This window comes from Phragmites australis, chromosome 11 (assembly GCF_958298935.1).
Source record: "Phragmites australis chromosome 11, lpPhrAust1.1, whole genome shotgun sequence".
Classification (NCBI taxonomy): domain Eukaryota; kingdom Viridiplantae; phylum Streptophyta; class Magnoliopsida; order Poales; family Poaceae; genus Phragmites; species Phragmites australis.
The window spans coordinates 33,059,789-33,121,414 of record NC_084931.1 but is presented as its reverse complement, the minus strand read 5'-3'; the positions used below and the strand labels follow the sequence as shown (position 1 = coordinate 33,121,414).

Below are 61,626 nucleotides of genomic sequence, written 5' to 3'. Positions count from 1 at the left end.
TTCGCGAGAAGAAACTAGATGGGCTAGCTTATCGACTAGGAAATTATCCTTGCGAGGGACGTGCATTGCTCCAGCCTTCTCACTTCGGCGAGGTATGTCACAGTTATCGGATCAGAGCATTGAAACTCCTTATGCACTTGGTTAACAACTAGTATTGAGTCCCCTAATGCTAACAGACGTTTAATTCTAAGTGCGAAGGCTGTCCGTATTCCAGACAAGAGGCCCTCGTATTCTGCAATATTGTTAGTGGCTGGAAAATATAATTGAACTACGTACCTAAGGATGTTGCCGGTTGGTAAGGTCAGGACTACTCCAGCCCCCCGCTTCCTTCAACGTGAACAACCCATCGAAATGCATGGTCTAGTGCTCATTTGCCTCTGGTCGTTGTACCTGCTCAGGCTCAAAAGATGACCACTTAGCCATAAAATTGACAAGCGTATGGGACTTGATAGCCGTCCGGGGACAAACTGGAGATCGAACTCCCCGAGCTCTACTGTCCACTTTATCGTTCTTCCTATCGCATCCCTATTGTTGAGAATATCTCTGATCGGGGGCGAGGAGATTATCTTGATTTTATGAGCCTGAAAGTAGTGTCTGAGCTTGTGAGAAGCCATCAGAATGACGTATAGCAGCTTCTGAGCATGTGGGTACCAAGTCTTCATGCCGTGTAGGACCTCACTGACATAGTACACTGGTCAGTGAAGACCTTCTCGCTTGACAACCAGTACCGCGCTAGAAACCTGTGGGGTGGCTGCAACATAGAGCAAGAGCTCCTCGTTTGATCGAGGCACAATCAGTACAGGAGAGGAGGAGATGTACCTTTTTAGATCTTGGAGGGTCATTTTCGCTTCCAGTATCCACCGAAAGTTGTTGCTCCTCTTCAAGAGCTTAAAGAGTGGTAGCCCCCTCTCTCGTAGCGTTGAGATGAACCTATTCAATGCTGGCACACATATTGTTAGTTTCTGAACTTCTTTTAGCCTGCTTGGGGACTTAATTTGGTTGATGGCTCTGATCTTCTCAGGGTTTGCCTATATTTCTTTACTGGAAACAAGGAATCTGAGAAACTTCCTTGATGGGACTCTAAACGTGCACTCTTTGGGTTCAGCTTAATGTGGTACTTCCGAAGGTTATCGAACATTTTCTGGAAGTCCACGACCAGATCGCCCTTGGTTCTACTCTTCATGACCACATCATCCACGTACGCCTCGACGTTTTAACCGAGCTATGGTTGAAGAATGCTGCGGGAGTCTCAGAGTGCTCCCCGTTGCCGAGGGAGGACGAGATATTTCCTATCGTGGAGCCTGCCATGATTCTTGGTGATCGCGACCCTCACTAATCTTGACGACGGATGTGGTGTTTGCCACTGTAGTTTGGCATCGTTTAGTCTCAACTAGGAGAGCAAGATCACGCAACCATGACACCACTGGCAAACCCTCCGATACTGCTACCAGCGGGTGGCTAAGAAGCATTCACACAGTCTACAGATTATGTATAAGTGTCATGGCCTCATAGTCAAGCTGCCGGACGTGGAGTGGTCACATATCGTGAAGGGGGATACCTGGGTATTTGTGTGGCATGACGACATTGGTGATGATGCCACTAAAGATCGCATCCTCGCAACAGCTCCTCCGTGCGACCCTGTGGTGGTTGGGACTATATCGAAGCGTTCCCGTGTCCAGCTCTGGTATAGTTCCCCTCTAGGCGCGTGGCCTAGGGATCATCGTCGGCACCCAGAACACGGGAGCCTCCGCTGCCCCTCGTTTCATGAATTGTCTTGGAAACCTTTCATTGAGCCTCTGAGCCTTCAGACTACGGTTTGATGTCCCACTCCTGGAGCACACTGGGCTCGTCTGGGTTGTACTCTATGACGAATACCTCGCGGTGACCGGGGTCCTCGGAACGATACTCAATGGTTGGTGTGGATCCAACCATGGGTAGCCCAATCAGATCTTTAACACCTACCGAAATGTAGAAATATGTCTCCTATCTGGCGCGCTAACTGTCGAGGGTTAATCCCTTATAATAATTCTTGGGTGTACCGGTCGAAGGGTGCGTGAACAACGCTGAAGGTGTGCTTTCGTCAGTGTGTGCGTGTTAAACTCAAGAACACCAGGGTTATCCAGGTTCACACCTCCTCAAGGTAACAACCTTATGTCCTGTGTATTTTGTTATAAGTGCTTGTGAATCGGTTACCCATCTTCCTTTACAAATCGAGTCCTCCTCTCTTTATATATGTCGAGGGTAAATCCCTGATAGTGATTCCGGGGTGTATCGGACGACGGGTGCGTGATCTTTGTTCGGGGAGTGCCTACTGATTTTGTTTGTGTATGTGCAACTCAAGAACACCGATGATTATCCAGGTTCAAGCCCCTCTCAGGGTAATAGCCCTACATCCTGTGTATTCTTTTCTTGTGGTCTAAGTTGGTTACAGAATAGTGTTCCTGCCCAGCCTTCTTCTCCTCGGGTCGAATCCTTTTTTCCCATCTCTTTACAAGCCTGATACTCCTCTCTTTATGTATCAGAGGGAGAGAGAATTTACAAGTGAGTCAAGACATAGACCCAGGTCTAGCTAGAACTTCCCACTAGGCCCATCATTACTAACAGCAGACGTATCCCACTTGCTCTGTGACGCCACAAAGCATGTCCCGTTGCTCCACCGCCTGCGTCATCCCGGTCGCCTGGACTGCCCTGTCCCGTCCCCACGCGCCGCCTGCGCACCTGCAAAAGACCTCCTGACATGCCTGTCAGGTCGTCCCATATCATTTAATGCTACGGGACGGGACACGACAACTCTGCGCCGACCACGCCTTGGACGACCAGAAAGAGGACCTGGGGAAGGGAAATACTCGAGTGAAAAAGCATTTATTGTGATTAGACTGCTTAGACACATATCTGCCCTACGACCAGAGGAGACTAGTCGCGGGGTTTGCTCCTGCGACTGGGGACTGGTCGCAGAGCTTGGTCGGAGAGCCTGGTTGCGCGGTTGCTGACTAGTCGCGCGGGGTGACCATAGTTCCGGACAAATGTGGCATACATCACATGCTGATATCTTACCGGCGTGGGTCCGCCCGTGAGGGGACCCCACTATTCTTTACACCGGCAATATACTAGAGAGAGAAATAACTTATAAGTGGGTCTTGATTAGCAGACCTATGCCTAGCTAGATATTCAACTCTTGGATCATATTTTGGAGAACCAGGTGAGCTCAATTTGCCTTGAGAGCTTTGGGTGCTTGTCTAACCATGGAACACCTCCACATCTGCCTTTCCTGACCGCCTGGCACGTCCCATCGCCGTGCGTCGTAAGATCGTCTGTCAAGTCATCCTGTCCTTGTTCCCCGTGAGTCTACTTGCAAAGCTGTCCACTTGCCTGCTCGTTCTACAGACCCTGTCTCGTCAGCCGTGCGGTGTTGCGCCGACCCACAAGGTCTCATCCATAGCATTTAATGCTATGAGATAAGACAATGCCCAACCGTGCCGACCATGACTTTATTCACTAGATGGGATGCCTCAGAAAAGAAAGCACTTAAGTAGATAGCAATAAATACGATTAAATGAATTAGGTAAGGACCGATCCCGCGACCAGCAAGGACTGGTCGCAAGATCTCATAATATCATAAGTAGACTGGTCACGCAAGCCTTGAGTTGGTCGTGTGAGCTTAGACCTGGTCGCGCAATGAGCCAAGGTTCAAAAAATACCCCCCATCGGTCATCATACATCTCGTGAGGTCTATTAGTTAGGACATTCCCTTACTCAATACTTCGATACGTTGTGTTAACGTGTACATTGTATATATCAAACACTTTTCTATCACATAATAGTAATTGCATATGTGTTTCACACACGTATAATTAATTTAGTATAATAATCATTTGATAAACTCGGGTGAACGGTGGAGATCAATAGGATATGCCACAACTTGTGTATTTTATAATAGTACAATTGAAGAATTTTTTTTAAAAAATAATCCTTGGAAAAGTTGGGCCGTAAACAGACACTGTAGTATCTCAGGCCGAAATATTAAATGGCCGACTATCATAGGGTTGGGCCGGCCCACCGTGGCCTGTTACGTAATCCGACAAGGGGGCCCACGAGGCCCACTTTGCGGCTCCAACGGGTTCCGGATCGACGGTCGGGAATCTCGCGTGGGACGAAAGCTAGCCGGATGCCACCCCACCCCGCCGCCCAAGATCCAGCGGCCGAAATTCCTGCGTCCATCCAAAGCTACCAAACCCCCGCACCCTTGAGAAAAAAAAAAAGACGCCGCGGCAGCTATAAATGCCTCCGCCTCCACGGGCGGCTCGCCCATTTCCAATTCGAATTCTAGGGTTTTGCTGGTGCTGCTCGCCGTGCTCTTCGTAGCCGCATCGGTGCGGTTCACAGCGTGCGGCTAAGATGGTGAGTGCGCGAGCAGATCGGGGTTTCGCCGTGCTTGATCTGCGGATCTGGGGTCGCGTGTGTTTGATCTGTGATGTTTTTGGTGTTTTTTTTCTTTTCAGGCGCTGCCGAATCAGGGCACCGTGGATTACCCCAGCTTCAAGCTCGTCATCGTCGGCGATGGCGGAACGGGTATTTTTTTCTTTTTCTTTACAGTCGATTTTTGTTTCCTTTGTTTCTCAGAAAGGGTAGGATCTCATGCGTTGGTTCGGTGCGGTTCGTACGAGATCTAGTGGATTACGGTTTGTAGTGGTGTGTGGAATCTGTCGATATTTTGGTGCTCCGTGATTAGAATACTAGATAGAGGGTATGCGATAAGAGTAATTTTAATCATTGCGATGTTATAGAGTTTTCCCCTCTTTTGGACCTATAGTTCAGATAAAAAAGCTGTGCGATGATGTGTATGAGCTAGGATCACGAGGGCTGATTTATTCATAAGTAGTCTTAATACTAAGTAACTGGTCTTTTCATCAGTGAAATTAGTGGGAAAAATCACTTTGACTCGTGTAAATAAGGAGAATATGTGTGAAATATCTAATTTGAGAGGCGGAGGTGGTCCATTTCTTGTTCTAATGTTGTGAATGCCCACACACAGAAATTTTGTGGATGCACTACTAGTAACTCGTGAATAGAAATGACAAGCTAGTTTTTGTGAGAGCTTTGACATCCATTGGAATGGCATTTCGTGTTTTGTTTTTTGCAACCTTCATACATTGGTTGTGGTTAATTTCTTGATTCTAATGTTCTGAATGCCCACACAGAAATTTTGTGGATGCATTGTTGGCAACTTGTGAATGAAATTGCAAGCTAGGTTTTTTTTTGGTGAGAGCTCTTACATCCATTAGAATGGTATTTTGTGTTTTGTTGTTTGTAACCTACGTACATTGGCTGTGGTATAATTCAATTTTTAAAGCTTCACATGGCACCCACTAAGTTCTAGGAAGTCATAGTTGCTTTTGACTGCTCGTTCATTTCTGATTCGTTTTATCTTTCATGCCAGATTGTTATCCTTAATGGCATTTCTCGTTGCAGGTAAAACCACATTTGTGAAGAGGCATCTCACCGGAGAGTTCGAGAAGAAATACGAGCGTAAGTATTGTGCACACTTATGCCATCTTTGCTGTACTTCTCATCACTAATAATACTCGATCGCTATTGTATTTTCATTTTGTGGTTTCAGCAACCATTGGTGTTGAAGTTCATCCATTGGATTTCACCACAAACTGTGGTAAGATCCGTTTCTACTGCTGGGACACTGCTGGGCAAGAGAAGTTTGGTGGCCTTCGGGATGGATACTAGTAAGTGTTATTTGTGATTTTTTTCTTCTGTAAATGTGATGAAGTTTCTGCTAAATTTCATTTATTTGAATGATGCCTTAACTTCAATGATATTTGAATAATGAAGTCAGCAAATTGTGCTGTAAAATTTCATCCACTAAATTAATGTTGGTATTTCAAATGCAAACTTATACCTTCTCATGTAAATCTTTTTTTCCTCTTATACATTTGCTTTACTGTTACTATTTTCCTGTTTCCATGCAGTATTCATGGTCAGTGTGCGATTATTATGTTTGATGTAACCTCAAGGCTGACTTACAAGAATGTTCCTACATGGCATAGGGACCTGTGCAGGTTTGGTACAGCTTAATACTTAAGGTAGATTTTGTTGCGGGATTCTGATGTCCAATTATGTACCCGTGCAGGGTGTGTGAAAACATCCCCATTGTCCTCTGCGGTAACAAGGTTGATGTGAAGAACAGGCAGGTCAAGGCCAAGCAGGTCACTTTCCACAGGAAGAAGAACCTACAGTACTATGAAATTTCTGCCAAGAGTAACTACAACTTTGAGAAGCCTTTCCTTTATCTTGCAAGGAAACTGGCTGGGTAAGCAACTCCCCTTAGTTCTTTGCATCTTGAGCCCACAGGATATTATGAGCATACACTAATGCTATTGAATGGCTTGGTGTTATTAGTGATCCGAACCTTCACTTTGTTGAAGCGGTAGCTCTTAAGCCACCAGAAGTTAACATCGACATGGCTATGCAGCAACAGTGAGTGTTATCCTTTGTTCTTTTGTTTTCCCTGTCATCTTTTCTTTCCTTGCATTATCTGCTTGTACAGTGTCCAAGTGGATACTGAACCTGTCTTAAGCGTTGCTTGAACTTAAATCACTCCTCATTTTTACTCGCAGGCATGAAGCTGAGCTTGCTGCAGCCGCAGCACAACCTCTTCCTGATGACGATGACGATCTGATTGAGTAGAGAGAGGATCACGAGTCTCATACTTCAGCAGACGGAGTTGTGCTTTCCATAAGAGTTGTTTTGGGTGAATGCTCGCTAGAGTTAGCGTTGCCTGTCTCTGGATCTTTCCCGTCTCTCGGACACGTTGAAACATTTTGAATGTGTGACGCCGTTCTACATGTTGCCATGAATTTGTTGGCTCCTTTTATACATTGCTTTGTACTCTGGTTGTTGGTAAACATTGTTGTGGCAGTCGTTTTGTACTGCCCAGATTATCAATCTATCCGCTGTACCATATAAAACTGCGTTTGTCATATTTCCTTGCTCTTCATTGAGGTGTTCTGATTCCAATTCGATACATCGGCGTAGTGGAGGGAGTGGCGTATGCATATTCTTACGGTTAATAAGTATCGATTACGGCTGGCTGGGAGTTGAAAGATGATTAGTAGCGGCCTGGAAATGTTGCTGAAGCTTTTGAGCACCCTGTGGCTATGGAAGCCCTAAGAAGAGTTTTGATTCCTTGGACACTATTACACTTCTGATTTGTATAACCAAGGGCGAGGAACCAAGTTCAGGGTTAGAACATCCGTGTTAACGAGCAAATCAACCTCTCATTTTTTGCCCCCTGAATCAAATTGTTCCACTCTGAGTACATTATTTTCAAGTTGCTGGATCAAACAAGACCGAAGTTATGGATTCTGCTCTCTCGGAGCCCCGAACGGCTGGGTTTATAGCCTTGAATTGGTCGCACTTGTGAATCCGTCAGTCAATGTAGTATACAGTAGAAAGAAGCAGAGACCAAGGAAAAAATATGGCCTTCAGTAGGCAGAGCCAAAGCCGTCGTGCAAGCCGTTATGCTTGGAAAGGGCAGATCTAGCCTTAAAAACTATAAGCAGGCATACCAGTATCTGGGCTTTTACGGCTTCACCAAAAAAATATCTACTTTCATTGAAAAAACAAGAATTTGAGTGGTATTTGTGCGCTCTCCTTGTCCGCCCTATTGCTTTGGTAGTGTCATGCCATCGTTGTGCACTTAGTGCGCAAGAGGGTGATTGGTTCTCCGTAGCAATGTATCTTGATCTGACGAATGAGTCTAATCTTAGAGAGAAATATATTTAATTATTTAGAAATATATTTAGTTATTTATATGTACTGTTTTATTTTAGCATGGTGGATGTAAATGTATGTCCGTAGTCTGATCCAGGAGGGAAGCAACATTTTGAATTGAGCTTCCCTCCGTAGCTTGACCTGGCAGATACAGACTGATGTATCTACTTATGTAGACAGGTTCACTTGTTAATGTTACAAAATCATCTTCATACAAACAACTAATTATAATCTCAACTCTTGTATCCGCTCATGTAACTTTAGATTCAGTCAAATAAATAGAAACTCAGCTTAATCTGTCTAAACAGATACAACTAACTAAACATTTTTACTTCACTCAATCTACTTTTTTTCAACCTATATGTACAATCTATACAATCAACAACGCATGGGAGGAGCAAATTACACGGCAAAAAAAAATCAAAAATAGGCAACAAACATCATCATATTTGCCAAAATAGACAATATATCGGTGTATTTGCAAATCTAGCAACTGTATTCGACACCTCAAATATTGAAACATCGATTCCGATACCTAAGGCACCAAAAACTACTATATTCGGTACCTCAGGTGCTGAATACATGCTGATCCTGCTTCGTCCCTCACGTCGCATCTTCTCGTGTATCATTTCGGGACTGAATAAAATACAGTAGCACAATTTTGTGGTACCTGCTGCTCTATGAAAATCATCTGTCCCCTATGGTTCTCGTCATACCGCTGTTAACGAAGCTTGAGAAGACCACCATGAGCTATGACAATGATTTCAATCTACATGATTCAATAAGTAGGTGAATAACAAATTAGAATATATTATAAACTTCATGTGTTCAATAAGTATGTGAATAACAAATTAGAATATATTACAAGTTTCAAGGTTCAATAAATAAGTGAATAATAAGTTTCATGGTTCGATAACAAAATATCGTATGTGATGCCAGTACCAAACGATATATTATAAAATAAGTAGTACAACTAATAGGTGAATTAAAATTTAGAATACAAACCATGACTGCAAATAATTTCAAACAACAAACAAAAATGCAACAATTCTAATACACTATAGTTCGATAGTGGCATGATAGTTTACTGCCGGGTCGAGCATACCCTCTTGTCATGGCTAGGTTGTTTATAAAGTTTGCACTTGCGTAGACCATCAACAACATCTGCTTCATCTATGTCACCTTGCAACCTTGTGGCTCTAGGCCTTCCACGATCTATGCGTCATGCTCGAGGATAAGGTACCCACTTAAGCCCCTCGATCGTTTTGTAGCTGCTTCCAATGTTAAAGGACCACATTTTTAGAAGCCATATGCTCCTCAATGCATCGATCGTGACGTACGATGCTATGTACTGTAATCCGTCATTGTCGCCCATGTCCCTGCAAGCGGCTAAGACATGCGAGCACGGGATATGATGCGATTTTAGCTTATTGCACGTGCACTTCACCTCGTGAGGTCCAAGTTGACATTGCTGCGCAGTGTCCCCTGCGCTATACTCTGAAACATACATACGACGGCACATGACCTCGAATTCATTGTTGGACAGTTCGTAGATCCTCGCCCGATGAAAGTATGTCTTATTCCTCCTTCTGAATATGATTTCCTTCACCTTAGATGCGAATCGCATGCTGCAATTTATAGCAACATCACCACAGTCTCGAAAATAGTCCACTGTTCTATAGAATATGAGCTCAATGATGGCACACAACGGGAGACCCCATACTCCCTTTAGGACATTGTTGAAGACCTCTGCTATATTCGTTGTCATGATGGTGTATATAATATGGGATACAATAATTTTAGATGGCCTATTTGCATAAGAAATGGTACAATATGATCATTTAAATGTGAGTGTTATGGATTAGGGCTCAACTCTCCATCGGCTTCTCCGCTATCTACGAGCTAAATAGGGCACACGAACGGCTAATGATAGTTTGTTCCCTAACTATTTACGTTCGTAGATGGTCCTCTTGTGCTTGTTGATCTACCATCATCTTGCGAGTGATCTCATTTAACTCTCTACATATCTCGTTGAACTTCGTCTTCTAGTTATGTAGACACAACCATTTGAATCTCTCTACAAGAGACTTGTTACGATACGTTGTGTACACGTTCACTCCCAAGCGCTGTATGCACCATCTTCTCTCCATATCAGGCTATGCAATGGAGTTGTTTGTGCTATCATGCAACACGCCAACGCATACAGAAGGCCCTTGTTACTGTATGAGATGATGCAAACTTGTTCACTGTTTCCCACGACACGTGTTCTCATCAAGTGACAAAACCACAACCAGCTATCATTATTCTCACTCTCAACCATTGCAAAGACGAGATGAATGATCTGATTATTTACATTCGCTGCTATCACTATCATAAGCGTGACATGTTACTTGCCGCTTAAAAATGTAGCATCCACGCATACAATCGGCATACAATGTCTGAAAGCTTTGATGCATTGTCCAAATGACCAGAATAACCTAATGAGGTATCAGTCAATGGTGTTGTATGACATATCCTCTAGCATGATCGGCTCATCCACCATGACTCACTGAGTCCCTAGATTGGTCATAGCAATTTTCTGCAGTAGGTTCGAAACATAGTTCTAAGACTCCTCGAAGCTCAAGCATTGCGCGAGTACAAAGCTCATGTGTTGTTCATTCTCATTTCGAATAACGTATGCACAACGATCGAGCTGTTTGGAACAAGTCGTGGCCGCACACCCTCTAGAAAAATATTATAGGATTGTTGGTTCACACGTAAAATGCTCATAACATGTGATTTCTGGCAATCCAAGTTTAATGCTCATATTTGATAATGCACTATTAACCTATTCATATATTTCTTTATACTAAGTGAGCTGAAGAGAGAAATAGACTAGTCTACCGTGAGTAGAAGACACTAAAAATATTGCTCTATTTGACTTCATAGCTGCTTATTTTCTTTAACTAAAAATAGAAGTTCTTATGCGGATCACTATTTTAATAGATTAAATTAAAATACTAATTAAATAGACGTACACTACTATTAATTAAAACTTCAATTTGATAACTTTTGGTGCTTTGTGATATTTATCTAATCTTTCTGTGCAACCCAAGTTTCTTAATCTTTCTAAAATTTATTTTTTATTATTTACCTTTTTTACCTTTTTTTCTCTCTTTCCTCTCATTGCACCGATACCCTACTTACACCTTTGAAGAACATACATGCACTAAGCCATCACCCTACGATACCACTAGCACAAAGTACTACCACTAGACCATCATATTATTAAACTAATTAAATAATCTAATTATACTAACTAATTAAATTCATGCTAATTACTATTATACAATCTACTTACTATAACTAAGTAAATAATTACTATTATAAAAATTCATACTAATTATTATTACACTGAGTAAGCAAATAATCAAACTCATATAATTAAACTAATTATACAAATGTAATTGAATGGATTAAACAATCTATTTACTCTAATTACTATTATTATTGTAAGTATTAATTAAATATATAATTTAAGTATTTACTATAACTCCCGCTACTGATTCTCCTCTCCTTGTGCTGTTACTTCTCACCTCGCGCTGCTTCTCCTCTCCACGCGTTGCGCTACTCCTTCTTCTCTTCTCACTTGCTCGCGCTGCTCATCTCCTATTTGGTTGCGCTGCGGCTCCTTACCAGCTTGTTCTCATTTTATAGCGAAAAACGGTAGCGCGGAGACTAGCTAATTAACGCGGGATAGCAACGCGTGGGTTAAAAAACTTGACAAAAGCGAAACTACGCGACATGACACGACCAGGCGCACCAAAAGTAGTGACAGAACACAACGTGAGTAAGGTCAGCCTGTATTTGGCACCTGAGGTGTCGAATACGGTGAATAGTGCGTACTCGACACCTCATATGCTGAATCCAGGAGTTTTCGGTGCCTTAAGTACCAAAATTGATTTTTTTTTAAGTGCCGAATATAGGTACTAAATTTGTAAATACGTTAATATATTGTTTATTTTTAAAAATACATCAATATGTTATCTATTTTTATAAATATAGTGATGTTTATTTGTTATTTTTATATTTTCCCTCCAATTACACTGCAAGTGAAGTGACCCTTGAGTCTCGGTCAGCCAGATAAACCCAGCACAGCAGAGGAACCCGTAAAAATCGCCTTCGCCTTTTCTCTCTCCCACCCCCACCAACAACTTCAGATCCCATCCACCCTTTGGATCTTTCCTCCCCTCCTCTCTATTAAAGCACCACCCGCCGCCGCCGCCGCCTCCTCCCCCCACCAGTCCACCACTCACAGCGAGGCACGCCCGAGCGAGCCCAACCCGGACGCTGCGATGAGGCCGTCCCTTCTGAAATCCGCGTCCCAGCTCCTCCGCCGCCAGCGCGGCTACTCCTCCACGGCCGCCGGCGCCAACCCGGAGCGGAAGGTTGCCATCCTCGGCGCGGCCGGCGGCATCGGGCAGCCACTCTCGCTCCTCATGAAGCTCAACCCGCTCGTCTCCTCCCTCTCCCTCTACGATATCGCCGGCACCCCCGGCGTCGCCGCCGACGTCTCCCACATCAACTCGCCTGCCCTGGTACTCCCCGCTGCCCTTCTCGTCGCGCATCACTGGCTCTGCTGGATCCGGGCTAATAGATTTTGGGTTCTTCAGGTGAAGGGGTTCATGGGGGATGACCAGCTCGGGGAGGCTTTGGAAGGGTCCGACGTCGTGATCATCCCCGCCGGGGTGCCGAGGAAGCCCGGAATGACTAGGGACGACCTCTTCAACATCAACGCCGGCATCGTTAAGGCCCTCTGCACCGCCATCTCTAAGCACTGCCCCAACGTAAGCGTTGAGCCCTTGCACTGTAGATCTGCTCTGGAGTTACATAGGTTTGGATGCTAAATTTGGTACTCTACTTTCGTCTAATTGGAATTGCCGGTGCTTAGACATGGTGTAGATACAGTTTTCAGTGATTATGTGGAGCACTATAGTGGTAGACAAAACCATAAGTGATAGGTACTAGAACAGCTGTTTCCCCAAAACGTACAGAATTTCCACTGTAGATCTGCTCTGGAGTTACATAGGTTTGGATGCTAAATTTGGTACTCTACTTTTGTCTAATTGGAATTGCCGGTGCTTAGACATGGTGTATATCCAGTTTTCAGTGATTATGTGGGGCAGTATAGTGGTAGACATAACCATAAGTGATAGGTACTAGAACAGCTGTTTCCCCAAAATGTACAGAATTTCCACATGCTAGTTGCCCGCCCCAATGTCATATGTCATTTCTAGGAGGCACACTCGCTCTGGAGCTCAGTTTAGATACATCTGGGTGTTGATATTTACATTGCCATGCTATTGTATATTATCTATTTACAACAGCAAATGAGATGTTGGATGATATGTTGAGTGACCCATGTGTGCCTGTATCTAATTCAAATCCAAGCCCTCAAGTGAGATGATATCAACTTAACATTGTTTAATATATATATTATCAATCTGATTGTGGCCGTTTTTATTATGCTTGTTTAGGCTCTTGTCAATATGATCAGCAACCCTGTCAACTCGACTGTCCCGATCGCAGCTGAGATTTTCAAGAAGGCTGGTACTTACGATGAGAAGAAGCTGTTTGGTGTGACAACTCTTGACGTTGTTCGTGCCAAAACTTTCTATGCTGCAAAGGCGGGCGTGCCAGTTACTGGTACTAAGAGGACATTTTACTTGGCAATTGCTGGAGACATTGAGGTTGTGGTTATCCGATTTTATTTATCAGCTCTCTCAATGTGAGTTGTTGCTGTGACCTTTTGCAGAGGTGAATGTTCCTGTTGTCGGGGGCCATGCTGGTATTACTATCCTGCCACTGTTCTCACAGGTGCTGTATCTACAGTTATTGTACCATTTCCTTCAACGGTAACATATAATTGAGCTCTAAATATACCAAGTTAGAATTGGAATAGTCAATGATAATAGAACATTATGGCGTATGTTTAGTAGTCACTTAATATTATGAATCTTGTTGGTGAAAAAAGCAGGTTGATGAGCAAAGTGGCTGTATCTTGTATATAGGAGTCAACATAGAATGTTTGTCTAGACTCTGGTGTGATAACTTCACTTGTCAATTGTGCATAATGAAGCAATATACCTTTTCTAGGTTTGATGCTATACATTTAGATTGCTTTCTTGTACTGATATGCGTGTAAGTGATAGTCATGTTCATTATTATACTAGGTGTATTCTATGTCATGCCGCATTCCTCTAAAGTTAGTAACTCAAACTCAAAATTAAATTTTCTGTTACATATAGGCCACTCCTGCGAGCAATGCATTGTCCCATGAAGACATCAAGGCTCTCACCAAGAGGACACAAGACGGTGGGACGGAGGTTGTTGAAGCAAAGGCTGGGAAGGGCTCTGCAACACTGTCCATGGCGTAAGTCTATACTCTATAAAACAGATGAACCTTTGCAAGCATGTCTACTGGTTACACTGTAGAATGTTAAACTAGCATATCCTATTGTTTATGATCTTTATAAAATATCAAGAGTATTTTGAATAATTTTCTGGTCAAGAAATTTGTTTCACACTCTGCAATCAGTAGAGGCTTCCTGCCTTCCTTTGTAGAATTTCTCTGAAGAACTGCCTGTTCCATATGTTGGCTGCTTGTGCACTAATTTCCTGGTTTTATACTTCTGTTAAGCTGCGAACTTCAAAGCTAGTAATATGCATGATACTGCAATTTGATGCTGTCGATTCTATTTGATTACTATTGTAATATGGTTGTATGTCCAAGCATCAATTTACAGTCAAAATTTAATGTATATGAAGCTATGTTGTTGTAATGAACAACAATTAGCAGTTTATCACATCCATAATACAAGTATATTTGGAATGAAGCTTCTTGCCAAACGATAATTGTAGGGTTTGTCCATGAGTATCTGTTCGAGATCATATTTCTTATTTTCAATTTCAAACTAATATAACACACTATGAGCATCATACGTAGGGCCTGTTTGGGTGGGTTGGATTTGGATCCAAATTCATAAAACTTTGCAGATCAATCGCCCTCATCCAGACCCCCTCCCCCCTATTTGGAATTTCTGTGTATCTTTACCTTAGCTTCCCTTTGGGTGCTCTGCCTGCATATGATGTGCTGTTTTATGATGGTTTATGATCCATCATACCAGTGGTTGTTTTTATCACCTTTTTGACCACTGAGATGTGTGTAGAGAAACTTTGTAACACTCCATCAACCTTTGTTTTGCATGAACATTTTAGGTGTATGCTGTTCCAGGTCAAACTCTGCTGCATTATTTGCTTTACTAATGTGATTACTCTTTCTTTATGCAGATATGCTGGTGCAGTTTTTGCAGATGCATGCTTGAAAGGTCTCAATGGAGTTCCTGACATCGTGGAGTGCTCCTTTGTGCAGTCTACTGTGACGGAGCTGCCATTCTTTGCCTCCAAGGTTTATCTAATGTGTAAATGTCGTCGTAAAATGCAATTGTGTGTTATCATATGGTCTTGCAGAAGTGTAAATCTACATGTTCTTGCTTCGTCTTTCTTTTCTTTTCGCGTTAAAGGCTTACACAGGTTACTAACATTTTAATTCCCATGGTATTATATAAGCTTCAATCTGTTTGTTGATTTTGGAAGCATGCACCCGTGATCTAGGTGGTGTTTCGTCCTGAATTATTCTGTGTGGTCACAGCCCTTAAAAGAACCTTTTCCTTTTGCTCAAGTCAGAACTGCCATTCTCATAGATGAGTCTATCATGTCTTATGGATTACATGGACTGAAGCACTTGAACTATTTCCACTTTGGTACATTTCTTGAGCATCAGTGTCGGCAGTCATACGATTCCATGTAGCAGCTTCGAGTTTTCAGAATCACTGAAAAGTAGCATTTCACATCCTTTTACATTATCATGGTTTGCCCTGTCTAAGCTGTCTTGTTAGCCCCAAGAGGGTGTTTTACTTTGGTCTGGTCAAATAACGTACTTTTTTAAAAACCTTGCCAATGCCAGCTCTTTACCTATACTAGTTAGGTGGGCTCTTTCTGGTGCACCATTGCACTTGATTTTGCAAATTTTCTCTCGAGACAGTCTTCATATGCTGGTTAGTGGAGTTTTAACACTACTTCCTTTCATGTTACAGGTAAGGTTAGGCAAGAATGGAGTGGAGGAAGTGCTCGGGCTGGGCGAGCTCTCCAACTTTGAGAAGGAGGGGCTGGAAAACCTCAAGGGCGAGCTCAAGTCTTCCATTGAGAAGGGTATCAAGTTTGCTCACGGGAACTAGGCAACTCGCACGGATTCTAACAATTCATATGTGAACGCGAGGCGATCTCTGAAATTTTTGGTTTGTCTGCTTCTTTTGCCCCCTTCTGGTGGGGGCGGCGAGGCGTTGTGTTCCATAATAAAATCCAGCGGCTTGATGCCAACCTGAACGAACAAAACTTGTACAAGAAACGTTTGCGCCGGTGCCTTTTGTGCTCGGCCAATAGTTCGGTGAGTCGTGACGAAAATAGAAACAAACTTGCCACCTGCTCGGTTCCAGAGTGTTACTCTGCATGCCATTGTGTGTATGGCCCCATTGGAGTTGCAGGATACTGCTCTGAATCTGCTGTTCTTGTAAAATTTTGTAGCAGTCGATGTCCGTTCAGCATTGCTAAGGCGGACGTATGTATCTGCACTGTATCGAAATGGTCTCCTATAGAAACAGTGATCAGTGCAGTTGCGCAGATACACATAGAGTCTGACTCTAGTGTGTTCTGCATGGGCTCGTGCTCGTATGGGGTGCTACAGGTTCAGTGCAAAGCCCAAGCGTCGAAGCAACAAACTCTGCTAGATGATGATGATGATTTTCTGGTTAGTTGGAGCAGCACAGTGCTACCCTTGCCCGTCGTGGAGCTTGGATCTGGCATGTATAAGCTTCAGGGATGGCGAGTGCTGGAATAATGCACAAGCAACTAAGCAGAACCCGCTGAGTACTTGCGCTGTATTATCCGCTTGCTCTACTTCTGTTGTTGGAATCGAAGTTTTCTACATCGTGAGAGAAACAACTATACTAACATGCTCTCACTGTCTCGATCCTAGCCTCTACGAAATGAGACGTGGAATTAAGAACTCCCAAGTAAAAGTACGAGCTATGTACTTACCGTGTAATATGTAGTACGGAGTATCTCTGTTGCACGTACGCTTATTTAGTTGACACTCGTGCGACACGCTTCAGTCATACAGCCAAGTTATCTTCTTGTGCCTAGCAGCTGTATCAAGCAAGCAGCAACACCACAAAACAAGCTAAGTACATTATCTCCTGATCTATTAAAACTATCATTAAGGAGCAGTGTAACGCTTGAGATCTCTTAGCATAGATCTCTGTTGGACACAGGATTCTTTTTTGTATCCAGACTCATGTTGCAACGCTGAGAGCTATTTTTTTTTAAAGTCTTAACACTAGGATACAAGCTCCAGTATATGAACACGTACCTTAAACACGAACATGCACGCACTCTAAGTCACACGATTAGACCTATAATCTATATACAACTGGCATGAGAGCTACTTTGTTGCGCCTATCATACAACTGCCGCTGCTGTGCAGAGAAGAAGAGAGCAAGGCAACAGAGAGAGAAGAAAAAGGAAAGAAAGAAAAAGAAAAGAGAAATGAAGGGAAAAAAGAAAGAAAGAAAGGAAAAGAAAGAAAAGAAAAGGAAAGGAAGGAAAAGAAAAAGAAAAAGAAAGAAAAGAAAAAGGAAAGTAAGGGGAAAAAAGAATTAAGGACTTCCACCAAATTCATCACCAATTTGTAATCTTCGCGTCAATGGTAACTAGCCATTTATAGATCAGTTCTTATGGTCAGATTCATCGCTACTATTGATGATTGACAATCCGATTTACGTGCGACGGTTTAATTCATAATCTGAGCTTAATTGGTGCCACATTCAGCCATAATATTAGAAGCAAAGTTGTAGAAAATTTCCAGCGTATGCTCTTGGAGTTTTTATTTACAATCATTGGTTAAGCGGAATAAAAGTTATGGCTCGATGAGCGAGAACCCCATAATATTGGTTGAATTCCCATAAAACATAAGAACTGGGGATCTTGGGGTTTGGATAGAGATATTAGTTTAGACATCCACTATATAGCCATGTGGATATTCTGAGTTAGATTCTAAGTATAATTTTGTTCCATAGGTATAGGCAGTATAATCTTATTCCATATTAGTTCAGACATCCACCATATAGCCATGTGGATATTCTGGGACAGATTCAGAGTATAATCTTGTTCCATAGGTGTAGGGAGTGTCGATGCTAACGTCGTGAAGCTGATTCCTCGTCACGATTAAGGCAAGTGCATGACAAACCTATTGATGTGCGCCATATGATTTGGCTTTATATCTGTTCTGTTATTGATTCCTTCATGTTCAGGCATTCCTATGATTTCGTAATTCAAGTTTTGATGTGATGTTTTGTGTCCCTAATTCTTGTCTTCGTGATGATCATTTCATATCGTTCATGTTTCATAAAGTGTTCCAATCTATGGATGTGATGTTAATTCTTATCGTGTGATGGCTTGGTTTGCTTGTTGTTGGATGTGCTTTCTTGACCATTTCAATTCTATTTATTCAAAATTTGTATTTTGTGGTGTTTATTGATTGAAGTTTCATGAGTATTTTTCCACCCAAAGATTCAAGTTTCAAGTTGTTTCTTTACATTTCATTCAAGTTTCAATGGTACCGGATGTGCAATTTGATTCTTAAATTTCCTTTACATTTTATTCAAGTGCTGGTGATACCAAAAATGCAATTTAGTTCTTATATTTAGGTTCCTGTAAGTAAGTGTTCGGCCTACTTGTTCAACTTTACTAAGTAAATGCTAAGGATGCATTATGGATTATCTATTTCAGACATAAAATATTATTTCATTGATGGTTTTCAAGAAATTCATATTTGTCCATTTCAAACAGAAACTAATGTTCATTATCGTTTCAAGAAAAAAAAAACTCTACTATTTGTTGTTATTTATGGATTTCAATGATGTGTATGTTCTTTTAGTTTTCGCACTGTATGTTCTTTTAGTTTTTGCACTGTATGTTCTTTTAGTTTTCGCACTGTACTTGCTGAGTAATTTTTACTCACTTTTATATTTATTTGGTTTTAGGTATCAAATGATCATGACATGTATGGAATGGGAGTAGCATCACGTTTCAGTACACTTCAATATTTATTTGGTTTTTTTGTTGTGGTGTTTACCTATTGCTTATATATATTATGCCTGTGAAATTTGGTTTTTTATTGTCCGGGAAGAGGCAGTTAGAGCCACTCTGCCAAAATTTTTGGAAAGTTCCATATTTAGTAGGATTTATATGTTAGGTGGTGATCTCAGTAGATACATGGGCCTTACAAGCCGCAACTATTAGTGCATCTCCAACAGAGCCCTCAAATCACTATGCCACCATCACTATACATGTTTTGCCAATCAGGGGGGGCAATAACCATCTTCAACAGAGTCTGTTTCCTACTCCAACAGGGATGGGGGAGGAGGAGCTCTCCTCTCCTTATCACAATTTACAGAGATTGACATATGAGCTTGAAAGAAGGAGGAGAGTAATGAAAGATGAAAAATAAAATAGATGATATTGTAATACTATTAAGGGATATTGTAATAATATTATAAGATATAAGTTTTTAAAACATCTATTAAAGAATCTTACTACGGATTCCAACTACTATTATAGTAGAGTAGACCACGAAACTGGAAGGGTAGGCTGCAATTCGGTTGAGGGAATATGTTACTTTGCGTGTGCATGGTTGGCCGGTTACGGCGCGCTGGATTGGCTGATCAATTGCACTGCTCGCGGCGTCCTGTTCGTGCCCACCTCACGTGACGTACATACGCCATGGATCAAGCAGCCTAAAGTGCATGATCAGCAGCGTCCCATTTGGAGCATGTAAGCTACGACAAGCCAGAATGTTTTTTGTCGGAGATGCAAAGTTTTACTACGTATTTCTCAACGCATGTTGGCGCATGTAGTTTAGTTTGCCCTCTCGCCGGTCAGTTTCCGGTAGGATAAAATACTTTTGAGCACACTGAGATAGACACGATTCTGAAAGACTATAAAAGTGGGCCGGGTTAGAAGTTAGAACATACTTCTGAGCACATCGGTCGCATCGACCCGACCTGCGCATCTAGTGATATAAATACACACCAAGCTGAAGGCTGAAGCTAGCAAACAAGCCCCAACCAAATTCTAGCGAGCTAGTAGCCAAAACAGAGGTACGAACGTAACCTAGCCAAGGGCCTAAGGCGATCGGGATCATTGATTAAATAACAAGAAGCGAGTGCGGCCATGCCGTCGTCGCCGATGCTTGGAAGCATTGCCAACAGGTGGCGCGAGCTCCATGGCGCGGACTCGTGGAAGGGCCTCCTGGACCCGCTCGACATCGACCTCCGCGCGTCCGTCATCGCCTATGGCGAGCTCGCGCAGGCCACCTACGACGGGTTCAACCAGGAGAAGCGCTCGCCGCACGCCGGCGCGTGCGTGTTCGGCCACTCCGACCTGCTGGCGAGCGCGGGCGTGGCCGCGGCGGGGAGCTACGCCGTCACCAAGTTCGTGTACGCCACGTCGGGCTTGCCCGTGCCCGAGGCGTTCCTTTTACTGCCGCTGCCGGCGCTGCAGGAGGCGTGGTCCAGGGAGTCCAACTGGATGGGGTACGTCGCGGTGGCCACGGACGAGGGCGTCGCCGCGCTCGGCAGGCGCGACATCCTCGTGGCGTGGCGCGGCACGATGAAGAACCTCGAGTGGGTCAACGACTTCGACTTCACGCCCGTGTCCGCCGCGCCGGTGCTGGGACCCGCGGCGACCGCGAACCCGTCCGCCATGGTGCACAGGGGCTTCCTGTCCGTGTACACGTCCAGCAACGCAGACTCCAAGTACAACCAGGCCAGCGCCAGAGACCAGGCAAGTAGAAATCTCACCTCCTTCCCCAGTTCTTTACTGCGTACGCTTAACAGAAGAAGACCGGGGGAAACCGAAAATGAGGTCACGTTTGAAATGCAGGACTTCCTCGTCTCATGCGGGAATTGAACTATTCTTTTCGAAAAAAACTTGTTCGTTTTAAAAAATTCGATCCTTTTCTAAATTTCATATAAATTCCTGTGAAATTCCTCCGCTTCCAAACGAGCCCTAAAGTTTCAGTAATTCATTAGTGAGACAAATGGTTCACCCTGAAGATTTCGGGTGCAAACCTTCATGCAGTAGAATACTGGTCAGGCGAGAGCAGGATGTGACACATACATGAACGAGAACACACACGAACGCACGCACATTGCATGAATGTGTCACTTGGTCCAACTTGTCAACCACTGTTTTGCTAAACGCTTGCATTCAAGCGACGAGTTTTGGTTAGTAGTATACGACTGGTAGAACATGTTTGAATTACTGTATATTGATGGAGGTCAGCTATACAGGTACTTAACTCTGAAAAAAGTCTTTCTTTTTTGGTGCTACAACCGAACCACACGTCAGTTGTGTGCAGATTCTTGACGAGGTCAGAAGGCTAATGGCACTGTACAAGGACGAGGTGACCAGCATCACCATCACCGGCCACAGCCTCGGCGCGTCGCTCGCCACGCTCAACGCCGTGGACATCGTCGCCAACGGCCTGAACGCGCCCGGAGACTCCTCCCATCCGCCGTGTCCGGTGACGGCCATCGTGTTCGCGAGCCCGCGCGTCGGGGACGGCAATTTCAAGGCGGCCTTCGCCTCGTTCCCCGACCTGAGGGCGCTCCACGTGAAGAACTCCGGCGACATCGTGCCGATGTACCCGCCGCTGGGGTACGTAGACGTGGCCGTGCAGCTGCCCATCAACACGGGCCGGTCGCCGTACCTGCGCCGCCCCGGCACGATACAGACGCTGCACAACCTCGAGTGCTACCTGCACGGCGTGGCCGGGGAGCAGGGCAGAGCCGGAGGGTTCAACCTGGAGGTGGACCGCGACGTGGCGCTGGCGAACAAGGGTGCCGACGCGCTCAAGGACGAGTACCCGGTGCCCGCGGACTGGTGGGTCGCTAAGAATAAGTGCATGATCAAGAGCGACGACGGACACTGGACGCTCCAGGACTTCGAGCGAATCTAGTTCAGCTCGCCTCCCATGTGTACCTTCGTATCCTGATGTATAACGAGGAGTGTGTAACACTCTGTCTCTAAAATTCGTTTACAACTCAACCCATCAATAAAATAAGTTCACATACACACATCTATTTAAACTATCAAAGTAATACTTAGCATAATACTTAGCATACCATATTGAAACACTTGTATCACACAGATTAAAACCAGAAACACTAACAAGCTAGATATCTTATATTTACTTAATTGGAAGCTCCTTTTGATCAGCTCGGACGTCGTGGTTCACCGGGGGCGGCTGTCCATGTACACCTCCAGCGACCCCTTGTCTTGCCACAACCAAGACAGTGCAACGGATCAGGTAATAATCGTACTACGACACTGTCATAGGCACTACGCTCTGCAGAGTATTTTGTTTCGTGCTCAGACTATGCGTGCATTGACGGATGCAGGTGTTGGGTGAGGTGAGGAGGCTAGTGGACATGTACGAGGACGAGGAACTCAGCATCACCATGACGGGACACAGCCTTGGCCCGTCGCTTGCCACCCTGAACGCGTTCGACATCGCCGCGAACGGCTACAACGTGGCGCCGCGCGCCGCGGGGACCGTCTGCCATGTCACCGCGTTCGCATTCGCCAGCCCGCGCGTCGGCGGCTCCGGCTTCAAGAAGCGGTTCGACGGCACGCCCGGTCTGCGGCTCCTCGGCGTCCGCAACGCGCGCGACATCGTGCCCAAGTACCCGGCCGTGTTCTACCACGACGTCGGCGCCGAGCTGGCGATCGACACGAGGGAGTCGCCGTACCTGAGGAGCCCCGGAAACGAGCAGATCTGGCACAACCTGGAGAACTACCTGCACGGCGTGGCGGGCACGCAGGGCCCGGGGGGAGTGTTCCAGCTCGCGGTGGAGCGGGACGTGGCGCTGGTGAACAAGGCGTACGACGCGCTGCGGGACGAGCACGGGGTGCCGGCCGGGTGGTGGATCCCGTGGAACAGAGGCACGATCAAGGGCGCCGACGGGCGCTGGAGTTTGATGGATTGCGAGGAGGAAGAGAATGCCGAGTAGGGAGTAAACAACCTACTCACCTAGTATGGTAATCGCATATGCATGCAGAAATAATTTGTGACAAGAAGTATGACTTCATCTACTGGAGTTCAATATTAGTATACAGCTGCCCTATAAAAAATGCCCTAAAAAATATTAGCACACAGTTTTATGAAGAAAAGAGTGTGGTTTAGTCGAAAAGTGCATACTTACGCTCGTTATTTGCAGGCGTGTGATAGGAATGACACTTTATGTAAACAACCTGTTCAAATCCTGAATGATAATACATGTTGTATAATTACTCTGTAACTAGCGCATCAACCCGTGTGACTGTACAGATTAGAAATTTAGCTTACGACTGAATTGTAGATATTTATGTTAATAATGGTTGTATGCTAAGATACATCAACTATTTATATTTAAATATTAGAATGTAAAATATAAATATAATTTTTGTTCATAATATTGGAATCATGTTTATTATTTGTGAATAGATCTAATTTATAATTTTTATTTTATGTGTTATGCAAATTGATTTTTATTTGTTTCTTGATTTTTTGAAATTATTATTATTTTTAATGTCGTCATCGTATCTCATTTTTTTAAAAATAAATTATAAATTCTTTGATATTATTTTTGAGTGATAATCCGTAATATGTTTGCGTTCGGTTGTTTTAATTTTATAATGTTTTATTATAATTGATTTGTAAAAGTGTGTTGATTGCTAACGTAACTAAGTTGAAATTTGCTAACGTGATTTTGTTGGACAAATGATATTTATAATAAAAAAAAAGAAAAAGTAAGGTAAAAAGTAGTCTTAAGGCGGCTGGACCTTGATATCCATCGGTTCGTCTGGCAAGGCATCCGCAGCAGGCAGCACCTTGCAGTTGTAGACTATCAAGCATCAAAGTATCAATCAATTATCCATCAGGCAGCACCTTGCAGGCTTGCACCTGGTACGTCAGTACGTGAGTACATTCATCGACCATCGGTCCATCCGCAGTCCCACTTCCATCGTTTTCTGTTTTCTCGTTACCTCATATGATCGTATCGCATTGTTTGGTTTTTCTTGCAATAGCAGACTAGCAGGAGCAGCCGAGCAGGACAGTGTCCGCGTGTCCCTGGCATCGTCTGACGGGCCTACCGTGGCAGCGGCGGAGGCCAATTCGAGTCTGGAGCGGTAAGCGTCTTCGATTCTTTTGATTCTTGTGATGCACGTAAAGTTTTGCTAAGTTTTATCTTAAAGACTTTTTAAGTGTGAAATTGATAAGCCTTAACTCTAATTTGATAACTTTATTGGTAACATGAGGAAAAATGATAGATTCAAAGGATTAAATAATTTTGGTGAGCTCTCTATTAGACTTGTTGAAACGAATAATCATATTATTTATGACTTGGTGTACTTGCTTTTTAAATTAGTATTGATCTTACCGGTGGCGACGGTAAGTGTTGAAAGAGTATTTTCGACATTGAGTTTAGTGAAGGATAAGTTGAGAAATAGAATGAGTGATGAGTTGTTGAATGATTATTTAGTCACATATATCGGACGAGATATCTTCTCCAAGATAAATGATAATGATATAATCGAGTCTTTCATGACCATAAGAAAACGCAAAGTGAAGGATTTAGAATAGTATCGTAATGATATAATCTTTCACTTATGTAAGACTTTATATTATGTTTGGGCTATTTATATTACGGTTTTATAAATTTGAGATTTATTGTTAAATTTACAATATTATACCAAATTACCGAATTTGTATTATCTTTTATCAAATTTTATACTCTTTTACTAAATTTATAGTCTTAAAAATTTGAATGTCTACCTACGAAAAAAAATCCTGAGTCCGCCCCGGACCGAGCATTCATGATCCCCAAGCAGACCTCTCGGCTGTACCATGGCGAACTCCAGGTCGTCGACCCACTCCAGGGCCTGCAGCGTGCCGCGCCACGCGACGACGACGTCTCGGCGCCCGAGCGCGGCCTTCCCCTCGTCCGTTGCCACGGCGACGTACCCGATGCAGTTGGACTCTCTGCACCTTCCATCCCGGAACACGGACCTCAGGATGAACGCGTCCGGCACGGCCACGGACGATGTCGCGTACAGGAACCTGGTGACCCGGTACGCGCGGGCGTGGCCCGGCAGCTGCACACGCTCGAAGAACCGCGCCCTGCCGAACCTGAAGAGGCCGCCGGCGAGAGCCTCTCGTGGTTGAACGCGTCGTAGGTCGCCTGCGCCATCTCGCCGTAGCGGAGGACGGTTCGGCGCAGGTCGAGGTCGAGCGGGTCCAGGAGACCGCCCCAGTTGCTCTCGCCATGGAGCTCACGCCACCTCTGAGCCGTGTTCCCAAGGCCGCCGTGCTGCGATATGTTCAGCTGCGCCACGCACTTACACCTGCGTGCGTGTAGAATTGCTATGGCTTCTGCAGCGGCTAGATCGCTTGCTTGCATTGCTCAATTTTTATACAGTGACGGCAATGGCGTGGTATCGATTAACTCTTGCTTTCTTGGGTTTGCTTCTGATGACGAAGAGTGCAAACGGCAACGGCGTGAAATGCATCGAGGTGGGAATGCATGATGAAATGCATATGCTTCGTGTGCAACCGCATGCCCCAAATGGGCAGGAAGAAGAACAGAACAGGTGAAGTGGACACGCCACAGCGTAACGCGTCAGTGAAGTGGCAAGCAATGCAAACGGCATGCACGTCTGACGCGTTCGGGTTCAATAACTCAGTTGCGGCCATTCCCAAGGTTCTCTCTCGCTTTGGGGCTTGCAACAAGAAGAAAGTGAGCAGTTGAGAACTCGGGTAGAAGGCCTTGTAGGCCTCCAGTTGAGTTCCTCAGTGTTGTGCTGAATTGGGCCAGCCAAATAGAATTAAGAATTCTTTCAGGCTGACTCCCGTGACCCCTCTAACATTTTTTTTTAACAAATATAACTCTCATTAATAATTGATTCTTGACGATGTGTCTAGATATATCGTCAATGGAAGTATGATTAACGTTTCTTACGAGGGTGTGTGAGTTTGTGTGGATGATGAGCTCAAAACACAAGAGATTATCCAGGTTTAAGTCTCCTATGGAATAATAATCTTACGTCATGTGTATTTTTTATTATGTGGATCAATTTGGTTACTGAAAAAGCTTCGTCCCTTACAAGCCTAGTCCTCACTCCTTTATATAGGAGGAGAAGAGACGTATATACAAACAGTGCAATCAGAACTATGACAATCTCAATCCTACCGAAAATACCTACTATGAAGCCATCATTACGGAGAGTAGGCATGCTCGGTCTGCTTGATCGTCTTGTGCGTCTTGTCTCATCGGCTGCACGTTGTCACACTTATTTGCGAGATTGTCACACCCGCCTGCAGGGTTGTCCCATAACATAAATTGCTACGGGATGGGCCACTGCACCACTGTGTCGCCCACGACTTCGCTCGTCGAAAGGAGGTGTTTAGGGAAGAAAAATACTTGAGTGGATAGTATTAAATGAAATTAGACTAGTTATGTGAATACCTACCGCATGGGTTTCCTTCCGTGATCAGGGGATGCTTAAGCCCTACCAAACGTGCGTGCTGGTGTTAGCTTTTGATAATATCTACTGCCAGCGGGCTTTTGCTAGTGTGGGCCCACAGAATAGGGGACCCCTTTATTTTTTAGATCGACAATAGCTCCCAAGCTCCAATAAGGATGCGGGGGACTAAGTGGTTTTGCCACGTGGTCATAGTCATGGTCTGGTTATACCACTTGGGCCCCATATGAACATAAGATTCAGCCCATGGGTGGTCACTGACGTTGTCCCCTCATGTTGTTGGATAAGAAACCGCTTCATGAGGGGATGTTAAATGTACAGAGAGAGAAGATGTAAGTGGGAGAATCGTGGGAGAGAGAAATATTAACTGTCACTGGACCCGAGAGATTTTGGTTCCCCATGCGTGACCCTTTGAATTCCGAAACGGGTGGACTTCGCGACAGTGGCCCCCGGGCACTCATGTCCCCCGACGACCAGAAAAGCCGAGTACCGGTAAGGGTGTGCTCGGGGCTGCGAACAGTAGCCCCCGAGCACCCAAGTCCCCCGAGGACCCAAGGAAGTTAGTTCCGGGAGAGAGTGCTCGAGGCCTTGAACAGCGGCCCCCGAGCACTCGGTTCCCTGAGGACCCGAACAGTCAATTCCGGGAGAGAGTGCTCGGGGCTGTGAACAGTGCCCCCCGAGCACTCGGTTCTCCGAGGACCAAGAAAGGGCATATCCGGGAGAGAGTGCTCAGGGCTGTGAACAGTGACCTCCGAGTACTCGGTTCCCCGACGACCTCAGAACTTCTTTGCCGGTGCCCCCCACAGAGGTCCAGCGGTGAGGTGTCAACCAGTGAAAGGCCCGATGCCGCATTTAAGAGGGCGCGTGGCCTGTCACTTCCAACTGCTCTTGCCACGCTCGATGTCAGTCCCTGTCACGGCCTGGCAGGGAGCCGTGAGGACATTTAATGCACGAGTCCCATCCTGCGTCATCCGGCGCGTCTCGGGATAACCTAATGATCAGTTATCCCCTCTGGAGCCTTACCTTTTCTCCTACCTTCAAAGCAGATGCCGCCTAAGAGGACAACCCGGATCCAACCACGCCAAGGGCGTCAAGCTCATGAAGGATACGAGGCCGCTAGTGAGGTTCAAGTGGGACGACAACCCCGAGGAAGACCACGAACCAGAGGTGGAAATCAGAACCGAGGTGGATGGGTTAGGCAAGCCCCACTGTTTCCCCAAGCCCAAAGAGCAGTCATGGAAGAGCTAGACCACGACGAAGAAGTAAACTAAGAGCAAGAAGGTTATGGCCAGAACAACCAGCTGAGAGGACAGCTACCACCCCCACCGTCTGTGGAGGAACTTGTGGCTTTAATGGCAAGTCGTCTGACAGAAGCCATAGCACAAGGCATTCAAGGCAACCGTGGACATGGTTAGGGGCCACAGTCCAAAATGACTGAGTTCATGAGACTGAGGCCAGCCATCTTTGACCACGCCGAAGATGACCCTTTAGCAGCAGATGATTGGCTACGGGGCATAAACAGGAAGCTGGATGTCGTAAACCCCAGTGACCATGAAAGAGTTCTTTTGGCATCACACCAACTAACTGGAGCAGCCTTAGAATGGTGGGAAAACTACCAAGAAGCAGTAGAGGATGCTAGTGCCATCACATGGAAGGAATTCCAGGAGGAATTTAGGAGGTATCACATTCCCGAAGGGATCATCGAGATGAAGGCAGCAAAGTTCCGTGACTTGAAGCAAGGGTCCATGACCGTAAATCAGTACATCCGCAAGTTCACCAAGCTCTCTCGCTATGCCCCTGAGGATGTGAACACGGATAAGAAGAAGCAGGACCGCTTCAGAAGGGGACTGTATAGTACTCTGAAGACACACTTGTCTGCAAGTACCTACCCAGACTTCAACACGATGATGAATCGAGCCATCATCGTAGAGGAGGCCAAGACAGAAGGAGACAATGACTGGAAGCGCAAGTTTTTGGCACAAAAGCAAAAGCAGCAGGAAAGGTTTGCAAGGCCCAAACCTAGCCACTACCAGAAGCCAAAACACCAACCAACCATGCAATATCGGTCTCAAGGGTACAACCAGCCAGCAAATTCAGCCTACCGCAGCCAGCACTCAGCAAGTCAGCAGAATAGTAGTGGAACTGTTGCACGAGGTGACCCCAAAGGAGGGGTCCGACAGAACGGGCACGCCAGGCTGCTCGGTGGGCCCTCTTCGCGGCGCCTGTTGCAGAACGGCATCATGACCAGCGAGACCGGACGGAGGCGCGTTTTCAACCCTCCCCGTCACATCGCGCAGCAGCCCATGATGGTTGCTTTACATTTATGGCGCCTTGAAACTCGTGCCCTCCCTTTCTGGGCATGCTACCACCGGCGAGTATTTAAGACGGGGCGGGCTCCCCGGAGAAGGAACAGAAGTAACAGAAAACACACTCTCGAAGACAAGTAACAGAAATTAGAGGAAAGGAAGCCGAGGAAGAAGACAGAGGTCCAGTACAAGCACAGAAGCTGAGATCACCGAAGAACAAGAAGCCCGAAGCTCTAGGATAGACAAATATTCTTGTAACCAGCAACTTCTCTGAGAGACATTCCCAGAGCATTTATAGCATACACACAGGAGTAGTGTATTACGCTCAGTGCGACTTGAACCTGTCTAAAAATCCCTCCAGTGCATTTACTGCATTCGGCATCCGATCATTCCATTCCACCTGCCATCGCATTTACGCCCATTTATTTCACCCGCAAAAACAGATTCAAAATCATCCCCCGACCGAATCTCAAAGGGGGTCTCTCCGGACCCCTGTTTTAGGAGTTCACCCTCCGACAGCGAGCATGCTCGATTTGCCTGTTCTTCTTTTGCATTATGTCCTATCAGCCACACGTCGTCATGCCCACTTGTGATACTGTCGTACTCGCCTGCAGTGCTACGAAACGAGCCATTGCACCACTGCGGCGGCCACGACTTCGCTAGCTGATAGGAGGTGACTGGGGAAGAAAAACACTTAAATGGATAGTATTAAATGAGATTAAACTGGTTAGGTGAATATTTACCCCATGATCAGTAAGAACTAGTCATGAGATTAAACTGGTCGTGCAAGTCCTACCAGACGTACGTACCGGAGTCAATTTTTGATAATATCTACTGCCAATGAATCTTTAGTGTATGGGTCCATAGAATAAGAGATCTCTATTCTTTACATCGATAACTCCACTTAACTTGTTTTTCCTCGACCTGCATATGCGGGCAACTAATCGCACATTTATAGCAGACTACGACACCCGTTTGAAATTTCCAAACTGTGTCTGGTCTCTGTTTTTCCAAGACTTCGGGTTCAGTATTTTTGGGTAGACCGGCGACACTTCACCTGACTTCAACTGCAGCATTGCTCACTCATGCATATGAACTAGGCAGTTCGGTTGCTTAAAGTGATGAACACGTCAGGACTAATCACTTTCACCAACCTGTGTTCATCGATCGGATCTCTTATTCCCAACTCCAGCATGAAGGCAATGCCTAGATAGTGCTTCAGATCTCATGAGATCCTTTGCTTCGATCCTACTTCCTTCCCTCGCTGATAATCCGGTAACGTTCGGACGAAGCGTTCCCGACGAAAACCCTTCGCGGTAATGCGACTGATAATTGCGCCGCCGGCGACGCATCTGTTAATCTTGGTGACGATCCGAATCCGCACAACAGTTTCTGCATCCATTCTCTCTCGTGATCTCTAGCCCCCTGGCATGCCTTTCAGCAGCGATGCCCTCACCCTGAACCCTTGGCTGCAGATCGTCGACAGAAGCTGCCTGCAGCCGTGCACTCTGGACCACGACACACTTGCAAGTTAACATGTGCTCTATGCTGAGCCTCTATCAAGTGAGTCACTTCAGCATGCATGCTGCGTGCTTGGAATGCTCGCGTTACTGCGTACATGCTAGCTCTATCAGACAAGCAGGTACATGCGAATCAGCTTTGTTTACATTACAGATTTACAGGAGGCATGAAAGGAAGACGACGTGCCACCCGTGGGGTAGCATCATTTTCTGCCCAGAACCACCGAACCTCCATCGTCTCGAGTGATGATACGATTGTGTCGCCGTGTGGTTGCAGACTTTCTATTTCTTCTTTTTTCCCGATTACCACTAGCACATCACACTCATAGACCCCGAAGTACACGTTGTGTTGCTAATTATTTCTTTAACTGCCACGACTAATGATGAACCCCCTGTAGCCTTGTAGGGTACTACTAAGTATTGCAAGACCAACTGACCGGATGGCCCTTCTTGTCCTTTCTCCATCTCGGCGGCGCTTGCTTCAGTGTTGGCAACAAGCTTGTAAGGTGTGTGTTTGTAGGAGTCTCGAGCCGCCCGGCGCCTAGGCCAAGTGAGGCGGTGGCGGCGGAGACGTTGTTTTGCGAGTTTGGAGGGGTGGTAGTGGGTTCTACGGTGATGAGGCGAGTGGATTTAACTTCTCTTGTTGTCTTCTGGCGGCGAGTTTAGATTCAGGACCATAGAGGCATGGGGCGAGTCCCCGACCGATGGACGTCAACCGTTTCTTTCTTCTCGTCCCCTGGGGCGGGAGACTACTTTGACTCCAATCAAAGTCAAGGTGCGATGGTGTCCTCCTTGGTTTCGGTGTGGTGTTGACCATTCCTGTCATGCTACGGCTTCTGCTTCGGCGATGGAGTCCAGCGGCGGCGGTGTCTGACGACTTCAGCAAGCGCAGGGGCCTTTAACGTCCTTCCTGTAATTTTCTTCTTCTTTAGGACCTTCTGTGCACTTCGGCTGGGACATCTATCCCTTGTCTCCTTTATGTATGTGTACGTGCTCTTGTACGTTTTCATTATCTTCTAATACATATATGTACTCTAAAAAAAACCCTACATGTTCTGTTCCACAGCACAGAAAACGGAATTTAAATTGGGAGCACTGTAGAGCTTTGCTGGCGGCTGCAGATGTATGATCCAACGGGCAAGATTGAACAGATCACGTGAGATCAGCGCAGGGAGAGAGCGTTTTGACCGCTCCAGAATACTGTACAAACGAGCCGGTTGATGACGCTCCCATTTATTCTCTCGGTGGTTTTGCTCCGCACCTGCCTTTATGGAAGCGCCTGTCCTGCCGGAAGGGAGATTTTTCAGAGGGCTGTGAGCAATCCTTACGAGGACCGTATATTTATGATGATATTTATGTTGAATGATAACGAATAATTCATAGATAGTTAAGAATTCATGGATAAATAAGTATAAGTATGAGGAATAGATAATTAAAATAGATTATACGTAAAGTTAAGTTGCATTTTTCATGTCCTGCCCTGCTGCCATTACTGAAACTCTGCATCCATGCAGCTCTGAGCATTTTGAAACAACCGGCCGGCCAGTAGGAGCACGTAATTGCAAGGTTTTACTTATCTTTTTTGAAATGGTAACCGCTCCTCAGCGGTAACTGAAAATGCGCGGTAACTGAAAATGCACGGTTATTACGATAATAACTCAAAATTCAGTTTAAATCGTACAAAATTCATTTGCTAAAATTTGAAAAAAAGGGTCAAATTCTCTATTCGGTAACCGGTTGAATCGAGCGATTTTCTCGATTTATCGAGCGGTTTTCTCGAATTTTTCGTATTATTGGTAACCGCTTAGCTTTTTTTTAATCGCTCGATTTTCTTGATTTATCGAGCAGTTTTCTCGATTTCCAGTGAAGTTCAACAAAAAACCAAAAATTAGCTCAATATTATAAAATTAAGAACTAATTAATCTGAGCTTCAAATCAAGTGAAACAAATTTTGTTGGTTTCTAACATTATCTGTATGATAAAAGTATTTATACTCTTTGCTAATTCAAAAATCATGAAACTAATTTTGTTAGTTTTCTTATATGATCCTATGTCTTTTAAAAATACATGAACTTATGAATTAGTTATTGTAACATGCAAGATTGTGTAAATGTGTTGCGACTAGATTAATTCATAACTGACTCATCACATCTCCAAAATTAGTGAAACAACTTTTATTAGTTTATTTATACTATGCTTTATGTAGAAAAAATAATAGTAGACATGAAAAAAATAATTACAGTGTTGTTTCTTAACATATTCATTTTATTTTTAGACTTTGTAAAAATTATGGAGAAATTAGTAAAACTCTAAATGAAGTGAAATCAATTTTAAAGATCATCTTAAGATACGTCTTTAAAAAAATATTTGTTTGCATGTTAATCTTTTTCTTAATATGCTTTAATAATTGAGCCACATGCTTTCACTTTTATTTTTTTTTCAAACTTTCTCTCTATAGAATATGATACAAATGATATTATTTTTTAAAAAAAATCACAGAATATTTTAGAATTGTTCCTATTTTTTAGGATTTTTTGATTTTTTTAATTTTTTTAATTTAAATTTAGTTATCGTTAAGTTTCTGAAATCGGATGGAAGCGATAAGATCAGTAGAATTTCGTAACATTGGTAAATTGAACCCTGCGTACTTGTCAACAATGGCACGTCAAATCAAAGCTCAAAACCACATCACATTTGGACACCTGGTGCAGAGCTTTGTGGTCTCGTCTACAGTAACACCACACCGACGCGAGCAGAGACTCACGTCTCACACACACTGACACATGTGGGCCTGCGATGCAACGACGAGGTACGCCGTGGTCCCGTACGTGCGATATACTGGCAAGGCAAGGGTGGCGCACGCGGACTGAGATCTCTGTATTGGAGAAGCAAACGAAGGGAGGCTACAATTTTCTGTATTAAGATGAATGTGCACCGATTAAAAACAGTAACTATGCTGCTACAGTATACCGTACCCCTATGCTACAGTAATATCGGTTAATTACTATATGCTACTGTAGCTCTTAACTCATTGCACTATTTATACAGTGATTCTCTGCATTAATTATAATTAAGGTAGAAGATCCGGATCCGACGCACGCACGCTTGCCCTTGTTTCGATGAGGGATGATGTTGCGGCACCTCGGAAGGTGGGATCGACCGTATATTTATGATGATAATTTTATTTAAATATCTATGGTTTTACGAAATTTACTTATTATGTGACTGCTCAGTGTGGGAGAGGTCAGGGCGTTTTCATTCAGAATCATCACAGCTACACGTGTGATCATCAGCATCAGCAGAAAAAGCACCGGTTAAAGCAGTAACAGTGAATTAATCCTTCTCACCGATCGAGCTGATAAAAAGAAGGGAGCAAAGCTGAAGGTCAAAAGAGGTTTCCAGATTCAGAACATGCTGATGATCTGGTGCCACACCGGCCTTTTCCCCAACGTTCACATTCCACCTCATCCATCCCCAACGAAGCTGACGAGTATTTCGCCACACTCCACACCAGTAGCCTTCACTATATCAGTCTCTCGGACCAAACCGAAGACCGTTCCTCGAACGCCGTGCTCCACCCCTCTCTCTCTCTTAAAAACTCAAAAAGCCTACACGCGATAGAGAGGAGAGAGAGCAAGCAAGCAAGAAAGGAGAGAGAGAGAGAGTGTGGCCCGGAGACCAGCACGAGCGCACGGCACGGCGATGTCCGTGGCGCAATCCTAGTCGTCCATTTCGTATTCGACGGCAAGCAAGCACCGCGTCCAGCTGCAGCCATGGTGGCCGGCCGCGTCAAGGCGGCCATGGGCTTCCAGCGGAGCCCGGCGACGCCTAGATCCTCCTCTCACAAGGCGCCGTCGCTGGCGCTGGCTCAACCGCCGGGTTCAGCGGCGGCGGCGACGGCCGGGCAGCCGGAGACGCCGCGGCGGAGGTCGTCCGGCTCGCCGGCACCGGCCGGATCGGGGTCCAAGGTGGGGCCCTTCGCGCGGTACTTCCCGCGCTCGTCCGCGCAGGTGCAGCCGGCGCGCGCGACGCCCGAGGTCGGGGAGCTCGTCCGCCTCGTCGAGGAGCTGCAGGAGAGGGAGTCGCGCCTCCGGACCGAGCTTCTGGAGCACAAGATCCTCAAGGAGACCGTCGCCATTGTGCCGTTCCTGGAGACCGAACTCGCCTCGAAAAGCAGCGAGCTCGGGCGGTGCAGGGACGCGCTGTCCCGTCTCGAGTCCGAGAACGCGCGGCTGCGCGCCGAGCTCGACGCCACCGTGTCGAGCGCGAGGAGCAAAGAGCAGAGGATTCGTGAAATGGAGACAGAAATGGCGGAGATGAGGAAGCGGCGGCGAGAATTTGCGGCCGATCCCGACGACTGCTTGTCGTCGTCGTCATCGGACAACTCCGAGCGCTCCAATGCGGCGAGCAACTCGGCCAAGCCAGCTAGTGTCGTGGCTCGCTTGCCTGTTCTCCCTCCACCACCTCCGCCGCCGCCGCCGCTAATGCCTGCGCCTTACAAGTCCAGGTCCTATTTCTCCGGCTCGTCGCGTGCCTCGCCGGCGAACTCTTCATCTAGTTCTTCCTCGTCGGTGCCATCAGCGCCGACATACTCTTCTGACACCGCAGCGTCAAGATGCCGCGCGCCACAGGAGCTCTCGAAGCTCCCGCCAATTCCTGCACCGTCCCCGCCGCCGCCGCCGCCACCGCTACCACCTTCAATGCCGACGTGCCGACTTCGCAGCGCGAGCTCGTCGCCATCGACCTCAAGCAGAGGCAGCGGAGGCGCGGTGCCTCTGGCTCCACCTCCGCCCCCGCCACCTGCGGCGAGGAGGAGCACCAGAGCGTCCTCCCCAGCGACTTCACTATCGACCCCGGCGTCCGGCCCATGCGTGAGGCGAGTCCCCGAGGTGGTGGAGTTCTACCACTCGCTAATGCGGAGGGACTCGAGGTCGAGAGATGGAGGCGGCGGCGGTGAGGCGGGCCCCGGAGGGGGCGCCGCAGCGGCGAGGGACATGATCGGCGAGATCGAGAACCGCTCGTCCCATCTTCTCGCGGTAAGCGTTCGGTCGACAAAATTTACTTTTTTTTTCTTGGACAAAGTAAAAATCACTTATTTCTGCTCTTTTCAATCCATTCTCCACTCATTTTCTTTGGCAACACTATCTCCTTGGCCTGCCTTCTTGGAGGAAAAAGTCTCAAAGATTGAAGAAACTGACATGAGTGGTTCTGAAGTTGTAGAACTGTAAGAGTAGTTGCTGATAAGAGTAGTTGTAGAACTGAAGAAAAAAAGAAAAGAAAAAAAGAGCACCAGAAAGCGATCGTCTTTTCGAGCGTGTGCACGCATAGCATACGGCCATTCGAGCAGCAACATACAGGTGAAACAAACACCTTTTCCCCTGTTCACCTCTCTCGAGTTCACAACGCTCCATGGATTCATGCGGGAAACCCACGAATTCTTGTATGCGTTTCTCTTTGGAATTTTTTGATCCATGACAAGAAGACGCGAGGGAGGTGAATAGGATAAGACAATCCGTAGTTGGGAACAAAAAGAACGCTGCAGCCTCTGCAGGGAATCCAAAGTGGCCATGAATTCTTGGATGCGTTTCTCTTTGGAATTTTTTGATCCATGACGAGAAGGCGCGAGTGAGGTGAATAGCATAAGGCAATCCGTAGTTGGGAACAAAAAGAAAGATGCAGCCTCTGCAGAGAATCCAAAGTGGCCTGGCCTAGTACTGATTTGTGGGGCCTTAACCCAAAACTGTCACCACTAGTCCAACGCTGTGACCGGTGGATTTAAAGAGGAGTGTAATAAATGAGCTGAGACTGAGAGTACGATGATTACCGCTTTTCAAATAAATAACTCTGGCCGCTCGAGGCTCCGCTAGCCCGTTGGAGCGATCTAATTTAACCGTTGCTTCGCGCCAAAGACTCTTGAACCGATGCAAATCCGAAACCAATGGGTAGTGTTGGGTTAGCGAGCCAGTGGCATGAATGATTACATTCATATATTTAAGTTATTAAACATTTATATATGAATTATTCTATCACTCTATCCAAACAGCTTAAAAACAAAATAAATTCGTTCCGTTTTATTTTGTCGCATGAACCAAACACTACTCAAATGCGTTTCTTCTGTTGCCGCGCTGCTACGAGCTGGAAGTTGTTTTGATTGCTTGGTTTGTGATGTAATTTTTTTGATGAATTGACGGTTTGGTGCGTGGCTGGGGGATGCACAGATCAAATCGGACGTGGAGAGGCAGGGGGATTTCATCCGGTTCCTGATCAAGGAAGTGCATGGCGCGGCATTCGTCGACATCGAGGACGTGGTCACCTTCGTCAAGTGGCTCGACGTCGAGCTCTCACGCCTGGTGAGCTATCCATCCAGTGTCCACATCACGAATTCTTCCTAACAACGACCAGATAACCAAGGTTTCACTTGATGCTGCGCGCGCAGGTGGACGAGAGGGCGGTGCTGAAGCACTTCGACTGGCCGGAGGGAAAGGCGGACGCGCTGCGCGAGGCCGCGTTCGGTTACCGCGACTTGAAGAAGGTTGAGTCCGAGGCGTCATCGTTCTGTGATGACCCCCGGCAGCCCTGCTCTTCTGCTCTCAAGAAGATGCAGGCCCTCTTCGAGAAGTAGGCACTTTTGCAGCTTCTGATATGAGCGATCTTGAGTGGTTTTGCTGGTTCTTCAGCTCATCCATTTGTCATTGGCAGGTTGGAGCATGGAGTGTACAGCCTTGTGCGTATGCGAGATGGCGCCATGAGCAAGTACCGCGGGTATCAGATCCCATGGGAGTGGATGCAGGACACCGGAATTGTTAGTCAGGTACTACGAGTCAATTGTTTTCACTAGTATCGATATGTCAATTGAGTTAAGTAAAACTGTAACGTAGCAAGAGATATGTAGATAAAACATTACTTGGAGTGGATTATGCTTGATTTTTTGTTAGAACGAAAAGGACAGTACTGGTTAGTGGAACATTTTTGTTGGTGTGTTTTCATGCACTTGTAGACGAATGAGGCAGGAACAACAACCATAATTCACTATAGTACGCACGCAAGTGGTGCCAACAAAAAGAACTTTATGCAAATTAGCATTATGGGGGACCAAAAAGAAGGCTCTGGCTTCTGTTGCTTGTTGAGCCAGGGGTCCTCGTGAATCTATTTTGTTTCTGCATGATCTCTTCTGAACTTTGGGGTCAAATCAGTAACGTACAGTAATTAGTTCAGGCTAATGTTTTCATGTTAGATATTGTAAATTTTGAACCTGAGCCTCAGAACAGGTGCTTGGGGACAAAAACATGGTCCCCATGGGTTTGTTGCTACCTTGCTGTATTTCTGAGCAAAGATTGGACATTTTCAGTGTCAGTTGATCCGGGCCAGATGTCATCCAGATCTTGTGTTTGCTTTTAAGAGTCTGAGCTCCAGTTCTAAGAATTCTTAGAGCATGGTAGGCCGTAGCTTCAAAAATTCGTAGAGCTAGAGCTGAGTATACACTCTATATTCACCTACAAACATGGGTGTTTTGGTGAGTCGTCTTATTTACATTCCATATTAAAAATGTATACTTAAATCACTTTATATTCACCTACAAACATAAGATCTGAGGTGAATCTAGAAACCGGAGCTCTGCCAAATAGGATCTAAGTTATTAAGAACTGAACTTTAAGATCTCTTCAGATGTGTAGTAGACAAAGTTCTAGTTTACCTGGTAGCACATGGGGCATGCAATTGGTAAGAAGAGTTTTTTAAAGCCCTGAATTTAAATTGCAACCTTGTGATATATTCATACTATCCTGAACCCCAAAGTCCACACGTGCAGATAAAACTCCAGTCAGTGAAGCTAGCAAGGAAGTATCTGAGAAGGGTTTCCTCTGAGCTTGAGGCCATACAAGGTGGCCCTGACGAAGAGGAGCTGATGCTCCAAGGAGTCCGATTCGCCTTCAGAGTACACCAGGTAACCAATCGTCCAATCCATTTGCTCATGTACGCCGATACGCATCGTCCAATCGTCCAATCCATTTGCTCATGTACACTCCAACTCATCAATCCTATATTTGTTGCTGAACCCTATTTTTTCTTGCAGTTTGCAGGCGGGTTCGACGGCGACACGATGCGAGCATTTCAAGATCTCAAGGAGAAGGCGTCGACGTTCCGGTCGCAACGGGAAAGCCAAAATCAGCATCTGCAACAGCAAAGGCTCGCTGGCAGAAGTTAAAACGCGTGTATTTATAGCAGCCCATCACCATAGGATAGCTGAGATGTTTATTTGGCCAAATGCTCGATTTGTTAGCAAGGAACTATTTCACATTATCAGTGTTCTTGATTTCACATGCTATGGCGTGGATGTGGTGTGTGCACGCGTTACCTACCTATTTATCTATATATGTATCTATCATTTTGTTATTTGGGTGTTAAAAAGAAGTCTCCACATTCGTCCTTAAATCACAAAATTGCCATATTAATAAAATAAATAAAAGATCTAGATTACTCAGTGTTATTAACATCTATCAATTTAGATTAACCAGAGAGTCCATATCAAATACAATTAATAAATAGCTATATTCGGAATTAAAAAAATATAAAAAAATAGCAGTTAGATTTTCATGTGGTTTGGGAAGCAAAATATCTAAATAAAGAGTCTAAATAAAATAAAACTAATAATAATTGAAATTGAGGTTAGAATAGAAAAAAAGAAGGATCCATATCAAATAGTCTTAGAAAAAAATCAAATTATTATAAAAATCAAATACCTAGATAAAAAATCTATGTAAAATATAATTGATCAATAGATATGACGTCACGTGTCATAAGATCATAGTGTTGGTAAGCGTCAAGGCAAACCAAACCAAAATTCGCAAACTACAAATGGTCAACAAGGGACACTACGATCTTGTGATTGCAGCCACAAGGAGACAAGGTGCTATACTTGACTTAATTTATTGGGGAAGTTAAACAGCGGAGCAAGGCATAACCACATATTATAGATGATAGAGCCACAACCTATAATGGCTATGAAGGACACCTACAAAGCTAATGATTAATAAGCCATAATGTAACCAATAAGAGTTGAACTTGGGCCATACAGCTTGTGGTCACAACGACAAGCGGGTGAAGAGTATGATTTGTGTCTTTATATGATCAAGACATGCCTATATAACTATGTTTGACTAAAATGTTATATAAATTCATAGTGAGTTGATTAAATATGAATTTGATACTTCTTTCTAGCTGTTCTAATAGATCGTATAAATGTGAATTTGCAATCGAAGTGAGTACATAAAACTAGCGAGTACACAAAACTAGTAGAGTAAATACGCTATTCATAAATAATTTTCTCTTCCTGTAGCATAATTTTTTCTCTTATTCTAATTTTATCAGTTTTGTAACAAAATGACACTAACCTCACTAAAAAAGCTAAAAGACTAATTTCTAATTAAATATTTTCAAGATAAATATTGAGAAGAGGCTAGCTACGTTATTAACATAGGCCATATTGTCAGTTATCTTAGTATAATAAAGTTAAAAAGAGTCACCTCATTCGCTCTCAAGTCCTAAAAATTACTATGTTAGTCGGTGGAAAAAGAGAAAGATCACACTGTTGATTGGTATGAACCCTAATTATAACGGTTTAAATCTATTAAAACAGCTAGAAAGAAGTATCAAATTTGAATTGGAATCTTATATCCATCCAAATACATGCGGGAAATATATATGGAAATACATGTCACTACGATCCGAATCCAGGTTGTGGGCAACGAGTGACGTTAAGAATGAACGTGAGGAGAGGTTGGAGCCTGTATCACCAATTTCAGGGAAAGGTAACTAGAAAAATGTTACAGCACTATGTTGAGTCGGTTGCCAAACCAAGTAGAATAGGAAGCACCAGCAACGTAGCGAGGGATCGTCCCGTCCAGCGTCTTGCTGCACAGGTCGTCGTCACGTTCGCTAACGAGGGATCAATCCAGCACGAGCCGCCGGATTCGCTTCGGCCGCCGCCTTGCCGCTGAGGAGCGCAAGCTGCTCAGAAGGAGCCGACGTGCAGCCCGATGACCTGGTGCAGCGACGGTCCATGTACGCTGACGACGAGGATTCTGCATCGTCACCGACGAGCTATTCGATTAGTGTCTGCGCTGCTTGCTGGAACTTGGCGTGCAGGGTGACCGCGACGGCCTGTTCCTTGAGGAGAGGGCCTTCGCCTGCCACGCCGCCGCTTCGCAAGCCGCTCAGAAGGAGCTCCCGAGCATAGAGACCTGGACGACGCCGAGGCGGTGAATCTTCTGCCACAGCATCCGATGCCATGCACGAGCACCATGACTAAGTACACCGCGTGCTTTCAAATGAACATGTGAGCATAGCATGATTAATGGTTACAGTCTCACAGAAGATCGATGACGTTTTTTGAATGATGCAGTATTAAGCGGATCGGGGCTGGGCCGTCCTTGGGTGTTCTTTTGGTTTGTACCATCGTTGCTCCATGGTAGCGTGTATTGTTGCGTGTAGTATGTATGCATTCGTGATTGCCGCCCCTACCTCTTTGTCACGCACAAACATGTGTGCTCTGTAACACACAAACAAGGTGTTAGCAAATTTACGAAGTTGGCTTGTAGAACAACTTGCTGATTTTTGTTTTACTTACTGTGTTTTTCTAAATACCAAGTTATGTCACTTGGAAAGAAAATCCATCTTTGAAGCACATAAAATGTATTCTGATCAATTTCGTCAGGGAGTTCACTTTGGGGTTAGGTGGTCTACTTATCCACATGTGCACTCCATTGGACCAAAATTTACCAAAGTGAAAAGGAAAACTGAACACTTGCAGATCGGGTTCAACAAGGCAAGCTCTTGGAGCTAGAGCTCGTAACGAGCAGCTTAACATTCGTCAGGTCCACGGACGCCGTGGCCCTCCTCAGTATGGACTTCATGTTCCTGTCGAGACTCTGCTTCACTATCTTGTCCACGCCGTTCCGGCACCCTTTCACCTCTTGGCCGCCGCCGTCTTCTTCGCCGTCATTGCCATGGCACGAAGTGCCTTCCATACGCGGACCCGAATGCGCCCTGACCCTGTCCTGCCCTTCGTCCTTGAACCACTGCAGGATCTTGGCCGCTCTCCTCTGCGCGAGGGGACTCCCGAGCAGCGAGACCTCCAGGAGCGCCTGCACAGCGCCGAGCTGGCGCATCTTCCGCCGCAGCGCCGGGCTGCCGTGCGCGAGCACCATGACCAGGTACGTCGCGTGCTCCTGGCACCGCGCGCTCTCGTGCCATGTCATTGCCTGCATCAGCGCCCTCGGCGCCATCTCGTCCTCTTCCATCGCCTTCTTCCGAACCGCGCTCGTCGCCGCCAGGTCCCCGAGAATGGACAGCGCCGCCTCCGACGTTTGCTTGTCCAGGCAGAGCGACAGGAGGGAGTGCACCGCGCCGCTAGAGACCACGTCCCGGACATGCTCCAGCTTCGTCGAGAGGTTGCGGAGGGTGGCAAGGCACGACAGCTTCGTGTCGGCCGAGACGTCGTCGGCGCTGAGGGTGGCGACGAGGAACGGGAGGAGCTCGGAGGCGGAGAGGGGGAAGTCCGTGCTGGCCAACGACGAGATGGAGAGGAGGAGGAGCGCGAGCTGGTGGCTTCTTGACAATTCCTTGTCGTCCATGAGCTGCGGTAGCTTCTTGAGCAGGCCGGCCTTCACTATATGCACCTTATTTCTGAAACCAAAAGCAGTGTCCCTTAGCAGAGAACCAACATGGCACAACAGGATGACTGAAGAAGAGACAGTGTGCCGAAAACTACAGAACAAAACATCGTATTTTTTTAGACAAAGGAAAAGTTCCAAAACGTCGTATGTGTGATATGTAAAGTAAATTTCAATGTAAAATGACTGAAAACATGTGTTGGAACAAAGAAACTGAAAGCATTTAGCAAGTCCTGGGATGGGAATTCAGAGAACGGCTTTGCCAGCTTTCAATCACCTAAACTTTGCAGTACTACAGAAAATTCAGAGAAAACATGTGTTGGAAGAAACAAACGGAAAGCTTTAAGATTTTTTTAACAACGCACAGTTCTATTTATTATCTAGCAGCTAAAGAATAGCAGAAGTTCAGGCAATTAGACACTCCCTTCAGAGAAATGCTTTCCCATGTAGAAAGCATTATTACTTCTTGGAGCATGCAAAAGGGCACTTGCATTCCATTTCATGGCTTCATGCATCACGGTCTCATGGATTACACGTTTGTTTTATGCGCATCACAGGCTTAATTGGTCCATAGAATAATCAACATTGTGGTTACCAGTTTCATTCCATTGTGGTCAGTGGCGGCTCTAAACCATATTGTGTAGGCATATGGGGAATGCAGTGCAAGTCTACATCAGAACTTGTAAAACTGGGTACGTCCAAGTTCTCAACGTGGGATCACACATATGTTGTCTATCTTTTCCTGACGCACCATGTATATGCATGTCGCTATATGGGCCCCATTGCCATATCCATATAGCAGATATGCAAATAGAAAAAGATCATGTGTAAATGGCTCTCAAAGAGTTCCAAGTGATGGAAGAATCGAAACGAAACACACGGTTAGGTCCATTTAGGTAAGATTTCTCGAGAAAATAAAGATGTCTGGAAGAGAATATCAGAGTAGAAGTTCGGTAGCATCGCAAGTCAAATTGCAGCAACCCGGCGCTGCACCTGCTCAATATTGTACGCCTTGGCTGCCTAATACCAACGAACAAAGCTGAATTCGGAGTTGGATAAAGAGCTGACATTTTGCGCCCCGGTCAATTATTCTGTCAGATAGCAATGGCGTGAGAGACACGTAGAAGCAAAAGTTGGCTCGTGCCCACCTAATGCTTGTGGAAAGCAGCAAGAAATGATGGGTTTGCATATTCTGTTGGACGGACTTTGACAAATGTTTCTCAAAAGTTCAGAACAATTTGAGAGGGTTTGTCAGAGCAAATGCTGTGCAAGGTCACATCTTTGTCAAGGCTAACCACTTTCAAGGTTCAATCCTCTGCTATGATTTATGAAAGTTGTGCCTGTCAGTATCGTTGCTACAGAGCAGTGTAGATACGTGCAAATGTAACAAGCCAGAGTTTTGAAGCGACTAAACAGCGTCCTAAATTCAACTTCTTCGATAAAAGAGCATTCCTACCGTAGGCAAGACATTTTTCTGGAGGACGAGCAGTTCAGGACTTGAATGAATCTACAAATTGAACGATGGACGGATTCAAATTCAAAGCAAACCAACCTAGCAAACAAAATCAAGCAAACCAAGCATGTTTCATGAGAAGAAAAGCAGGACACTCTGTCATCATCTCTACACTACTCAGCCAAGCAGCCAATTCAACCCAGTCAATGAGACACTTATGCAAAACATAGTCCCCCTCTTGGCTGAATTTTGGAACAAGTTCATATCTCCCCAGTTTTCAAATCTCATGTAGAGCCATACTATACTATCTACTCTGTTTTTCCTCAAAAAAATCACATCCACTCTGAAAACTTTAGTTTTAACAGGATGGCTAGAGTGATGTGCTAATTGGTCGCTTCTTGCCTTCTTGATCATAAAATCGCACGTAATATTGTCAGAGATAGGCGATTCTAGCATCACGAGCATGCCGCAGAATCGAAGAACACGAGGCATGCAACAAGCAATCCACAAAAGCTGACCACTAACCTGTGAGTCCCTCTGGCGAGCTCAAGCAGCGCCCCTGCCGCGGCCATCCGCGCTCCCGTGCCGGCCCGCCCACTCGCGAGCATGGACACGAGCGGCGGCACGACCCCGAACTTGGGCAGGAGCCGCTTCCTCTGCTCGTCCGACCGCGCCAGCCTCGCGATCTCCCCCGCGGCCTCCCGCTTCTCCTCCGCCGCACCGAAGATGAGCTGCTTCACCGCGGCTCTCATCGACACGGCCGCATAATCGCCCGCCGCTCCCATGCCGACGTCCCACGCCCGTGGCAACGCCGAGGCGGTCAGTTGGGTTGGATTGCGTTGGGTTTGGTTTTGGGGTTTTGTGGTTCATTTGACGTATGGAGCACTTGCGTAAATAAATTTTTCACTAGCTTTTGCGTAAATAAAATTTTCACTCAACGAATAGATAAATATACAGTGGAATAAATAGACAGCTGAAATAAGCTATATGTCTACGAGTCCATATAGAGTTGTATTCCTGATCTTTGCGCATCGGTCGTTTTGAGGTTTTATAGTTTGGCTGACGAATGTAGTATTTGAGTAGTGGACTAGTGGTAGTGCTACTGTATCGTGACACCACCGAAAATATTTAGACGGCTAAGATAGGTTATAGTGGACCGGTGATAGTGCTATCACAGCGTGACACCACCAGGGATGTTGCAAAGGGCGGTAGCCGCCTGGCTTGTCAATGGTCCGCCGCCTCGACCGGCCTCTTGCCCTCTTTTTCGCGGCCAGACCACGGCGGCCGGCCACAATTATCACCCAGGTTGGTTACATGCACGTTTGATCTCTGGTGTGTGGTTAGATCACTACCGGCTGTGACCTTGCTTGTGCTGGGTACAGTAGGAAGTTATGATGCGGTCGGTGCTTGGGAAAAAAGAGGTGCTGGGTACAGTAGGGAGTTATGATACTGTGCTTGGGAAAAAAGTTGGTTAACTAGATCAAGCAAGTACTTGTGTGTCTTTCTGAGTGAAGCACAAGGCATACTACTGCTATGACTGAATTACGACATGGCGAGGAAGATTGGATTATGTTTCGGTAGCATCCAGGAAGCTGTGCCCTGATGTTACCTGGAATTTGGTGTGGGCTCTCGCCTATGGCCGAACATGGCCCAACCGATTGGAAAAGGGAATACTGCGTGATCATTTCGTTCTGGTCGGTTTAGGTATAAAAATATGGATGCTTCTGTCTGTACACGTGATGATGACGATGTTAGAGATTGATGTACTCCCTCGTTTCAGTTTACCTATCAATATTTTTTATTATAACAAATTTGACCACACGGCTTTTCTCTAAAAGTTTTATAGGTACTTGAAAATATACGATATTAGTAAAATCTATTTCATGATAAATCTAATAATATAAATTTTTTAAGTATGATAATTTTTAGAAAAAAGTACGATCAAAATTACTACAGTAAAAAAGACAACGAAAAGCAAACTAAAATAGAGATAGTATGAGGATAAGATTGGATCATCATATTCCCTGAAAAAAAGGGTTGGATCATCATAAGATCTACTCGGACATTAGGTTTTCTTGTTCTAGCTTTCGTACTTTTGGCGGCATTGATGTGCCCGAACTCACTCTTGGGTAGTACAGTACTGCATGAGTTAATTTGTTGCTTGATCAGAACTTACAAAGGTGTTACTGAAGAAAGTTCAGTTCGAATGCATCCGTTTGTACGTTGGATTAGGGCATTTAAGATGGCGTGCTACAACCCTACAGACTCGTCCTCTTTTGCATTTCAGGGCCGGTCCTAACATATGATGGGTCCGGGGCAAAATAGAAATAAGAGGCCTATGATGTAAGAGAGAATTATTTATAAGCCACCAAATAAGTTGTACAGTCATAAGTACTATTGATTTTATATTGATATATGGGTCAGAACCCATATGCTAGCCTCGTACCAAGTGACATAATTTAGAGCATACACTTATTCCGTGATATTATTATAGATATTTTTTTATTTAAACAGATCCAATAATGTTTTTTACCATTTTACTTCTTAATTCTTATATAAAACAACCCTAGTTAGAACTGGCTCTCACCAACATAGCTATTCAAAATTAAATTGAAAAATCCTAAATATTATTGGAGAAAAAAATAGAAAAATAAAAAACCAATGAAAAGCAATAGAAGAATGTTACTCCAAAAACAAAGAAGTACTCTATCAATCTAGTTAACGAGCACTTGATTGAGCCTCAATTCATAGCCAGACTACACTAGTGAAGAAGCAAGTTTGCATGCTTCCTGTCACTACTTGTCTATTGCAGGTTAACTTTCAACGCAAGTAATTTAAGTAGTATTAGACATATGTAACTAGCACTTAAATTAACAGCATACAAGATGACCCCTCCAGACCCTGGGGCCCTGGGCGGTCGCCCCGTTTGCCCTGCCCCAGGGCCGCGCCTATTTGCATACTAAGCAATCACACATGCGTTTCATACACGTGAAATTTATAATATTGTAACAGGATAAAAAAAAATCATTATAAAAAAGTAATTAAAAAAATATGAGGATGCAACCCTTTAGATGTAAGGAAATAATTATGTATTAATATTTTTTTAATGCTAATAACACCCTATTAATTGTAGGTTTTTAAAATCTATTAGAAGTTTCAAATAATTAAGAGAAGAAGAGACTGGGATCAACTTTGATTATAAACCGCTTGATCAATTATGTAAGATATACAGTAAAGATTGTTTGAATATGTTATAATTCATCCATTTTACATGAGTATAAATATTTCAACATCTAAATTTGCATAGGGACCCACATGATCAACCGAAGCAAATTTTTCGTTGAGCTTTGGCAGGCTAGCTCGGGCACATGCTAACTTGATTCCAGAAAGGCGATAGGTGGAGGTGGTGGGTCGGCTCAGATGGATCGAAATGGTGGGGCACTAGGAAAGCGTTGATAGCACACTAGATTTTTTTTAGTGGAGTGCTTGGACAGCGACTAAGCCCATTATCCCGTGGTTACGTACCAGTTACCACGGTGAGGTGTAAAACAAGCAGAAATTGTTTGTGCCATATGGATGCATGCTACGTACTATACTCGCAGTTGCTTTCTTGTCAAGGATTGTCGAAATGGGACTAGGATCTTCAGAAGATTTATATTTTCTTTCGATGTGTTGCTCCTCTAATTCCTTTTTACTTTCTGTATGGATGTGAATGAGCTGTTTCATTATTTGTAAGGATACGGCATGGTGTTGTTTGTAACCGAGGTGTTCGGGCTGGGACAACAGAAATGTAAGGTCCAACCCAAACCCAAAGCGATAGCACAAGGTGGATTTGGTGTCCCTGGGCTGCGAATTCTCTTGCGTTTCTGAGGCTTGCCCTGACCCAGCCCATTAGCAGCTCGCACCGCTTGTCTTCTGTTGATTCCATGAGCTTGGCTCGTGTCGTCTTCACAGCGGATTCAGCTGCCCCACGGATATATCCCGTGATGCCGCACCAGATGGTGACTACTGAACGCACCACGTACCGGTGCTTTGCATCTCAATCCTATTGCAACCAATCGATGAGCTAAGCCGCTTAAGCTAATAAATAGCTTTAACCCTGTTTATTTTCACTTAAGATTATAATAAACTAGCTTATTTGTGTAAAGTGGAAACAAACAAATAGATTATTTGTCTAGATTATTATAAGCTGAAGTCCAAATTATAATAATCTCATAAGCTGTGGAGGAGAAGCTTATTTCAGCTTATTTCGACTTTTTACTATACTACCCATTGAATTTAGAGAAAATTACTCACCAATACCACTCCTCCCACCCCACACCTGAATCCCCCGCTCTCTATTGAGAGCGTTGCAGACTTTTGCCAACAATCCAGACTCCAATAATCCAAGTTGCCAAACAGCTCACAGCTTATTTTCTCCCAGTTTATCATAATCTAACTTATTATAATCCACTATCTATAAGCTGCTTATTATAACCTTAAGTGGAAACAAACAGAGCCTTACTAGCGTCCACTATTGCGATGGGCGGATCTCTGCCGCTATCACATCGAGGTAGCAGGCTGTAACTTTAGCGGATTGTACTTGTGGGCCACAACTGCACTTGTCCGGTTGCAACGGGTCGTTTACTTATGCTAAGCAAAACCTAGCGCCAACCGTGAGCTATCGGCTCGTCGGCTGCCGTAACCTAGTGTCAACCCTCAACCATGAGTCCGTCGTGAGAACCGAAGAGCCGTGAATCCAGACATTCGGTGCTTGCGCTCCTGCTCCAGGACCACTACCCTGTCACCTGCCAGCGTCGCTGGTAAGATCTTCTAAAAAGACTTCACAAGACTTTGGGTTTATTGATCAATTTTGCTCGTTATTTATTGTTTTCTAGTTGCTAATTGCTATTTTATCATGTTATTAAGTCAAGGATCATGATGTATACTTAAAATTGTGATTATTTTTTTAAATTTCGCTATTGGAATTTTGCGTCTGCAATATCATCCGCTATCCGCTATCCGTTATCTTGACACTAATCCGGTACCACACGCTATCTGCTATTTATTCGCTCGAAGCCGCTGTTTCATCAAAAATACCATAAATAACTTCACCAAGAAGCCTAGAAACGCGCTTCGCATCAACCGTCAAGTAATCTCAAATCCAAATAACAATGCTAACCTAGCATAGCCATGCTTCCACCACGGCTTTGCATGTTTTCACTCCAAAACGCCCCGAAAGGGAGTGGTTTTACGTCGAAATGCTCCTACACGGCAACAAAAGCTCACCCATCTACCGCTTCACAGAGCTTTTGCTGCCGTGCACGACGCCAGAGGGCACGAGCAATGTAGGGCGTGCTATGCACAAAAAGTTACTTGGACCACTCGTATCTCCAAAAGATGTCAATATGAATTCACTATTAAAGATAAGTATAGAAAATTTTTGCTCACTATGAAGATACAAATGATAAAAAAAAATTCTATCAGGTCTAGCCGGATGAGTATAGAAAATATTATTATTCTTGTTTTTTACAGGACCCGTTTATATCATAATACTTATATATGTATTATATAACTATGTAAAATTCATTTACTTAATGTGTTATATTTCACCTCATCTTAAGATCTAATCAGCCAGCAATTCAACACCCAACCATTCATAACAAACCTATCCGTTCTATTGTTAATAGGAACAGGTTTCTATCGCGTCCCCATTCTCCGAGCGGAGGTGGGGATAGAGAAAATATTCTCCACTAGTTGAGGTGAGGACTGAGATGGAAAATTTTCTTTTGTTCGAGGACGGAACGGGGAACCATTTCCCACGGGGAATTCCCCGTTGGACCATGCGGGGCGGAACCTGCCAAACACTCGCGGCCCGGAAAGGCGTGGTACCGCCGTCGTGCACAAGAGCCGGTCGGAACCATCTGGCCCCACGTTCCAGTGCATCACAGCCGACGACAGTTCATCACACGGCTCGCTTAGCCGTATAAATCCACCGGGTTAGCACCAACACTCCCCAACAACCACTCACCGTTCGCCACCCTAGCTGTGACATGGCGGCGCCCACCTCGGCGGCTTCCACCCTCGCCTTCGCGCACCCCAAAACCCTAGCCGCCGCGCCCAAAACCCTGCCCGCCTCCTCGTCCGTCTCGTTCCCCGCCGCCCAGCCCGCGTGCCTCCTCGCCGCGCCCGCCTCCGTGAGCCGCCGCCGCGATGTCGCCGCCATGGTCTCTGCGGCCCCCGCCGTCAGCACCGCCATGCCGTCGCTCGACTTCGAGACCTCCGTGTTCAAGAAGGAGAAGGTCTCCCTCGCCGGCCACGAGGAGGTACGCGGCTCCCAATCGTTTTGCTTCTCTTCTTCTTTTTTTTTAAAAAAAAATCCCTTTCTGATTCTCTCTGCATCCTTTTGCGATTTGTTCATTTCTGTATCCAACTTTGTGGTGCAGTATATTGTGAGAGGCGGGAGGAACCTGTTCCCGCTGCTTCCGGAAGCATTCAAGGGGATCAAGCAGATCGGAGTTATCGGATGGGGCTCTCAGGTTCAATAAAAACGCCAACTTTTTCTACTCCCACGTTCCTTTTCTTTCATATGCTGTTTGCCTCTTGAGGAAATGTGGTTTCCTTCATGTAGATGTTCGATGTGTAGGTGTAACATATCAAACTGTTCCTTGTGTATTGAGCAGTGCTTGAATTAACAAATCAATATGGTCATAGGCTCATATGCAGTGGATGGAACTAATTCCACGTTGATTTCTCCCACAGTCCTAGTTTTGGGGTTCAGGACAAGAGAATCACTTGTATTTCTATGTCTGTGTTCTGGCTATAAAAGATCGATATTGGTCTTGCAGGGTCCTGCGCAGGCCCAGAATCTGAGAGATTCGCTAGCTGAAGCAAAGTCAGACATTGTTGTTAAGGTTAGTTCTTCTCCTGCACTGCTCAGCTTTAATACATGGGCCTAACTTTATATATAAAAAACTGTGAGTTGACTGAAAGATCTGGCCTTGGCTTGAGCGAGATCTCTAATATTTATTTTCTGATGTAACTAGTTTTCTTCAAATTGTTAACGTGAAGCGAGATACTTTATCATTCATTGTCATTTCAGAGGGGAATATGATTCTGTTATTTCAGTTTTATGATATTAATAGGATAACAAAGATAGGGGTATCCCCTTCCGGTTATACTAAAAATTTGTGTGCAACTTGGCTATGACGAGTATGAGTCCTCAATATTCTGCCCCCATTTGGTATATACTTAGGCACTATCCCGTCAGTCCAACATGCTTCTGCCTTTTGCTTTCAGATTGGTCTACGGAAAGGTTCTAAATCTTTTGAGGAAGCACGTGCAGCTGGGTTCATTGAAGAGAATGGAACCTTGGGTGATATTTGGGAGACTGTTTCAGGCAGCGATCTTGTGTTGCTGTTGATATCAGATGCTGCACAGGTTTGCTTCATGCTCACTAGCTGCATGGCTTTCATCTCCACCTTTTGGCTTTATACTTTTGCCTGATGCTTGCTTGAATTATGCTGAGCCTTAAAGAGGTTACTTTGTGGCATCAAGTCAGTTCAACCTATAAGCTGTTCTTGTATCATGAACCTATATCATTTCCTACATGATAACTTTTTCTAGTTATATCTTAAGTTTGTTCTATCCTTGAAAAGTTTTTTTTCTTTTCTGCAGGCCGACAATTATGAGAAAATTTTTTCTCACATGAAACCGAACAGTATACTAGGTTTATCTCATGGATTTCTTCTTGGACATTTGCAATCGTTTGGACTTGATTTCCCAAAGAACATTAGTGTGATTGCTGTATGCCCAAAGGGAATGGGTCCATCTGTCCGCAGGCTTTATGTTCAGGGCAAGGAAGTGAATGGTGCTGGCATCAACTCTAGCTTTGCCGTGCACCAGGTATGTTTCAAGTGGTATTGCTGAAGCTTCACTATACTTATTAATGTTTTGCTTCCATTATTCTATTTCATTTGCTTGATTTCATTGAAAAACGAAACATGCTCCAAATGTAGAGTTGGTGAAGAGATCCGCTTGTACTTATGCTGTTTCATTGCTTAGGATGTTGATGGAAGGGCAACTGATGTTGCTCTAGGATGGTCGGTTGCACTAGGATCTCCCTTCACATTTGCTACTACTTTAGAACAGGAGTACAAGAGTGATATCTTTGGCGAGCGAGGTAAGCCTACACCCTTTTTTATGTTGCCTCAGATGATTGTGCTGTAACTAATCATATAGTGTTCAGGCATTTTGCTGGGTGCTGTCCATGGTATTGTGGAGGCTCTGTTCAGGAGATACACAGAACAAGGAATGGATGACGCGTCAGCCTACAAAACCACTGTAGAGGGCATCACTGGAATTATCTCAAAAACCATCTCAAAGAAGGTTCACAGTTACCGATCTTTATGGCAGCCTTTTCCACCCTTTTTGCTCATTAGATTGTGATTTTATTTCCCTGTGTTTTTCCAGGGGATGCTTGAAGTGTACAACTCTTTGACCGAGGAAGGCAAAAAGGAGTTCAACAAGGCTTACAGTGCATCGTATTATCCTTGCATGGATATACTCTACGAGTGCTATGAAGATGTTGCCTCTGGAAGTGAAATCCGGAGTGTCGTGTTGGCTGGGCGGAGGTTTTATGTGAGTTCTGTTACATTAAACTGCTGTTTCCCTATTTTGGTTGTGTTCATGGTTAAGTTTGCAGTTTTTGACAATGTAAGATAAAATTATTATGTTTTCACAGGAGAAAGAGGGCCTCCCAGCATTTCCAATGGGCAATATCGATCAAACTCGTATGTGGAAGGTTGGTGAAAAGGTGCGTTCGACCCGGCCAGATGGTGATCTTGGCCCGCTCCACCCCTTCACGGCTGGAGTTTACATTGCGTTGATGATGGCTCAGGTTTGGTTCTTTCTCCTCATCTCAGCGTGACAAACTAATAACCTTGTGTAATCAATAACGCTAACCATCTGTTCTGCAATGGCTTTAGATTGAGATCCTCAGAAAGAAGGGGCACTCCTACTCAGAGATCATCAATGAAAGCGTCATCGAGTCGGTGGACTCGCTGAACCCCTTCATGCACGCTCGCGGGGTGGCCTTCATGGTGGACAACTGCTCCACCACGGCTCGCCTGGGATCAAGGAAGTGGGCGCCACGCTTCGACTACATCCTGACCCAGCAGGCCTTCGTCACGGTGGACAAGGACGCCCCGATCAACCAGGACCTCATCAGCAACTTCATGTCCGACCCTGTCCATGGCGCCATCGAGGTCTGCGCCGAGCTGAGGCCCACCGTCGATATCTCGGTGCCTGCCAATGCGGATTTTGTGCGCCCGGAGCTCCGGCAGTCTTCCTAGATTGAGCTCTGATCCGCGGAGAGTTGGCATCCAGTGTGCTATATGTGCTGTGTGACTGTTACTGTTTGAACTTGTGAGCTGCTGTCAGGGGACCTGAGGAAGCTTGGGTGTCTTTTTCCGAATAAAATAGACGCTTCATCTAATGGTTGGCTGCCATTGAGTGCCTCACTGTGAAGTAGTATTGTTTAGCATTTGTTACCCAAAGAGAATGAAGAGGACCATCCGGGCATAGAACCCAAAATGGTGTCTAGCCCAAGAGAAAATGCAAAGGACCATACGAATGCCCACTTTTTGCTCGACCGTACCAGCCCTCAGCTACATGTGGCCCGTTAAGTACCCCAGTGCCGAGGAACGCAGCTGAGGGTCGAGCTCATGGCTTCGATCTGTGGTGTGCTGCGGCGCTACCCACGTGTGTGCAACCGTGCACCGGAGGCGTTTTGCCTCAAGTCGCGCGGCCACCTGCCTGCTTGACGTATCGGATGGACCCGTCGCCCGTTCGCCGGCGCGCGCAAAGGGGGCAAAACGGCCGTGGTCGTGGCCGAGGCGAAGGACAGTCTAAACTCGGCCGGCCCAGCAGGCCGACGAGGTCGCGAACAATGTGGCCGGCGGTGCACGCGAATCTCCGTGCGAAGCCGGCCGGGTGATCGAGCCGGGGGACTTCAGCAAGTGCGCTGACGAAACCACCCGCTCGTTGGGCATGATGGATAGCCATAACAGCATCTGCCGATGGATCGAGCTTCGACATGTGTGCTCTGAGCCTAGATGAAAGTCTCATTGGCTAGCAAATAGTTGGAAGAATACTGTGTCAGCACCGTTGGCCGCTCCCGGGCCTTATGAAAGTCTCGTTTCAAAATATTGATAGAATTGTTCATGTTAGGAAATTAGCTATCAATGAAAGTAATAGATTGACCTATCGAGATGGTGCATGTAAGATCACAGACGACAACAGAGACATTTTTTTTTAATGAGGTTCAGTTGAAGTCTACATTTCAGGGTATGACTATAATCACTCCTCCCCCATGTTTCCGACACTGGCCGCTCTAGAGTTTCGGTAGAACTGTAACCCCATGCGAATTTATCGCTATACCATCATAGTTACAACTACTACTCTCCTCTCATATTTATGAAGATGACAAATTATAAAAGTCATATCTTAACTCCACCCTATACTACTAATACAGCTCCAAGTCCTATACATAACTAATTTCGTATAATTATTCGACACATATACAATAGTTTACTTTGTGACTAAGCAGTGAAGGAACGTTGACTAACAAAAGGCCCTTCCGTTGGACACCCCGCTGCCGAACCTGTGCCGTAGTGCTGCAGCACTGTTGCTTATCTGGCACAGCACGCCGTTGCCAATACAGCAACATCCCAACCATAAGCCTGCTATAAAGTTGCTGAGTGTAGATTAGCATATGATCTCACATCTAACGATATTGTTGCACTCCTACCTTTGTCTCTTGTAACGTGTATACACATCACACCACTTGAATGAACGACCCAGTCATATCGCGTGAAGCTCTTTCCGATTTCAATTTCTAAAAACACGCGGTGCAACCACACCAGGCACGTCCACTACTATATAAATAATCATTAGTATCAGTATAAAAACACTATTAATAATGGTTTTTAAATTAGCACTGATTACTCGATACTGATAATCATGAACTATTAGTGTCAGTTTATAAACCGGCACAGATAAAAAGTATCAGTGTCGATCTATAACAAAGAACCGGTATTGATGTTCAGCCTATCAGTGCCGATCCATAATAACAAATTAGCACTGATAGTCTGAATCAGTGCTGACTAGTCAGGTAAAATGTACCCAACTTAATTATCAATCTCTTACAAAACCGTTGCCACCGCATTTTTTGAGCCACATGGATCTTAGGTGATTGGATGACAGAGACAACAATATTGATAGATTCTTCATTTATCGACATCCAAAAATTAATTAATATTTTCCTTATACCACCATCACCAATAATGGTAGTCCCAATAAGTTATGTACAACCCTCTATGTGAGCAATCATTCAATTTAATCAAACTAAAGGAATAATCACCTACATCAATACATGCATATCTTTAACAACTACACATTTTCAATTATTAGATGTGCACCAAAATATATGTGAGCTATACTATTTTGATCATCCCTGAGGGTGTCGGGGAGGGCGGGGCGTTGAGTTCGTAGAGGAATTTGCCGGGAGGACACGGGAGGCACCACGCAGCAGGATGTAGATATTACTTCGGATGTGTCCACAATACCTGATAGATCCATGTGTCATCTATAAAGAGCAAGATATATGTAAATCAACAAATTTTATTTCTCTAGAGATCGGCCTTGGGGCACGGGCTACCGGCGGCCCTAAGCCATGGTCCTAACCGAGGAGGGGTGGAAAGGGCCCGGAGCGTGAGGTGTTTTGGACTTGGTGGCGGCATGGACCACGAGAATCCCGACTCGATGGCGGGCTTCACAGCACAGCCATGGCATGGCGGCACAGCTATGGCTGGGCGTGCGTCGGCCAAGCGGAAAGTGGTGGCACACAAGGAGGGAGAAAGGAACAAAAATGCTCACTGACGTCGGGGACGACGCGGCTCTGGGGACAAGGACAGCGGAGCTCCGGGGATAGCAATAGCGACGGTGATGGGGATGAGGTCAGCGACATTGGGGAGACAGTGGGGCTCCAAGGATGGCGGTGTTGGGGAGGCCGTGGAATCGACAGATGCGTAAGAGATTGAGAGACTACGACTAAGTTCTCATATACATAGAGATCAACTATCAGTGCCGACTTGTAATACGAACCAGCACTAATACTAGATATTAGTGTCGGCTCATAATTACTAGTTGACACTAAAGAGTATGTGCTAGTTTGTTCTAAGAACCGGTACTATACTCAGTACTAGTTCAACCCTTCTCGATCGATGATTGTCGGTGTATCAGGAACCGGGGGTCCCCGAATCTCGAGGCCAGACCAGCCATCCGCCACATGGCGCCACCCCAAGAGGTCTCTCCTGTAGGATGAGAAAAGGTTAAGTCCCGGGAGAAGGTGCTTGGGGCCACGATTGGTGGCCCCCCGAGTACCCCAGTTCTCCGATGATCCACGGAATCCAAGTACCGGGAGGAAAGTGCTCGGGGAGGTGTCCGGTCACCCCCGAGCACCCTAGTCCCTCGACGATCAGAAGAGCTAAGTTTCGGGAGAGAGTGCTCGGGGCTGCGTGCGGCGGCCCCCGAGCACTCGGTTCCCTGAGGATCCGTACAAGAGTGCTCGGGAGAGAGTGCTCGGGGCTGCATGCGGCAGCCTCCGAGCACTCGGTTCCCCGAGGGTCCGTGCAAGAGTGCTCGGTAGAGAGTGCTCGGGGAGGTGAACAGTACCCCCGAACACTCGGCACCCCGAGGACAAGGAAATGCATTCTCGGGAGGGAGTGCTCGGGGATGTGAACAGTACCCCCGAGCACTCGGTACCCCAACGACCCAGAAAGACCCCCAAGGGGCCTACCGATGAGGTGTCAACCAGTCAGAGGCCCGAGGCCGCATTTAATGAGCGTGCGTGGCCTGACACCCCCAACTGCTCCCGCCGCGCTCAGCGTCAGTCCCTGTCATGTTTTGGCAGAGAGGCGTGGGGTCATTAATTGCACGGGTCCGGTCCCGTGCCATCCGGCTTGTCTAGGGATAACGTCGTAAGGATCAAGGCGTTCCGTCTGCCGCGCTGCTGTGGTAGGGGAACAAGACAGGGCGAGCACGTCGGGTTGCTCTGCGGCGGTCCGGTGGGCCCTCTCCACTGCGCCCGTTGCCAAGGCATTTATGGTGATGGAGGACCGGGCGTGCGACACATTTTCCACCTCCGGTCACTTCGCCCAGAGGAAATGATGACGCCCTTTCCATTTATGGCGTCTCAGAACTCGAGCCCCCTCCTTCCGTTCGGGGCATGTCACGGCCGGCGAGTACTTAAAGCAGCCGGCGGCACAGAAGCAGGGGAGACGGGGAAAAAGAGAGAGAGAAAAAAGACAAGAGACGAAGAATAGCAAAACAGAGACCAAGAGCAGACACGAAGAACACAGCGCAAGAGAATCACTGCAAGGAAAACTGAGCCCAGTTCCAGCCGAAGAACAAGGAGCATCAAGCTTTTAGATAGACCCACATTCTTGTAACCAGCAACATCCTTGAGGGACTTCCTCAGGACAGTTATAGCATCCATACAGGAGTAGGGTATTACGCCCCCGTGCGGCCCGAACCTATCTAAATTTCGGTGCATTTACTTCTTCTTGCACTAGGTCAACACTCCCACCACCGGCCGTTGCATTCATTCCCATTTATTTCTCCGGCGAACTTATTCAGGATCATTCCCCGGCCGAATCTCTAAAAAGTGGTCTCTCAGGATCCCTGCGACTGGAGTTAATTCTCCGATAATGATAGAGCACGAAAAAATATAACCGATATTGATACTTCATCAATATCGTTTTTATTCTAATCGGCACTGATGATTTGGCTGGAATAACTGTTTTTGTTGTAGTGGTCTGTCATGCCGGCCACCCTCGGTGTTGACGACCCCAAATCTGCGACGCCGATGCCCAGGGCCCTCCACTGTCCAACCACGACGCCGATGGCGTGTCCAAACACCACGCTAAATTCCTAAAGCAACGGCAAATCCGAGGTGAGCATAGTTCCACGCTCTTGTGACTTGTCACGACTCGCCCTTACTTAAACCCCCCATGCATGCCACACCACAGCAACAAAGTCTCAGCTAAGCCAGCCTGAAAATTTGCTAGCGACAGCCATGGCGGAGAGGGAGGGCGCCGTGGTGAAGAAGGGCCACGACGAGGGCATGAAGATGGCCGTGGGGCTGCTGGAGGAGTCCGGCCTGCCGCTGGGGCTGCTGCCGCTGGCGGACGTGATCGAGGTCGGCTTCGTGCGCACCACGGGGTACATGTGGATCGCGCAGCGCAAGAAGGTGGAACACCAGTTCAAGAAGATCAGCAAGCAGGTGAGCTACGACGTCGAGATCACCGGGTACGTCAAGCCCAAGTGCATCAAGAAGCTCAAGGGGGTCAAGGCCAAGGAATTCATGCTCTGGCCGCCCGTCAACGAGATCGTCGTCGACGACCCGCCCACCGGCAAGATCCACTTCAAGAGCCTCGCCGGCGTCACCAAGACCTTCCCCGTCGAGGCCTTCGCCGCCGGCCAGTAGACATATATAATCCTGTGTATTGCGCACGCGTGCTTATGTATTCACGCGCGGGGTTCTTGGCTGCTCTCAATTACCAACAAGGTTACATGCAAATATGCAATGGAGGGTTTAATTTAGCGGTTTGAGCGAGCGCATGGAGCTTTGTATCTTGTTGAGCTTGGTTGTTTCATACAATCATTTTCCTGAAAGTATGATGAATAAAATCAAAATTAAAACGACGTGTTCCTTATTAGTACCATATTGCTCCAGTCATATCAACCTTGAAACTTGAATTCATATCCGCTGAAATAGTAGCAACGAAATGTTAAAATTAAAGCAATACGGATGATACTTAACCAAGGACAGGAACGTGAGCCTTTTTCTTCTTCTTCAACGTGGGTAACAGGGATATTGCTGTGTGAGCCTGTGAGGCAGTGACTTGTCTCACACCAGTAGATTAGACTTGCGGGAAACAACTGTACGGATAAGATAATCGCCCTCGTTCGTTGAACAAACAACGGAGTTCATCACGCAGCAATGAATGACTAAATAATGTGTCTAATCTTGCTGGTTGGCTTTTGATTCAGTTCGTGCTGAACTTTCTGCGCCGGATAGCGCAATATGCTTCTAGTTCTTTTGATGTGAAATTGTGAACCAATAGATTATTCATTGTGCGCAACGAGCGGTTCGTGCTAAGTTGTAGCGGACTCCATGTTGAATGAATGCCACATGGTAGCAGATTTGAACACGAAGGAAAAATTCAACAACACACTAGCTAGCTACTGCAAGGCCCATGTTTATAATGGTATAAGATCGATGAAACACTGATTTTCGTTAGCTATTTCACAAGGAAAAATCGAAAGAACAAGAAGAGAGATGAAATAAACAAGAAGAAAAGGAAATTAACACCTTGCATGGTAAACTACGTAGGGTAGCATGAATTCTTGTGTTTAGGAGTACATCATCTCACGCGTTCTGATTTGTGCCGGAGGTGCGTACCTTGCGATCACCATGAGAACCGCCTTCTTTGCCTGCTTGCGGAGACCTGCTTTGCTCCGGCTCAACGGCGGCGTCCTTGCCGGTGAACCTCTGGACGACGGACTTGAAGTCGGCGGCGGTGTCGGCCTCCACGTACACCGTCTCGATGATCTTCACGGTCACAGGCTTTGCTTGTTCCTCCCTCGACATTGCTGGCTTAGAGTCTTCGCAGGTAGTATGTTCAAAAGGAAGAGAACTGAAGGAAAACAAGGCGGATAGAGTAAGCAAAAGTAGCTAGCTGACGGGCCGTCTCACCGGCAGATATTTGACTGCGTGTTTGGAGAAGATCGAACGACTGAGCCGTGCAATCTTATTGTCTAAAGAGCTACGTTCTTAATCAGGTACATTACAAACAGTTAGCTCATCTCCTTTTTTTTCCTCTCAATTCATAGCAGTCTTCAGTCAATTCTATTAAACCTCAATGTAAATCGAGGATAGAAAATCTGTATTATAATTATCAAGTAATTAGTAGCACCACTAATCTCTATTAGTGTGCTTAATGAACAATTGCAATAAAAGTGGATTTAGTTTCATTTAGGACTGTATTGCAATAGTTTATGTCGGTTATGCTTCACACCATTGGATAAAATTATGCGACAAGCAGCAAAAATAACTTAGAAATAATATATTATATATGGTTGTACAAAATAAGCTAGGTTTATCTCTGATAAGGAATTCCTGTATAGGTGCTACATCTCCTTCTAGTCTATTACATATATTAAAGGGTCAATAATTAAAGTAATTCTAGGGCTAAGTACTGCAGCTACTGTTCACATGAGGCCCACATATGTGCACGTATAGTACAAATATGTATATGTATCTATATATATACATATACATGTATATATATATATATATATATGTATGTATATATATGTACACATAGTTTTTTTTGAAATTCCAGAAAAATAGCGAAATGAATAATAATTATATTGATAAATTAGCTAAAATAATATAAAATGCATAGGAAAATATCTAAAACTAAAAAAATATAAAACAAATTTAGAATTTGTTAAATATTGATAAATTCATAAATATATATTGAGATATCAAAAAATGATGAATATAATTTTTTAGTCTTCTTTTTGTCATACTTTGTGCAACAAAAAACGAAAGCAGACATAGGCGCACCAATCCGCCTAGTATTCTTTAAACCACACAAGGACTGGACCAAGGTAACACGAACATTGAACTATTCCTTCTTGGGAGTTTGGGATTCTCAGAAACTACGGTAGATGATACAAGGTTACTCCTAATGAAGAGTTTTCTAATGTTATTTTCAAGAGTGTCAAATCAACAAGATAACAATAAATTGATGACTGAAACACTCTTCTCCAATGTATAGTTTATTTTTATTATTTCATATGCTCTTCATGTACAACTCATTAGGTGTTAGACTTCGGTCCAAGTGGTTTCATCTAGATGGAATTACTTTGATCTCTCTTCTTAATTAGTTTGTCACATCATAAAAAAATATTGATATGACACCTCTTTAAATAAAAATGAAACTCCCATTGGGAGTAGTCTAAACAGGCACTGATTTGTGATCTGCAAACAGTAATTAAGTTTGTGCTAATCATACTACTCATACAACCTAATTTCAATCCAGGGAATGTGAAAAGACACTGAAAATACGGCTTTCGGTAAAATTTCTATTAATTCCTCGGTGAAGCGAAATGTACACGACTGCCGCACGTGGAATCGTATCTTTCAAAGTCAGAGGATGAACAGTATCGTGATATTGGATTTTTTTTACCGTTAGATCGGGAATAAATGCATCAGATTAACTGCTACAGTAGCTCTGTAAATAGTAGAATTACTACAGTAAATTGCTACATTAGAATAATATCAGGGTACTGTTCACCTATATTTATTTTACTGTACATTCTGGTGACTTTGTGAAACAATGTTAGAGGATGCGCGTCCGCTGCACGTGTTACCCAGGCGAGAAATTTCATGCAATCCTTGAGCGGATGAAGAGGCAAAGGCGAACCAGCAGTTGCAGTGGCGTCTGCACTTGGGCCCCGTAGTTGACAAGTTATTGCGGTCAATACCGTACCCGAGCTAAACACAGTAACCGCCGTTTTAGACCTGTTCAAGTCAAGCCATTAGTTGCTGACATCCACGAAAAGAGGCCAATCCTAGCTGCAGAAGTCTCATGAGGCATGACACTCTCTCCACAAGAATCTACACAGGGACTTGGCTGCAGCCATTTCACCTGCACGAGTACCAAAGGGCGGTACAGTACAGCGTGACCAAACCAAACACATAGCATCACTGTTTTTTTAGGACTTTTACAGTACATCTAAATGAGTGTATATCGTCTATTTTTTTTATCCGGTGATTTAGATTGGCTCAATGATACTCTATCGTCCATCAGTATCATGAGTATCATTAAAGAGTATCATGGATATCATAAGGGTAGGATTGGAAAAAAAATCATAATAAATTTGTAAATTATACGTTTAATTAGGGAATGTCAAAATATTAGTTTATTCTTCGGATAAGCTTTCACTTATTCTGTTCATTTCATTTATTAGTGTTTCCACCCTCCATCGGTCGGTCGATAATGGGTGGCGAAGGTCTGAAGTCCGGTCAGTCAATGACGTATTTACCCATAAGGGTATCAAGATAATTACAATAATACCTACTAAAATAGACGGTTAGATCA

At 45.2% G+C, this 61,626-nt stretch overlaps 8 protein-coding genes and 1 pseudogene across 8 annotated transcripts; 7 read left to right on the top strand and 2 right to left on the bottom strand.

The window, feature by feature from the left end:
• Positions 1 to 4,237: 4,237 nt before the first annotated feature.
• Positions 4,238 to 6,989, top strand: LOC133885087 (GTP-binding nuclear protein Ran-2). The gene is made up of 8 exons (XM_062324723.1): positions 4,238 to 4,398; positions 4,500 to 4,569; positions 5,470 to 5,526; positions 5,618 to 5,735; positions 5,979 to 6,068; positions 6,140 to 6,319; positions 6,409 to 6,486; positions 6,627 to 6,989. The coding sequence occupies exons 1-8, from the start codon at positions 4,396 to 4,398 to the stop codon at positions 6,694 to 6,696; spliced, it is 666 nt and encodes a 221-aa protein (XP_062180707.1). The 5' UTR covers positions 4,238 to 4,395; the 3' UTR covers positions 6,697 to 6,989.
• A 4,973-nt stretch (positions 6,990 to 11,962) lies between these two features.
• Positions 11,963 to 16,303, top strand: LOC133884899 (malate dehydrogenase, mitochondrial-like). Its single transcript, XM_062324490.1, has 7 exons — positions 11,963 to 12,359; positions 12,435 to 12,608; positions 13,299 to 13,467; positions 13,577 to 13,638; positions 14,070 to 14,194; positions 15,112 to 15,229; positions 15,918 to 16,303. Exons 1-7 carry the CDS (start codon positions 12,117 to 12,119, stop codon positions 16,056 to 16,058), a joined length of 1,032 nt encoding a protein of 343 aa, XP_062180474.1. The 5' UTR covers positions 11,963 to 12,116; the 3' UTR covers positions 16,059 to 16,303.
• Positions 16,304 to 20,109: 3,806 nt separating this feature from the next.
• On the top strand, positions 20,110 to 21,916 carry LOC133885570 (phospholipase A1-II 7-like). Its single transcript, XM_062325294.1, has 2 exons — positions 20,110 to 20,721; positions 21,299 to 21,916. The coding sequence occupies exons 1-2, from the start codon at positions 20,110 to 20,112 to the stop codon at positions 21,896 to 21,898; spliced, it is 1,212 nt and encodes a 403-aa protein (XP_062181278.1). The 3' UTR covers positions 21,899 to 21,916.
• Positions 21,917 to 21,933: 17 nt separating this feature from the next.
• On the top strand, positions 21,934 to 22,952 carry LOC133884185 (phospholipase A1-II 6-like). The gene is made up of 3 exons (XM_062323530.1): positions 21,934 to 21,947; positions 22,159 to 22,249; positions 22,341 to 22,952. Exons 1-3 carry the CDS (start codon positions 21,934 to 21,936, stop codon positions 22,950 to 22,952), a joined length of 717 nt encoding a protein of 238 aa, XP_062179514.1.
• Positions 22,953 to 23,748: 796 nt separating this feature from the next.
• LOC133884183 (phospholipase A1-II 6-like) lies at positions 23,749 to 25,382 on the bottom strand (annotated as a pseudogene).
• An 8,440-nt stretch (positions 25,383 to 33,822) lies between these two features.
• On the top strand, positions 33,823 to 38,680 carry LOC133885642 (protein INCREASED PETAL GROWTH ANISOTROPY 1-like). The gene is made up of 6 exons (XM_062325376.1): positions 33,823 to 35,325; positions 36,508 to 36,639; positions 36,726 to 36,907; positions 36,989 to 37,100; positions 38,097 to 38,231; positions 38,361 to 38,680. The coding sequence occupies exons 1-6, from the start codon at positions 34,063 to 34,065 to the stop codon at positions 38,490 to 38,492; spliced, it is 1,956 nt and encodes a 651-aa protein (XP_062181360.1). The 5' UTR covers positions 33,823 to 34,062; the 3' UTR covers positions 38,493 to 38,680.
• Positions 38,681 to 40,922: 2,242 nt separating this feature from the next.
• LOC133884207 (U-box domain-containing protein 1) lies at positions 40,923 to 44,260 on the bottom strand. The gene is made up of 2 exons (XM_062323553.1): positions 43,937 to 44,260; positions 40,923 to 41,971 (listed from the first exon to the last, which is right to left on the bottom strand). Exons 1-2 carry the CDS (start codon positions 44,194 to 44,196, stop codon positions 41,104 to 41,106), a joined length of 1,128 nt encoding a protein of 375 aa, XP_062179537.1. The 5' UTR covers positions 44,197 to 44,260; the 3' UTR covers positions 40,923 to 41,103.
• Positions 44,261 to 49,271: 5,011 nt separating this feature from the next.
• LOC133884896 (ketol-acid reductoisomerase, chloroplastic) lies at positions 49,272 to 52,886 on the top strand. The gene is made up of 10 exons (XM_062324486.1): positions 49,272 to 49,716; positions 49,837 to 49,929; positions 50,239 to 50,304; positions 50,690 to 50,830; positions 51,068 to 51,295; positions 51,455 to 51,572; positions 51,639 to 51,778; positions 51,863 to 52,030; positions 52,134 to 52,289; positions 52,378 to 52,886. The coding sequence occupies exons 1-10, from the start codon at positions 49,444 to 49,446 to the stop codon at positions 52,741 to 52,743; spliced, it is 1,749 nt and encodes a 582-aa protein (XP_062180470.1). The 5' UTR covers positions 49,272 to 49,443; the 3' UTR covers positions 52,744 to 52,886.
• A 4,507-nt stretch (positions 52,887 to 57,393) lies between these two features.
• LOC133884266 (uncharacterized) lies at positions 57,394 to 57,938 on the top strand. Its single transcript, XM_062323616.1, has one exon. It carries the CDS (start codon positions 57,528 to 57,530, stop codon positions 57,936 to 57,938), a length of 411 nt encoding a protein of 136 aa, XP_062179600.1. The 5' UTR covers positions 57,394 to 57,527.
• The last annotated feature ends 3,688 nt before the right edge of the window (positions 57,939 to 61,626 follow it).

What these genes read in the sequence shown, in the direction of transcription:
- LOC133884266 (XM_062323616.1), top strand. Translation starts at nt 57,528, where the DNA reads ATGGCGGAGAGGGAGGGCGCCGTGGTGAAGAAGGGCCACGACGAGGGC.
- LOC133885642 (XM_062325376.1), top strand. Translation starts at nt 34,063, where the DNA reads ATGGTGGCCGGCCGCGTCAAGGCGGCCATGGGCTTCCAGCGGAGCCCG. An exon ending in GCTCGTCCCATCTTCTCGCG is followed by an intron (nt 35,326 to 36,507) that starts GTAAGCGTTCGG and finishes GGGGATGCACAG; the next exon opens with ATCAAATCGGACGTGGAGAG. An exon ending in ACGTCGAGCTCTCACGCCTG is followed by an intron (nt 36,640 to 36,725) that starts GTGAGCTATCCA and finishes CTGCGCGCGCAG; the next exon opens with GTGGACGAGAGGGCGGTGCT.
- LOC133885087 (XM_062324723.1), top strand. An exon ending in CGTCGGCGATGGCGGAACGG is followed by an intron (nt 4,570 to 5,469) that starts GTATTTTTTTCT and finishes TTCTCGTTGCAG; the next exon opens with GTAAAACCACATTTGTGAAG. An exon ending in GACATGGCTATGCAGCAACA is followed by an intron (nt 6,487 to 6,626) that starts GTGAGTGTTATC and finishes TTTTACTCGCAG; the next exon opens with GCATGAAGCTGAGCTTGCTG.
- LOC133884185 (XM_062323530.1), top strand. An exon ending in AAGACAGTGCAACGGATCAG is followed by an intron (nt 22,250 to 22,340) that starts GTAATAATCGTA and finishes TGACGGATGCAG; the next exon opens with GTGTTGGGTGAGGTGAGGAG.
- LOC133884896 (XM_062324486.1), top strand. Translation starts at nt 49,444, where the DNA reads ATGGCGGCGCCCACCTCGGCGGCTTCCACCCTCGCCTTCGCGCACCCC. An exon ending in CCCTCGCCGGCCACGAGGAG is followed by an intron (nt 49,717 to 49,836) that starts GTACGCGGCTCC and finishes TTTGTGGTGCAG; the next exon opens with TATATTGTGAGAGGCGGGAG. An exon ending in TGGCTGGGCGGAGGTTTTAT is followed by an intron (nt 52,031 to 52,133) that starts GTGAGTTCTGTT and finishes ATGTTTTCACAG; the next exon opens with GAGAAAGAGGGCCTCCCAGC.
- LOC133884899 (XM_062324490.1), top strand. Translation starts at nt 12,117, where the DNA reads ATGAGGCCGTCCCTTCTGAAATCCGCGTCCCAGCTCCTCCGCCGCCAG. An exon ending in TCTCTAAGCACTGCCCCAAC is followed by an intron (nt 12,609 to 13,298) that starts GTAAGCGTTGAG and finishes ATGCTTGTTTAG; the next exon opens with GCTCTTGTCAATATGATCAG. An exon ending in TCCTGCCACTGTTCTCACAG is followed by an intron (nt 13,639 to 14,069) that starts GTGCTGTATCTA and finishes TGTTACATATAG; the next exon opens with GCCACTCCTGCGAGCAATGC.
- LOC133885570 (XM_062325294.1), top strand. Translation starts at nt 20,110, where the DNA reads ATGCCGTCGTCGCCGATGCTTGGAAGCATTGCCAACAGGTGGCGCGAG. An exon ending in AGGCCAGCGCCAGAGACCAG is followed by an intron (nt 20,722 to 21,298) that starts GCAAGTAGAAAT and finishes AGTTGTGTGCAG; the next exon opens with ATTCTTGACGAGGTCAGAAG.
- LOC133884207 (XM_062323553.1), bottom strand. Translation starts at nt 44,196, where the DNA reads ATGGGAGCGGCGGGCGATTATGCGGCCGTGTCGATGAGAGCCGCGGTG. An exon ending in CTCGCCAGAGGGACTCACAG is followed by an intron (nt 41,972 to 43,936) that starts GTTAGTGGTCAG and finishes TTTTGGTTTCAG; the next exon opens with AAATAAGGTGCATATAGTGA.